Genomic DNA, 72089 nt, shown 5'->3' on the forward strand with positions numbered 1-72089 from the left:
TGTCTTCACAATCTTCTATTGTCTCATACCCAACCCCTTACTTATTCAAACTACCTGCAGAGCCCTCAAGACTTTTGAGGTTTTCAATTCAACTGAAGGCCAAGGTCCAAGCTGAAGACTTTGCTATTGCTCCTTCTAAGCTTTCCCCAAAGCATTCTAACTGGTCTTCATGTCTTCAGCCTATCTCTCCTCCACTCTATTATCTTACATATGATGAATCTGATAAGTCCTTAAGTCCAAATTTCTTAAGATTGACATACAATAGCTTTTAAGAAATGTTCCCCAAATTCCCTTTTTAGATTTCCTTGCCTCCACACTCCTCTCTCTAGGTACTTTAAACCTTCCACTTGGGAGACATGTCATCCTTATTTATATTTTTGAGCCTTGTGTAAGCTGTTTTCTATGATTAGAATGTCTCTTGCACTGACTTTTATACTTCACAGCCACTCTATATCCAATTCTAGGACTTCTATTGCATACAAGTTTATGTATCCATGTCTGTTTTCCCTGCTACATTGTAAGATCTTCAAGGTCAGGGGCTCCATCTAATTAGTTTTTTAATCTACCTCAGTTCTTAAAGTGATGATTATCTCAAGATTATGATTTAAGAAAAAGTTTGGAGAATACATAATTTCAATGGACATCCCCTTAAGGAGGTTAAATAAAGTTACACAGGAAGAGAGCCTTTTGCTTTCCATTTCTCCTTGAAACAATAAATACTGTTATGCGGACCTTTCTGATTGGGTAAGTTACCAATCATAGGGATGAGAACCAGTCTCTCAAACATGTATCTTTGACAAAGCAGAGTAGCCTGGAACACTGTCTAGCTATCGTTCTATTGCTACTTGCCATCTCCTTACATACATACAACTGTGAAAAGCACCGGTTATAACATAGGCTGATGAAGAATTGCCTGACACACTCTAGGATAGAGCAAATCTTGAACCCAAGTGACAAAATTGGTGGACCAAAACCCCAGGGCTGCGATATTATCCGTGTCAACAAACAGAAGGAACACTCCATTTTTCACATTGTTTTAGAGGAGACCTAAGAGCAACAGATTTGATATATTTATGTATATATGATAAATACATGTGTAAATACATAGTATACATAAATATATGTAAATAAATAAATACATAAAATCAGTATCGAGAATGAAGTGCCATAAGAGGGATTTCATGATTTCTAGACTATACTCACTTAGAAAAACATGCATAATTCTGTGAGATATACTTATGTAACAGTGATCCAGCAGAATACTAGTTCTTCATGATCATTAGATTAGTAGAGTAGGGTTAAATAAAAAGAGTTATACAAAAACATTTCTGACCTTTGAAACTTATGTGTAATTGCATGGTGAAATAAGAGTTACATCTGGCATATCTCTCTATAATCTCAAAATAAGGAATTCACTCTTCATAGAATGTATTAATTCATTAATTCAATATTAAGAATTATATTAATATATTAAGTATTCTAGGTGCTGTATGAAAAAGATGAACATAACATACAGAACCCTGCATTTATAGAACTTGAATTCTGGTGGATGGAGTCGACATGTTGGTGATGAATACAGATTTCTTAATTCTATTTTTTTTTAAAATTTCAAGGTCTTCTGGAAATACTAGAGATAGTCAACATTTTGAAGAAAGGATTTTGACATTATGCAGAATGAAAGTTGGAGAACAGTAATAAATCATCTTAAGAGAACAAGAGACTAAAAACTATTTAAAGCACAACTGAATAAAATTTTAATTGTGTCATTTAACACAAGAGTTAGATTCATTCTGAAATTATGAGAGCCTGAGCTATGGTTAGCACATTGTATAGTAAACTAATTACATCTTGCACTTGCACTCTCCTTCCATACCTAAAACTACAAAAATCATCAGTTACACAGCATAGGTTGAAGAAAAACATATGCATACATATATACATATATATGACATATACATTTATACATGAGGATATACATTTATATCTGGAGACTGAGACATTGACATCCTGTGAGGTGAGAAGGCAGCATCCAAGATTTCCACATGAAGCCAGGACCTTAGAAGAGGATTAAATAGATCTAAATCAGTAGCTTCCCCCAACCACACTGAGGAGGGCCATCTGCTTTACTTAGTTCATGAATTCAAATGGTAATTTCTTCAGGAAACATCCTCACAGATATACTCAGAAATAATGTTTTTACCAGTTATCTGGACATACTTTAACCTGCTAAGTTGACACATGAAATTAATCATTACAGTATGCTACACTTTCATGACAATGCCTCTAAGTATGGATTTATTTATTTATTTATGAATTATGCCTTCTCTTTTTGTGGAATTATGTCTTTCATCAAATCTGGAAGTTTCTCCAACATTATCGTTTCAAATATTGCCTGTATTCTATGGCTTCTATTCTTGCTCTCTCTCTGTGAGATTCTTCAGATTAAGTTCTACCAAATATAAGCTCCCCATCAAAATTCCTCAAACCATAGGAAACAAAGTACAATGAGTAAACATGAGCAAAAACAATGCATAAAAGATGATCAACCATTTAAAACTTCTGTATTAGAATTATTAGATATCAGATATAAAATAATTATTCTTAATATATTTAAGTAATAGAAGTGGAGTAAGACCTGGGGATAAAAATATATGTATATAAAAAATATATGTTTATAAAAAATAAAAAATAAAAAAAAAAAAAAAAAAAAAAAAAAAAAAAAAAGGAGTAAAGAATAAGGGACCATCCCAAAATCCAGGTACACTTAAAGAACTAAATATAATGCATAGAAATGAAAATTATAATTAAAAACACAAATTTGAATGGGAAGAACAATCAATTAGACACAGCTAAAAACACGAGTGAACACAAATATAGATCCGTGCCACTTACTCAGAATGGAGCTCAGAGAAACAAGGAGCTAGAAAATACAAAAGGGAAGTTAAGAGACTTGGAGGATAGAATAGAAAGTCTAAGTTGTATCCAATCAGAATCTCACAGAGATAGAGAAAACAGAGGTCATAGAAAACAGGCAATATCCAAAGAGAGAATGTTGGAGAAACTTCCAGATTTGATGAAAGACATGAATCCACAAAAAGAGATGACGTAATCCATAAATAAATAAATAAATAAATAAATCCATACTTAGAGACATTGTCATGAAGGTGTAGCATATTGTGATGATTAATTTTATGTGTCAACTTAACAGGCTAAAGTATGTCCAGATAACTGGTAAAAACATTATTTCTGAGTATATCTATGAGATGTTTCCTGAAGAAATTACCATTTGAATTCATGAACTAAGTAAAACAGATGGCCCTCCTCAGGGTGGTTGGACAGCATCCAATCCACTGAGGACCTGAACAGATCAAAAAGGTGGAGGAAGGGCTAATCACTTTCTCTGTTTGAACTGGGATATCTATTTTCTTCTGCCTTCAGACATTTGTGCTCCTGTTTGGTAAGCCTTCAAATTTGGACCAGGACTTACACCATCACCACCCTCCACCCCCTGGTTCTCAGGCTTTGGACTCAGACTGAATTACACCACTAGATTTCCTGGTTCTCCAGCTTGCAGATGGCAGATTGTGGGACTTCTCAGCCTCCATTATCATGTGAGCCAATTCCTATTTTGTATATATATGGTTCTGCATTCTCTGGAGAACTCTGACTAACACAAATATCAAGGAAAAATAGACAATCTTAAAAGTAACCTGAGAGAAGAGATAAATCTGATAAATCATTTAAAGAGAATGACAACTAGACAAAGCACCTTGTTTAACAGTAATAATGGTAGCCAGTGACAGTATAATTTACCTTTAAAGCAAATTGTGTACTCAACTAAATTATCTCTCAAAAAAACTGTCTTTCAAAAATGAAAGTAAAATAAATATATTTCCAGAAAAACAAAAACTGAGAAAGTTATCACTACAGACTTTCAGTAAAGGAAATTTTAAACTTCAAAAATCTATTTAACACTTAAATAGCACTCACTACGTGCCAGGTTCCTTGTATTTATTAGCTAATTATCCTCAAAATAATTCTATGTGGTAGGCACTATCATTATCCACATTTTACTGAGAGGTTAAGGTCCAAGGTCACACAGCTAGTAAATAGCAACTCCAGGGTTTGAACTCAGCCTAAGTAAAAGTATAAATGAACTAGCATTTCAGGACAGAAGAAAATATTACCAGAAAGGTCTGAGATTCAAGAACAAATAGTGGAAAAAGAAATCAGTAAATATATTGGTATATATAAACAAATGCTGTCGCTATAAAATGGTAATACTAATAATTATGCTAATCTGTGGAGTTAAAAACCATATAAAATGGATAAAAACTGCATATAAATTCAAAGGGAGTAGTGTTCTAAGTCTATGTTCTAAGTATAAATTGTTCTAACGTCTATGTATTTGTCAAGATGATAGTAAGAAATGAATTAACTTTAGACTTTGTTAATTTAAGAATAGATGTTAGAGTGGTGTGCGTGATTTCTGAAAAAGGCTGCTGCTTATGACTAAAGACGTAGAATGGCTGAGTGGATTTAAAAAAATAAGATCCAACTATATGCTATTTAAAAGAGACTCACTTTAGATTTAAGGACACAAATAGGCTGCAAGTGGAGAGATGGAAAAAATATTCTGTGTAAATGGTAGCCAAAAGAGAGCCACAGTGGCTATACTTATATCAGACAAAATAGACTTTAAGTCAAAAATTGTCACAAGAGATAAAGAAGGATATAATATAATGATTAAAGGGTCAATTGACCAGAAAAATATAACAATTATAATTATAATTGTACCTAGCATCAAACACCTAACATATAAAGCAAACATTGGCAGATCTGAAGGGAGAAATAGAGAGCAATATAATAATGAAGTAGGAGACTTTATTACCCCTCTTTTGATAATACAGAGAATAGCCAGACAGAAAATCAACAAATAAAAAGTGAACTTGAGCAACATTGTATCCCAAATAGACCTAACAGACATAGACAGAACATTCCACCCAACAGTAGCAGAATATACATTCTACTCAGGTGCATAGGTCACAAAACAAGTGGTAACAAATTTAAGAAGACTTAAATCTTAACAAGTAACTTTTCTGACCATTATGAAACTAGAAAGCAATAGCATAAGGAACACTAGAAAGTTGAGAAATAAGTGGAAATTAAACAATATGCTTTTGAGTAGCCAAAGGATCATAGAAGAAATTGAAGGAGAAAATAGGAAATATCTTGAGACAAGTGAAAACAAAAGCATAACATTTCAAAACTTTTGGGATGTAGCATAAACAGTTGTAAAAGAAGTTTAGAGAAATAAATTCTTACATTAAAAAAAGAGGATCTCAAGTACACAACAAAACTATACACTCAATGAACTAGATAAAAAAGAACAAACTAAGCCTAAGTGAGCAGAAGGGAGGAAATAATAAAGATCAGAGCAGAAATAAACCAAATACAGAACAGATATATTTTTTAAATCAACAAAAGTAGGAGTTGGCATTTTAAAAATATAAATAAAATCGGTAAGTCTCTAACTAGACTAGAATAAAAAGGAATATTCAGATTAATAGTCAGAAATGAAAGAGGAGACATTATAACAGATGCCACAGGAAAAAAGAAAGACCATAAAAAACCACAATGAACAATTATATGCCAACTAACTGAATAACCTAGAGGAAATGGATAAATTCCTAGAAACATATGGCTTGCCAAGGCTGAATCAAGAAGAACTGGGGAGTCTAAACAGACTAATAACAAGGAGACTGAAGAAGTAATCCCAAGTCTCTCAACAAAGACAAGCCTCAAACTAGATGGCTTACTTTTGAATTCTGCCAAACATTTAAAAAGAATTAACACCTATCCTTTCAAACTCTTCCAAAAATTGAAGAGGAAGGAATACTCCCAAAATTACTTTATAAGGCCAGAACTACCCTGATACCAAAGCCAGATAAAAATACTACAGGAAAAGAAAACTATAGGCCAATGCTCCCGATGAATATAGATACAAAAATCCTCAACAGAATATTAGCAAACTGAATTCAACAACATAGTGAAAGGATCATAAACCATGACCAAACAGGATGTATCCCTGGAAAGCAAGCCTGGTTTATCACACAAAAAACAATTAATGTAATAAACCACATTAAGAGATGAAGGAAAAAAACCACATGATCATCTCAGAAAAAAATGTTTGATAAAATTCAACACCCTTTCGTGATACAAATTTTCATATAGGAATATAGGAAAATTAGCTCTACACAACAAAGTGCATACATGAAAAGCTCACAGCTAATCTCATACTAAATGGTGAAATACTGAAAGGTTTTCTTCCAATATCAGAAACAAGGCAAGGTTTCCTACTCTCATCACTTCTATTCAACATAGTACAGGAGGTTTTACCCATGGCAATTAGGCAAGAAAAAGAAATAAAATGCATCCAAATTGGAAAGGAAGGAGTAAAATTGTCCCTGTTTGCAGATGATAGGGTTTTATATATATCTTCCCTAAAGATTACACACACATACACACACACACAAACTGTTAGAAGTAATAAACAATCTCAGTAAAATTGTAGGATTCAAAATCACACAAAAATCAGGTGCATTTTTATATAGTAACAATGAATTATCTGAAAAGGAAAATAGTGAAATAATTCAATTTATAATAGCATCAAAAAGAATAAAATAGTTAGGAATAAACTTAACTAAGGAGGTGAAAGACATATATTGAAAGCTACAAAACATGATGAAAGGAATAAAAGAAGATACAAATGGAAAGACATCTCATGTACTCTGATTGGAAGACAATATTGTTAAAATGTCCACACTACCCAAAATGATCTACAGATTCAATGTAATCCTATCAAAATTCCAATAGCATTTTTTACAGAAATAGAAAACCATTTCTCCAATTCACATGGAACCAAAGGAACCCCAAATAGCCAAAACAATTATAAGAAAAAGAAAGCTGAAGTCAACACACCCCCTGAGTACAAAGCTCCAGTAATTAAAACAGTATTTACTGGCACAGAGACAGACATAAAGACTGATGGCAACAGAATGGAGAGCCCAGAAATAAATTCACACATACACAGTCAACTAATTTCAATGAGACTGTGAAGAATACACAATGAGAAATGATAGTTTTTTCAACAAATGGTGTTGGGAACTGGATATTGACATGCAAAAGAATAAAATTGGACCCTTATTTTACACCATATACAGAAATCAATTCAAAATGGAGTATAAGCTTAAATGTAAGATCTAAAACTATAATACTCCTATAAGAAAATGCAGTGAAAAGCTTCATGACATTGATCTTGGCAATGAATTCATGGATATGGCATCAAAAACACACACAACCAAAGCTAAACAAGTCACACAGACAAGTGTCACTACATCAAATAGAAAAGCTTCTTCACAGCAAAGGAAACAACTGACAGAGTGTAAAGGCAACTTACAAAATTAAAAAAAAATATATTTGCATGCCCTATATCTAATCAAGAGCTAATTTGCAAAATAGGTAAGTAACTCCTACAATTCAACAGCAACAAAAAAATGTATTAAAAAATGAGCTGAGGGGGCACCTGAGTGGCTCAATTGTTAAGCATCTGCCTTTGGTTTAGGTCATGATCCCTGGGGCCTGGGACCAAGCCCTGTGTTGGGCTCCCTGCTGGATGGGAAGCCTGCTTCTCCCTCTCCCACTCCCCCTGCTTGTGTTCCTTCTCTCCCTGTCTCTCTCTCTGTCAATGAAACAAATAAATAAAATGTTAAAAAAAAAATGAGCTAAGACATGAGAGGAGACATACAAATGGCCATCAGTTATATGCAAAGATGTTCCATGTCACTAATCATTACAAAAATGCAAAGTGAAACCACAATGAGATATCACCTCATACCTGTTGGTAACTATTACTAAAAAAAAAAAAAAAAAAAAAAAAGAAAGAAAAGAAGAAGACAATAAGAGTTGGAAAGAATGTGAAAAATCAGAATCCTTATAAAAACTGGTGGTGGGAATGAAAAATGGAATAGCTACTACGGAAACCTGTAGGAGAGAGGTCCTCAAGAAATTAAAAATAGAACTATCACTTGATCCATCAATCCACTTCTGGGTATTTATCCAAAATAATTGAAATTAGGATCCCAAAGAGGTAACGGGACTCCTGTCTTCACTGTAGCATCATTGTCGCAAACTCAATGTCCAGTGATAGATGACTAGACAAAGAAAATGTCATATTATTCAGCATTTAAAAAGAAGGAAATCCTGCCATATATGACAACATGAATAAACCTGGAAGATATTATGTGAGTGAAATAAACTAGTCACAGAAGGACAAATACTGAATGATTCCATTTATATAAAGTGTCTAAAATAGTGAAACTAATAGAAGCAGAGTGGAGAAAGGTAGTTGCCAGGAGCCCAGAAAGAAGGAGAAAAAGGGAGTTGCTAACCAAGAGGTATAAAGTTTCAGTTATGTAAGATGAATAAGTACTAGAGATCTTATTATAAGTACTATAAGATCTTATCTTATCTGCTGTATAACATTGTGCCTATAGTTAGCAATAAATACTGTATTGTGTACTGAAAAAAATCTATTAGCAGGGTACATTTCATGTTACATTCTGGCTACAGTAAAACAATTTTTTTTTTTTAATTTAGAGAACTTTAAGGAAATACTGATATATCTATCATCATAGTGGAAAATTCAACACATCCCTCTTGATATATTAATAAGGCAAGCTGACAAAAAATTAGTAAAGCTATGGAAAATTTGGACAACAAAATTAACAAGTGTGGTCTCTTGGACTTATACAATACAATGCACCCATCATTTTCTACATTAACTACATTTACAAATGACAAGTGTGTTCTCAGTCACAGGACAAGTTTTAGCAAGGATTTGCATCACGTAATCATATTCTCTGACCACAGTGCAATTAAGTTAGACATCCATAACAAAAAGATCACTGTAAAAAGTCTTCACATAGGTATTTGGTCAGGAAACACTGTTCTAAAAGTTCATAGTACAAAAAAAGAAACAAAAATATAAATTTATTTTAAAACACACTGGAAAAAAATAAAATGAAGATGTTGAAAAAAGAAAAAGAAAAAATAAATTAAAAAACACATGAAATAATAAAAAATGAAAATTTAATACAGCAATACCTATGGAATACACTGAACATGTATTTCAAAAGACATGTGCAACTTTAAAGGGCATGTATTAGAAATAAAAGACTGAAAATTAAGAAGTTAAGCATCTACTTTAAAGAAATTAGAAAACAAAGTCAAGTAGATAGGAACAGATAATACAGGTAAAAGCAGACGTTAATGAGATTATTTAAATAGACACAAAAATATAATTACAATTGCTGATCAGAAAAAATTTCTATGATATGTTATTAAGTAAAAAGCATGGTGAAGAATCACATTAATAATATGATCAAGATTACATAAAAACTAAGATGTATAATAAGTCTCTTAAGGGAAATGAAAGACAACAAAAGATTGTTTCTAGAGATAGTGGGTCCAGGACAGGAGGAAGATTTTGATTTTTCATTTTATACACCAGAATATTTCTATTTTCTATATTTCTTGCACAATTAAAAAATCCAAAAGTGATTTTATCCAGTAGCAAAGATTTCTTTTCTATCAAAAGGAGAAGAAAAAGGAAGACAAAGAAGAAAGGGGGAAAAAAAAGAGGAAGATCAAACAAAAATATAACAGGTTTTCTGTTTGTAGCACAAGCATATTGTGTAATAATAATTTGGTTGACCAGTTGAAAATTCTTGGATAAAAATAACCCCACCAAAGCAAATGTCAATGATTCGGCACATTGATGCTCTTTGTGGAATATCTAAAAATTCCTGGCCTCTGAATAGCTCTCAAATGAACCTCTTGCAAGAATGATCAAGGAAAACAGAAATTAGGCATAAATAAATAATGATAGGAAATAACAGGCAGACTTTACGCAAATCTGCTAGAAATCTAAAGGATCAAGAGCGTGTAGAAAGTTTATGCCAATATATTTGGTAATTGTTTGATATTGACAAATTCTTGCAAGAATACAACTTAACCAACCCACAGGAAGAAGAAAGAGAAATCTAGGAATGTCTGTAACCATTAAAGAAACTGAAGCAGTAGTTTAAAATCTTCCTACATGGGAAACACCAAGCCCAGACAGTTTTGCCTCAAAATGAGATACAACTTTATACCTAGTAAATGGAAAGAAAGTAGAAAGTCTGACAACATGAAATTTTGATGGTGATGTGAAGCAAGCGGAAGTATTCTTCACTGAAGACAGGAGAATAAAGTGTACAGGCATTTTTGGAAATAATGGCTTTATAAACCTGAGTCACATACGCTCATACAGTGTAACCCAGCATTTCCATTCGTAGGCATGTTTATCCATTAGCAACACATGTCTCTGATCTAGAGACAGCCAAGAGAATGTGTATAGCAACAAGCATCCTGCATATATGCACACAAAGATAGACCATTTAGAAGTGAAAATAAAAATAGCTAATAAAAAAAATCAAATGAATCTTATCTACAAAAAGCTAAGTAAAATAAGCAATCTACAGTACAACATCATTTTTATAAATACTAAAAACAGTATTTTGGTGATCAATAGGTGATAAAATTTATTTGGACAAAAAAAGCAAGGCAATGTCATACAAATTTCAGGAGGTCAGTTATTCTGATGGGGAGATAGTGTATAGGACAGATGAGTATAAATAGGCATTTTTTGAAGTATTAGAAATTTACTGACTCTTAGGTTGGGCAATTATGTTCATGAGCCTTCATTTTATTCATGTTTCATAATTTACTTTTATATATTCTTTTTCTGTTGCCAGCATGCGGGGTGAGTACAGGAGGAATGATTCTGTCACAGTGGTTCAGGGGAGGGGTGCCCCGATCAGCTGTTAGGGCTTCTTCACTCCCTCAGTAGGTCCTTGTGATGGAGATGGCTTAGCTTCCTGACAGCTTCATGACAGCAGCTGGTAAGGTCATCAACCTTCCTTCTCATTCCCATGCCTACCAACTACCTTGTAGTAGTAATTTAACTTACTATGCACAGACAGATTGTGCTGATGAGAAGAATCACAAGTTCACAGCACTTACCCTTCAGCTTATGTACCTCAGTGTCTTGTGAGTTTGGTTACCATAAGACAGCATCTGTTAGAAGATCTAGATCAAAGGATGCAATGACAAGGTGATGTGTCTTATCATTACAGCCATGGGATCCAAGGTGTTGCCACCTTGAATGTCCAGTCTGCTTTCCACATCATGCTTTTTATCCTTTCTGATGGAATCCTAACCAGTTCCATACAATATGAATTTGTTTAGGGCCCTCCAAAAGTTTTTTCTTATATGAAATAAAAGAAAAAACATTTCCTTATGTTTCTAAATAATACATGCAATGTCTTATATTTGGGGGTATAGATGGATACATGTATTAATCCGTTTACTTCTACTGAGCACCAGTCTAGCAAGTTCTAGTCTAGGCTTCAAGGTTACAAGATTCCTACCATCATATGAAAACTTCTATTCTAGTGGAGTATAACAAATCAAAAGGAATTTTCTCTGCAATAAAAATGTGCTATTAGAGAAATTAGTAGAAAATCATGGTTAAATAATGATTAAATGATGAATGTGAGATGGACTTGAAGCAATAATAAAAGAAAAAACTAACTCAGTAGCATTAGAATCATTGACAATTACAATTACATGAATATCCAGGATGTATTTTTAGGTGATATGTTCCCTTTAAAGTGAAATCAGATTGTATATTACCCACACTTGTAAAATACATATATATAGTTATGTAGAGAGGTAGAATAATCAGTTTGGATAAATATACACCAAATAATAATTTCTGGGTAATAAGATTTTAAATACATTTAGTTTTATTATCCATGCTTTCCAACACTCTAAATTTTTATAATAAGCATTTGCTGCCTTTTTTTAAAGTTTTATTTATTTCACAGAGAGAGAGAGAGATCACAAGTAGGCAGAGAGGCAGGCAGAGAGAGAGGAGGAAACAGGCTCCCCACTGAGCAGAGAGCCTGACATGGGGCTCCATCCCAGGACCCTGGGATCATGACCTGAGCCGAAGGCAGAGGCTATAACCCACTGAGCAACCCAGGCACCCCACCCTTTTTTTAAAAAAAGATTTTATTTATTCATTTGACAGACAGAGATCACAAGTAGGCAGAGAGGCAGGCAGAGAGAGAGAAGAGGAAGCAGGCTCCCTACTGAGCAGGGAGCTGGATGTGGGGCTCGATCCCAGGGCCCTGAGATCATGACCCGAGCTGAAGGCAGAGGCTTAACCCACTGAGCCACCCAGGTGTCCCACATTTTCTACTTTTATAATAAGAAGTCTATGGCAGTATTTCCAATAGAAAATAGTAATTGTAGCAACAACAATGTTCTCTGATTATATGTGAAGATCTTAACTATGGACCTACTTGCTGTAGTGGTGAGAATTGTTATCCATCATATAGCTTCTTATCCCCTAGGTGACCAGTGATGCACACTCACTAGATACTTGGCAGGCCTCAGGAAGTGAGTATCTTCACGTTTTTATTTCTCATTAGTGTGCTCCACTGTCACCTGCTTTCTTCTAGGAATAGAGAGAAGAACTTTCATCCACAAATTGCCGGTCCCTTTGGTAAACACCAGACAAAATTGCCCTGACAGAGCTGGTTCTCTAGAACAGCTATGTAAGATTGGAATAACACTCTGCCTGTAGGTTCGGGGCCTGGCGGGTGAAGAAAGTCTCCCAGAGCCTGACAAGCCCAGAGTCATCCGAGAACTGGAAGTCAGGCAAGCCAGCACGACCCATCTTAATCAGGAAGCAGGAATGTTCCCTAGAATGGTGGGTTTAAGACACAAATACCTTTTTTTTTTTTTTTAAGATTTTAATTTATTTATTTGACAGACACATCACAAGTAGGCAGAGAAAGAGAGGAGGAAGCAGGCTCCCCACTGAGCAGAGAGCCCAATGTGGGGCTCGATCCCAGGACCCTGGGATCATGACCGGAGGCTTTAGCCCACTGAGCCACCCAGGTGCCCCACAAATACCCTTTTTTTGATAACAAATATTTTGTACTATCACCTAAACTTAAACAAAATAAAATTTATAAATAATTTACTACACACCTGCTTTTTGAAGAAAACTTAATATCACACCCTAAAAATATAAGAACCCCAAAGAAACAATTTATTAATGTACATATATATCATTCTGTATAAGCTTAGGCATAGTTGTGGCATAGTCAGATAATACATAGAATTACCGTGAATGCACTAGTTATACAGAGAGACCGATAAAGATATGTTGATTTAGGACATAAATGCCATAGTGATGTAATTTTTCAAAATGTTTCACTCTCAGTTTACATAGTGGTTGTATTCCTGGAAAGTTTAATGTGTATTAAAAACATGACAAAGGAAAAAACATCAAAGAACTTTGGATGGACTTATGCACAAAAATGGTAGGCTCTGGGCACAGAGTAATAAAGGCTCTTCACCAACATAAATGCCCACCAAAACATCTGTAAATTGTATGAGACAAAGGACAGGTGTTTAATTGTGTGAGACTGCCCTGTAAATTGCAGCATGTCTAACATCCCAGCCTCTTAGTCCATCCTCCCAACCATGGTGACAGCAGAGTACCCCCTTCTCTAACAATTTCCAAAGTTCCTGGAAGGTAGTAATGATTTACCGTCTTTGAGCTCCCCCAGTGCTATCTTAGAGATAAGCTAGACTGGGTTTTTACTTCATTCCAGCCATGTGTATAAATGACTTGATCATGTCCATTTAAAGGGCTCAGTATGGGGTGCCTGGGTGGTGCAGTTGGCTGACCGTCCACCTCTTGGTTTTGGCTCAGGTTGTGATCTCAGGTTCACAATCTCAGGATCGAGAGACTATGCTCCATGTCAGGCTCCACACTCGATGTGGAGTCCGCTTGATATTCTCTCTCTCTCTACCCACTTCCCTACCTCTCCCTCTGTCCCTCCTGCTTGTGCTTTCTCTCTCTCTCTAAATCTTTAAATCTTTTAAAAAATTAAATAAAATAAAGGGTTGGGTATGCAATTGGCATTTTCTGTCAGTGTTTGAAATATACAAAACTTTCACTCCAAAATCCCATTTCTGGGAATTTGCCCTTTAATTCTCTTAACCGATTATACATACAAACAATGTATAATAGGATATACATCACTCTTCATAGCAAATATCTCTTGGTAAAGAGTTGAGAGATAGGGGTAGGAGGAGGAGATTTTGACTTTTTTTATCACAAAACTTTTCACTATGATGAGCATGTTTTAGTTTCATTAAGACAGTAGCTTTTAAGTGTTATTTATACTCAAAGATAATTTAGACTGAGAATGAAATGATCAACTTGATTTTTGAACCCATGGTTTGCTTCAGTGACTCAAACAGTTGAGCATATTAGCCCCAATGTTTTATTGTGAGGTCTCTTTAAAAACGTCATCCTGACATTGTATTATCTTTGAATCATTTTTTAATCAAACAAAATAAAGTATCCATACTTTGTCTCAATGTGCTCTTTCAGGGTTATTCCTAAACCAGTCCATTTCTCTGAGGTCTTTTAGAGCAGAATGAATTACTAGGGAGTTACCCTTACAGAATATGCCAGAAATTCTCCAAGTCAGACCCTGGAGGCTCTTTATGAAAGATGAGCTTCATAGTAGGCAAAGTTTCAGACCACATATTTCATATATTGTCTCAAGCTTCTCTTTTTTAGTATTTAAGGGACACTAGGAGTTATAGGTATTCTGGAGAAATCTTTTTTATTTTCTACTTTCCTTCTGTTTCTTTTTCTTTTTCCGTATTTCCCATCCACCCACCCAATTATTATTATTATTAAAGAACCAAACATCTATTAAAAGGAAAAAGAACTGGAGAAAGGGGAAAGAAAGGCTTCCTCCAGAAGGTGATGAAGGAGAGAATATTTCAGCCAGTTGCAGTTGTGGTCTTGACGTTAGGATTCTCCTTATAATAGATCATGATAGAAAATTTCAGAACTGAAGATGTTTAAATTTTCTTAAAGATTTCATTTAATTATTTTAGAAAGAGAGAGAGAGAGAGAGAGCGTGCAGGGGAAGGGGCCGAGAAACAGGGAGAGGGAATCTCAAGAAGACTCCATGCTGAGCACAGAGCCCAATATGGGGCTCAATCTCATGACTCTGAGATCATGACCGGAGCTGAAACCAAGAGTTGGACGTCACCCAGGCACCCTGAGGAAAATGATATTTCTAAAGGAATAATAAATAGAATATTTTCCAGATTTTTATGTATAAGGAAACTGTGTCCCCTTGAATTGAAAAAGTAACCACCAGCGGGCAACAATTTGTAGCATGCGGTAGCAAAAATCACAGGTGGGTCAACCCTTTTACCATACCAGGCTAGAGAGACATCTCATCAGGCCACAAGCTGAAATTCCTTTCAATTTCTGTAATCATCTGTTACAAATGTCCAGTGTTCTTGCTTAGGAGTCCAGTTTGGTTGTTAGCACCCTCATGTTGTTCCCTGGGCCTTGTATTCAAAGCTCTAAAATTCATTCTTTTTTTCTTTCTTTCTTTATTTCTCTTGAAATGAGCAGAATATTTAAAATATGCCACGTAATTTGATACAACTGAGAAATCAGTGGACCATTACACCAGATAAATTATTAATGGTAATAAAATCCTTCACCAAATTTTTCTTGAAGCTTTCCAATGCATTTCTACCTTTGTTACATTTTTAGAAAGGCTCAAAGACTATATATATAAAAAAAAAAAAAAGACAGATTAGTATTATTCCCATCTCACAGAATAGAAAAGTGAGGTCTCGAAATGATAAGTTACAGCCTGTGTCATCGGTTCCTTAGCTGGCGTTTTGCTCCCAAATCTCATGGCCTGTCTAAACTGATAATTCTTTAAACAAAAATTCAAAAGCAATGTGATACTCTCAATCCTTCCATGCTGTTGAAACAATAAAGTCTGAGCTGTAGTTGTTTCTTTAACATGTTTTGGATACAACAGATAAGACAACAAACCCACAGACTAATCACGTACCCCATTGGCTTTTGCCAATTCTCATTTTTACTGGCAGCTGCATTTCAAGGAAAAGCTGGTGAACTGCAGGGAGTAGATAATGCGGACTTCTCAAGGTATCAGTACATCCAGACCCCTGTGTAAAGCAGATAATCGACGGCATCTGTTTAGAATGGGAGCCACAGCAAAGAAGTCACAGCTGAGCCCCCAAGAAACCAGCAAAACGTGCGCACTGTGTTTACAAATCAGCCACCCCCCTCCCCTTTAAGAATGAAAGATCCTCTTGCCATACTGCCATCCTCTCCAGATATTTTCTGCAGACACAGCTATAATGTAGCAGTCGTGGCGGGAGAAAGAAAAACAACTCTCAATTACAGAGGGTGGAAGTTCCAGGCACCAGGCTGGAAGTTTTACGTTTATGATGGCTTTGAATCCTTACAACCAGAGACGGGTAGATATTTTCCTTTTTAAGCTCCCACCTGAAGTTGAGAAAACCAGGAAAGATGCCAGGAAGAGAATTCACTCAGAAGGCAGGCCAAGTGACTATTTAAGAAGTACCTGTCTTTTCGTACTATTTTTTTTTTCATTATTTGCCATATTTTGACATTCTCATACTGCTGCTTGCCCGATTTTTCAAAGAAGTGAAATATTTAGACATGGAATGTTTGTAGCCTTTTTAATTATGAACTTTTGATAGTTATTTTGCAAGAGTTTAATCAGGGGAGGAGCAAAAGCTTTATTAACCTGTTTCCTCACTCTCTTTATTTGTACTATGTGTTTGTTTATTATTGGTTAGCACATACTCCTCATATGGTTTGATGTGAAAGGATGATCTGTCTCCTCATTACCGATCCTCTGCTTGGTGATGAAAAACAAAACAAAACATATGAACAAAGGGAAAATGCCTTCCTGTCATTTCTCAGCCTTCTTTGCTGCTGCTCAGCTGGGCTGTTAAAGAGTGGGGTTTAATGAAAGAAGGTGAGAAGGTGAAAAAAACCGCCCTAATGAGCATGTGTTTAGTTATATGGGGAGAAGCAGCAGTGAGTTCTTTGTGCCTGATTTAACGCCCTGTCCCCCAAGGTCGAGGAAGCCCATCCTCCTTCCTCACCTATTCATTCCTTACCCGGGCAACCCCCTTCTCCACAGACCAGATTTCATTTGCTTTCTTTCTTTTCTTTCTTTCTTTTCTTTTTTTTTTTTTTTTTTGATAGTGGAGTTACAAAGAAGGTCATTTTCCATCTCCGGCTTGTAGCTCTTGCGAAACACGCAAAAGTGGTGCAGGACGTTCTTTGGGTTACCTGCATCACTGGCAGAGCATGTTGCGAGCAAACATTTCCCATCTCAAGCCTGGGATGACAGAGCCCCGGCCGCGTCTGTCTGAGGCTTGCTGACACTTACCCTTTAGACTGGGAGTGGGGAAGCAAATTCCCATCCAGCACAGAAAAACAAAACGCTTTAATGCTTCAGAGGAGAGCCAATAATAGCTGTCGAAACTCTACAGCAATGCTCCGAATTAGAATGAAATCGTGCAGTCATAATATCATTCCCCAAAATGTCTTTAATCAGCGAGCATTCCAGTCCTGCGGTGTGAGCGTCACACTGAAAATACCAAAGAGAACACGAGGGTCAAACTTGGATAGAGCTTTCAAAACTCTGAGAGGGAGTGATGTTTTTGCTCATCAGTTCCCAAACCAGGGAATCATTACGCATCAGTCCCAAAAGACGGCTCCTGTGGGGAGTGGGGGAGAGGGGCAAGGCCAACCATAGGTAAGAAAAGAAGAAACCTCGAAGCACAGCTCCCTGAGGATCCACAGCTATCTCAGGGAAGCAGGACATGCTTCTCTAATGTTCTGTGTCCAGTAAAATTATTAACATTTTGGTAGAAATAAATTGAGATCTTTCTTTGAAGTTGAAATACGCAGCCTTAACTGTGCTCTCACCCTCTACATTTCACTGAGTGAATAACCTAAATTACACAGAACGGCAGTAAATTGGCTCATCATAGCCCTGTTCTAATTTTAAAAGGATAAAGAACTAGAAAACGAGACAGCCTCCCATATAGCAGTGCAGGGACTAGCGAAGCCTGATAAAGGACTGCCATACTCGGTCCCCAGACAGTCATGGGTTCAAATTCAACCTAGGTGGAACCATCCAATGTCTTGTGTTGAATGTATGTGTGCCCTCCACATAACATTCCTAATAGGGATGCTGACAGCTTGCATTTGTCACTCTTGCGGACTTTCTCAGGACTATAGTGGCTGGCCAACCACGTAGGGAGACTGTCATTTCCACCCATCTAGAGGTGATCCTTGCACTGGGTGAACTCTGAGGCACTAAAAAGCATCTTGCTTTCACACCATTTGCTGTCTGCTCTTCTTCCAGCTCGGAAGGAAAAGTGTATCAGCCTTTTGACTGGGGAGTGGGGTCGGTGGGGGTGGGAGGGGGGCATCTAACATCCTGATGGGTCCAGGACAGACTTTAAATTTTAAACACGTTCAAGCATGCCCACAAGAACTGCATTTTTCAAACAACAAAATAACTCTCTCAGTTTCAACAAAGCTTTCACATGTGGTGATAAAATGCCAGGTCACAAGTCAAATTTTGACTCCATTACTGAGCATTATCCTTGAGCTCTAAATGGAAAGTCAGTACAATTCACCAGCTGTCAGGCTCCAGCCTTCGCCCAGCCTGAACAACAACAGAATCACAGGCGAAATAGTTATAGCTGCTGGAGTCACTATTTGATTAGACTCTTAATGATTGACTCTGTCCACAGGTCACTTTAGCCCGTCACTCAACAAATAGACTTCAAGCTATTTGGATCCCAGGTTTCTGCTTGGAATTTTGTAGAATTCGGTGAAAAGAAATTTAAAAATCTACCATCAACCCAGAGATTCAGGATGACTCAGAGACCCTTAAGGTAATTAGATTGCTCCTCTTTGTGAAAAAGCAGAAGTTGGTGTGAATGGGTTGAGATACGGTGTTTCCATGGAGTACCTTTTGTAGGTTGCAAACGGTGTTCACCTTTAGATCTGATATTGAACACCAAGATGTAGGTTGATGAGTGGGGGAATGTCCTATCAGGGTTATCCGCGGAGTATGTCAGAATTGTGGACGCGAGGGACCCTAAACCCATGGGCCACCCCAAGAGAACAGATGACCAGCCCACGGTGAAGAATGGTTGTGCCCATGTGAAATCCTGTTGCTGGAAAGCCTTCCATGAGCTCTCCAGTTTTCCTGTCACCTGAAAGAGGTGCTCATCCCAGCAAGAAGACCTGCCTAAATCCTTTCTTTAGACGCAATCACTTGAATCTGGGCTACATGGGAAGTGGCAACACTTTGAAGTTGGTGTCAAGTCACCAACTTAGTTGGGAAATTAGAGTCTGGGGGGTCACAAGGAGGGCAAAACTGTGCCTATGTCCTCCTGCGAAGGGTGTAGGTGAAGGTAGAAATCTAGAATCCATGACCCTTAAAAGAAAACTGAAGCAACAGATGTTGAAGCCTCCCTACCAGCCTTTTACATCATTAGATGACACCGTCTCCCCCGTGGAAGTAGGCCTGAAGATGCCTTCCTCTGCTGTGGGTAGAGCGGGTACCAGGCACTGGGGTTAATGCCCAACACTCATCCCACATCTACCCATCTGTCAGTTATTCCTTCATCTATTGATGGGTCAGTCAGATCTTCGTTTATACCCTATCCCATCTACCTACCTAGTAGAAAACGATCATTTCAGTTGTGGGTTCTTAAATGGCTATTTCTCTGATGGGGTAAATGGGAAACACTTCTTTTAACCTAAAGCAATCTGGGGAGATTTTCGAAGACTGAACTAGCACTTTGCAGGAAACCTGTCTATGACTGGCCTGACGCCTGGGTTCTGGACTCGCCACCCTTCCAGCTTCCTCCCCAACAGTTTCCCCTCTTCCTTCAGAGGCTGGCTTTTTCAGATTCTCTCCTGTAGGCCAAATATGGGTCCAGATATTATAAATGCTGCTGGGCTCTGGCCTGCGGCGAGAGGAATGTGGAGGTCACTACCCGAGGGCGTCCGGAATGAGGACTGGGGCGGAATTTGCTAGATCACTGGAGACGTATCATAAAATGAACGCTGTGGCAACCACGGAGAGGAGGACTGGGAAGCGAACCAAGTGCCTTCGGCGGGGTTCTTGGGGGGCAGAGTGACGTGGCTCCCTCCATCAGGTGGAAACCGTGCAGTTCTCCCTCTACCCAACTCAACGAGAGATAAAGATGTCTAATCAACCACCAGCGCCGCCGCCACAACTCAGCCTGGGCCCCGGAGGGAGGGGGAGCGCCTTTTCTGCTGAACCAGCGACTCGGGCTTGTTTGTAGGTTCGCAATTCACCATGATAAATGTAAAGACCAATTAAGGTTTGATCCGTGCACACGGGAGGCAGACGGCGGCTGATAGTGGAACCAATTAACGAGCATGTACCCTAATTCCTGTCGCGGCCACCGGGCGCACCGCGGTTCCCCAGGCGCCAGCGGCGGCTGTCCCGGAGCCCCCGTGCGCCTCCGGCCCGGCCCTGCAGGGGGGCGTCCTCCTCGTGCGGGAGGGACGGGGAGCCGGGACCCCCAGCGGCTGGGGAGGGGGCGCGCCGGACAGGGAGGCGCAGAACCAGCCGCCTACGGAGCCCAACTGTTCGTAGCCCGGGCGTGCGGGTGGGGCGCGCCCCAGTGGTCCGCGCCGGGCGGGGGCGACGGGGGCGGCGAGGCTGGAGAATGCTCCCAGCGCGAAGCCAGCCGGTGCCCCGAGGGCGGAGGACAGGTGGTCGCGTGGCCACCGCCAGGTAGCAAACTGCTCGGGGGCTGCGCAGCTCGGTCCCAATGCTTCGCCCGCCCCCGGGCCTGGCTCACTATTGCCCACCGCGGGGGCGACTTGGGGCGAGCTGAACGGCCTGTGGCCGCACCCCTGGCCCGGGGCTCCCCAGCCTCTCGCCTCCTGCTCCCCTCGCCCTTCCGGCTGCCCCAGACGTGACCCCCGCGCAAGGTGTTGGCGCTGCGCGCAGCCGGGGCGCGCGAGATTAATGGCCCCGAGGTCGGGGGCGGTGCAGGCACGAGCCCCTTCTTGGCTCCGCCGGGGTGTGAGGGTATCCGGGAGGAGAGCCAGGTCCTGGCAGTGGGAGCCCCCGGGACCGCGGCGGCGGCGGCGCAGAAGAAGGAGGAGGAGGAGGAAGAGAAGTAGGTGACGCGGGCCGGAGAGGCTTGTCCCCTCCGGCCCCAGGGCCGGCGCCACGGCAGGTGCCCCGCGCCGGCAAAGTTTGGAGCCACGGGTGCCGCGCTGCGCGGTGCGCGGGTCCCTCCCCGCGCAGTTCCCTCGGTGGGGTCTGTGCCGCCGCCGCTGCCAGGGCAGGACAAAGGCTCATTAACACGTGATGGGACCGCGCTTCATAAATGGGACTGGAGCGAGAGGGAGCCAGAGACAGAGCGCCAGCGGAGGAAGAGGCAGGGACCGCACGAGCGTGGCGAGGCGACGGGCGTCAGTGCTGGCGGAGACCTGCGGCCCCACGCCGAGCCTGGCTGGGCGAGCGGGAGGACCCACTGAAGAGCCCCGGGAAGGGGCGAGGCTCGCGGGCGGCGGGAGAGGAGGGGTCGCCAGTCGCTGTCGCTGTCGCGGGCGGGCGCTGGAGGCAGGGGACGCCGGCGCGCGGGCAGCGTGGACCGACTGACTTACTGACCGACCGACGGAGGCACACCCCGCTCCACCCCACCCCACCCCGCCTCGCCCGCATCCCCGCGCCGGCGCCGCCTCCCTCTGGCTACTCCCTCGGCCACCCCTTCCTTCTGCACTTCTTTTCCGCCTCCGCCTCTTCTTGGCTCCGGCGGCGCCAGTGCCTTCCCCTGGCCCGGGCGGGGCGCCTCGGCTCCCGCAGAGCTCCGTAGAGTCGGGAGGAACGTTTCGTTCTAGCAGAGCAGCAGCCCCTGCGCTGGGCGAGAGGTGCCGAGGGAGCTTCTCCCCGAGGACCGGGGGATGCGAAGGGTAAGACCTGGCAGGGTTGCGTTTGGAAATACTTTTTCCGCCTCCCGCCCCCTCGGGTACTGACCAGTGTAGTCCCCAAGTGTCCTTCGTGGAGTTCTTATTCCGTGTGAGCGAATCGTGCGTCGATGTTTACTTAGCTGTACAGCCCCGGCTTGTAAACTGTGGTCTGGGCTACTTCTGGAGCTTTCTACCATTTACTACTTATTGAATGTGTGTGCACCTCTGTGTACACTGATGTGTGTTTGTAGGAAACGTTTAATTGTGCATGTTTGAAAAAATAGGCGCTTGACTTGGTGCTGAATGTCTATAAACCGTATCAGCAACTAAGTGTTTCCAAATACATCCATCTCTGCACCAAACCTAGAAACTGCCTAAAATATTAAATGTCATATAAAGAAATGTATGTCAGATAATAAACTTTTGGTGTAGAAAAATAGCTGCAGGAGCCACTCTTTTTAAGGAAAAGTAAACGTGCCTTTAACATCTAAATTTAAATGTTGATGGAATCATTTAACCCCAAACAAGCCATTAGACGAAAAAAGTTGCTGTGTTTTTGAAAGACATTTCTCGGTAAGGCTCACCATCATAAATGGATCGCCTCTCCAGTGGAGATGTTGGCAGTGACAGACAGGAGAAACTGTCATTTGGTCCTTTGGAAGTTTGAAAGCAACATGCATGCTTCTAATTATAGTTTTAAATTGAACAAATGAGGAAAAAAATGGTAATCTGTTCATCATTTTGCCTCCCATCTTCATTTCCCTTCAAATTAAGTGCCATTCTTGTCTTTGTTGTTGCTTCTTGATACATTAAGCATCCTTGGGCATTTAATAAGAGATTACAACAGATTTACTGGTTTTAAAGGTGTTGAAAGATATCTCTGTGGGTCCCATAACTTCTCCTCGTTTTTTATTACCAAGTTAATATCGTTTCAGCCATGGGGGAAATGCAATTTCTTAGTGTAAACTCAGTAAACATTGAGTATCAGTGGGGTGACCACTGCCATCCATCTATTTTGCAGAATATTGAGAAGCTCAGAGCAACTAACCTTTAAGGTTCCCATAGGACTTTGTCTGATTTAAAGTGTTGCTTTTCTAATCCCACCCTACTGACAGTTTGCAAGGGAAGATACACTGATTGATTTTTCTCTGTCCCTTTTCTCCCCTGGTACTCCTTCTCCCTCCCACCATCTCTAACTCAGTTAAAAGCAATTTTATCAAAATAAAAGGACACGCATAGTTTCTTAAGTGAGACAAATAATATTCTGATTATATCCATACATGAACAGAATCCATGAGCCTCCAGATTGTTAAATGTTGCATACTGCAAGCGGTTACTTGTAGGCACGATAGCAGTTGCTGTAGTTGGGCAAGAGGTAAGAGGATGGACGTGGTTTTAAAAAACTAATCCATTTTAGGTTACCAACAGAACTTACTGTGAACAGATTCTTTTTGTTCCAAAGATGTCTCCCACTCCAGGCAAGGAGCAATCCTGGCTGAGGTACGTATCAAGTGTCTGATGGGGAAAGGTCTCATTGTGTTCCTAAGTCTCTGTGGGGGTAACGTGAGGCCCCAGGGGGGAAATGCTCAGTTCTGACCTTTCAAAAATAAAATTACTATGCTTGCACACTCATTGTTAGGAAGGCAAATTAGATATTCACGCCCCCCAGTTTCAATAGATAGCTTCGATATAGATGCCTATGAAAAGAATGTTATTCCTGGTCCCTTAAAAAAACAGATGATGTTATTTAGTGTGGCATGTAAAGTTTTACATTTTGTTGCAAATCTGATTTCACGTTGGAGTAGTGCTTGGCTTTGTTTGTTATCCACTGTTTTCTGTCTTTTTCTGTTACCCTTTTCCCAGTGGACTCTGTGCCTCCCTGTCGCCTGTGAGATCGTGCCTCTCTAATAAGCCTAGCTGCAGGATCAGTGTGTTCTTTTTGGCATTTCAAAATGTTAAAATAGTGAAATTGTTAAATGTTAACAAGATGAAACTGCTGGGAATGAAATTCTCTGGAAGAACCACTCTATCTGTGGCATATTACAGTCTATTCCAAAAGAAAACTCTTTGATTCAGTCCTACCTCTTTTCTCAAGAAGGAAGCAGCCCCATTGATTGTGGTGATAAGTATTTAGTATGCAGTCTCAGCTTATTAATTACTAAGGCAAAGCCTGAAAAACTCTTTCAAAACAATCTTATGACATTCTTCTTTGCTTTGACTCAGGATTAACATGAACTACCAGGAAATTGAGACAGGCTCCTTGGTTGTCTCGCATGTTAGTGTTTGGAAGTAGAATTGAAATACTTGGCTGTTGAAGAATAAAGTATGATGAAACAGAACTTAGAATAGCTGTTGGTAGTTCACCACGCTTACCAAATGTTTCTTCCCAGAAAACAGTTGGCCTAATAAGAAAAGTGATTATTTCCCATAATTAGCTCTCCGGGAATGCTGCAAAAGAAAAAAAAAAGTAATAAATTGAATCTGGAGATACCTAACAACACGTGATGAGTAAAACAAGATTTAGTGATAGCGTCTTGAATTTGGTTAGTCAGATGGAGCCTGTCCTTGAGGTTGCTGACTGTTTTTCTTGGGGGTAATTATGTTAGCTCAGTTGCCTCAAGAACACAGATGAGAGCTTTCATTCCTGCAAAAAAAAAAATAATAATAATAAAAGGATGCTGTGTCTTCAGTATAATCTGTCTCTTCTGTTTTTGTATTCATCATTTTCTAATTGAACTGACAAATGAGTTAGAGGGAAACCAGCCTTTGGGTTTAAATTATTTATAATTCTGCTTTTGCCTCTGAAAAGACCTGGACCTAACATTGTTTGAAAAACTGCTGGGGCCAAGTTTACATATTGCATATCTTTATTTTGAGGGACTACAAGCTCTGCTGGTTTTTCTTTTCTTGATTGAAGATTTGGTAGAGAACCTAAGGAATAAGAGGAAATCAAAACCAATTGATACACTTTGTATTGGCAAAATTTTAACTTCATACACCCCATCTCTAGTGCTTTCTTAATTCTTTTCTGATAGCAATGTTCACTTTCTATTATAACTGCATGAATGCCGTTTCTGAGGTTTTGGGGGATAACTACACTTTGCCACTGAATTGTTACTTAATGTTTTTGATAATTATTTAATTCACTGATCTGTATCTTCTTAGATTAGATTGGGTTTAACAATTACATATTACAGATCAACTCAGATTTCTCCCAGATATGTTTTAGACTAAAAGAAAGAATAAATGTTATCCGGAAAAATATATAACATCAAATTATATCCCGCATAATTTTAGATGATTGGGATGTATGAACACACTCGTATATATATATGAACAAACTTTTTCATAGGTGTGTATCATGCCTGACATAAGAATTTAGACCCATTGTCTTTATATATCTGAATATATAATTCATATTTTAAATAAATACTACAAATTTGGGAAAATGTCCAAATTCAAGGCAGCTATACAGCTGGACATAGAAGACTCAAGGCAAAAGAAGTATCCACCTTGCATCAAAACAAGTCTGTTCTGATTCTCTAGGGTAGCATAGATCTTTTCCCATCTCAGGTGTTCTAAGAATCTTACAAAGATGCCAGGATGGGCATAACTACCTTTGATTATACTTTTCTCATCAACACTGATTGATGTGTTTAATGCAGTTCTCACCGGTCCTACTAGTTGTTTATTATTTTTGGAAAGGAAGTTGGGAGAAAAAAAATACAAGATTATTATTCTATCATAGAATGCATATTAATACCAGTGTATTTGTAATATACAGCACATTATAGTGTCATCACAAATAAGTTTAAACTACAGGAAATAGGTGAGGAGGGAGAGGAAAGTTGTTTTTAGAGGTTTTCCAGTGCCTCTCTTGGTACTACTCAAATAGTTTGATGTTAGAGAAACTCCTATCTTAAACAGGCCTCAATGGATAATAGGTATGTTTATGACCTATCAGTGATAATGGGTCAAAGCCATTACATAAAGTAATCTGTGATTACCTCTACTTCTTAACAGAAAATGTTTACTAAAAGCTTTCCTGGGTCATATTTCTTCACTGCACGGGTGCCTCATGGAAAGTAAAGTACATTTCATTATAATAGTTTTTCTAGCACAGTTGCCATTACAAATACCTTCTTGAGCCAGTTTTTGTTGATATTTTCCATATATTTGAAGTATTTTCCATATGGATTATTAACAAATAACGTCTGGATATCCTCTAATTTAAAGTTTCATTCGGACAGGTTAATTTCATAATTTAGTGAGCACGAGGTTCATTGTTTTGTTTGTATGGGTTTTCGAAGGAAGAATTGTTTACTCACCAAACCTGAGCAAATGGGCCTGGCAGAGCCAGAGCAGTTGTTCTGAAATACTATAAATTCTGGTGCAGCCCCAGCTGGAGAAATTTTCACACCTGCACCTTAGGAAAGCTTTCAAAATTTTGCTTTGTTTGCTTTGTTTTGTTTTTGAATATGTGAGTTGAGACTGGTTAGATGGGAATCAATATTTCTTAGCTAAATCTTTTTTTTTTTAACTTATTGTGCTATTGCATTATATTCTGTAGTTTTGAATGAATTTCCTAAGGTAGATTATGCATTTTTTTAATCTAACAAGGGATTTAAGTTCCCTTTTCTCCTAACACAGACAGCAAATAATTTTTCCTAAGAGCACAATATTTTATTATCTAATTATTTTTTCCCCTTGAGTTTGGATTCTTAATTGTGTAGAGTTTGGATTCATTGAGTAGAAATTTGATATCTTTGGCTTGATTCTTTACCATCATTATCTACTCCGAAAAGCATTTAAAATTTGTTTTTTACTTTAGAGATAAAGGGCAGTATAGTTTCCTAAATTTGACAATGTAATATCTATTTTTTTAATTCCTACTAGCAAATTCCATGCTATTGCTTTTTAAAGAAAAGCAGAGGCATTTTTCAAAGATGTGCCAGGCAATCTGTTGTGGTAGTTGAATATACTGGCAAATGCTTTCACAAACTGTGTATGTCAGTAGTATATTTAAATATAATTAAAATAAAATATAATTAGGAAATAATGTTTTTCAAAGTTTATGTTTAAATGGGAGGGTTCCCTTTTTTCCTCATTATTTCTTCATCTGTTCTTTTAGACCATCTATTTAGAGAAGAAAATTGGACTATGAGTTCTATAAATCGAATTAAGTTGCAAGGAGTTTTACATTTAAATTGGTGATAAATTCCAGCATGCTTTTTAAAAAACAAATTTCTCCTGGATATCGTCTAGGAAATTTTGTAACATTGATTTCTGTTGGCCAAGAGGCGAACCAATGCCATAAGCAGTATGCTTTTGTCCATCTTGTTTGCTTTTAACTCAGCTATATTTAAAAGTAATCAACCTGATTTATTCGTTAGAAAAGAGACTTTATTTAATGCCACTATGGTCTGTGTATTTTGGTTTATTCCCGTGTGGCTTTTGAAATGGACCAGATTTCCAACTCATTTCAATGCACTGCTACCAGAATATGTAAATGTTTTCTCTAGCATTTGTACAATTGTGGTGAGCAAGCAGGATACATGTGGAGAAGAAGGAAAGCTAAACAATTTAATATATAACCAAAGTAAGCAAAAGATCGTCCAGAGAGTTTGGTGTCTTTGCCCATGTGGTAATTTGACTCTGGAAGACAGACAACTAGTTTTGGGAGTTCCAGCAAAGTTCTTACAAACAACAACCAGAAAAGGGAAAAAACCTTTGGATGATTGTAGTCCTCAGCGGAGGAAGTGAAGTATGAGTAATCTAAGATCCATTTTTATTGATGAAATAATTAGAAAGGAAACACTCTGTCCAAAGTCAGACATTTAAGTATTTGAAGATCCATTTCCATGTATTTATAACGCTTAGATATTTTTGCAAGCTATATGCCAACTATAAGCAGTAATAGGTTGCATAATTTAATTCTGTAAGTTAATTTGCTGCAGATCTGCATTTCTTGGGCCTACTGCAAAATTTCCATTTTAGTTTGTTGTTTTCTGGGTGCCTCTCCTGTGACACATTGTTTTAGAGTTTGAGGAAGAGATGAACAGAAACAGAAACATATCTAGTTTAAAAAATAAGCTGAATGTTAACTACCATTCCTGGTTTCCCGTTCTTTTATTCTCATCATCATGGGTTCTTTCACAGTAGAACGGAAAGAAATGGCTAGCAGACCTAGAGAGCTTTGCATAGACCTTGTAAATAGAGTTAGGAGAAAATGGTGTGTGGAGTTCTTAATTTATGTCTGCATGCTGGGTAAGTACATACTGTATCTTGAAGCCACTTTTCTCTGTTGGTCAAAAATATAACAGTAAGTTTCCTGAAAAAGTGCAGAGAAGCCCGGAATTGTAGACCGTTGAGAGGTTCCTTGAGAGGTTCCCACTCGTTAGGTTATGTTTCTTTTCAGGCTAGACCACAGAATTCTATTTCAGTCCCATAGAAATGCCTTGGTTTTAAACATCTTCTCTGGGAAACTACTTTACCATCAGCGGGCTCCCTTAGCCATCCATTTCAACCTACACTCACAGAATATTCTTTCTTCTTATCCTCAGTTCCTAAAGGTTCATTTTTATCTGCCCCCTCAAGCATTAGTCTTTCTCATAGGTCTCCATAAACTTCAGAGTGTGTTAGAATCTCCTGGAGGGACTTCTAACAACACACCTGTTCCCCAAACCCCACTGTTTCTGACTCCATAGGTCCAAGGCGAACCTGAGAATTTGCAGTTTTTTAAGTTCCCAGGTAATGCTGATACTACTGTTCGGGAACCACTGGCCTATAAAATCACTCTGCATGCGCTCACAGACCACTGTGGGATGTCTCAGACTGTTCTTTGAGGTGTGTGTACCCTGGATGTCCAGCCTGTTCTCACCCATCTTATTTCCTAATTCTTCATCTTCACATCACTGTTGCTGAATATTTGCAGTTCCTCAGCTCGGTTCATAAGCACAAAATTGCACCACACAAATCCTGGGGAGGGTTTGAAAGAGTACAACAGAACCACCTCATGGTTTCAGCGACATCAAATCCTATCCTTGCATCCAATTGCACACTTCCGTCTTAATTGAAACTACATTTCCAAAGCACATGTTTCATCTCTAGTGAAACCTACTTCCTCCAGTTCTGTTTGTATATAATTATTTGCATCTTGAAAGCATATTTTTATGTTTGTATCTTGCATGTCAGTACACACTAAATTTTTTTTTTAATTTCAGCTAAAGTGGATGGCACATAAGTACCTAATTTATAAAATCATGTTTGAAGGGAATCTGGATTTAAACAATAAAAACTTTCTTAAAATTATTCCAGTGAGAAGATGATAGGAAGGAAAAGGAATTATTTAGAAAGCTACCATATCCTCGATTTGTATGAGTATCTGGACAAATATTCATTTGTGAAATATTCCATTGTAACCCCTGTAATGATAAATAATTTTCCATTCTTTTTCATCCCGGAACTATGGCCTGTGTTGGTGACTTCATATTTGAAAATCAAAAAGCCACATGTTTCATAAAATAGAAATGAGTTGGGTTTGTTATTAGAATTGATTTTGGGCTCCTGAGATATTCCCATCTCACTTTTAGCATCTCTTGGCGTAAACATACTATTTGTTTCCAGTAGAACTACTTTCCTTTACTCATCCTTAATTACTTTCTTGAGGCAGACTTCCAAATATTCACAATTAATTTTATCAATATATTAAATTTTCTCCATGCCCCTTTGCCCCAGAAAAGCAATTAAAAATGTAGTTTTTGTAGGCAGTAATAATAACCCATTTTAACCCTCCGTAACATATTTTCTTATTTATGTTTTAATTAATTTGGTTGTAAAATACATAAAGTGCTGTAGCAGGAGGAGAAGTTGCTCAACCAAAGCAAGAACTATGTCCACTGAATAGAATAACAAATTGATTCCTGAGGGCTTATAAAAGCCACTCCATCTAGTGGTTGAATTTTCACATAACTTCTCTTGACAAGTGGTTTTGAAAACACACTTGCACGTGGAGAAACCCCTTTGGGAAAGATTAATGCATAATAACGGGCATTCGAGGAAAGGAAAAACTTCATTATAATCACAACCTCATAGATCGTCTTTAAAGGTCTATCAACAGCCTGTAATCCGGATTCATTCAAGACTGTGCGTGTCACAAAAATCTCTTTGTTTACCATTGCTGTGTGCCAAAACAGTGAGGTTTATAACACACACCCAGGTTCCGCAACGATTGGAATACAAAGTATATTTCTAATCTTTGCCTCAGGCTTCCACTTGCCATCGATATAACTACCGGTTAGTGATGAGATAAAAGGTCCTGGGATGAAGAATTGTTGATGCCTTTTTATTGGGGCAGTTGTTTTTGTTTTTTTTCTTCAGGTGGATGTTTGTATGAGACCAAAACTCCGTTTTAATTCCCTTATAACTGACGGACTTTATGCCAAGGAAAACAATCGACAGTTAGACGCCTTTCAGCTAAGATAGATCTGCCACGTCGCTGACGAACACCTACATCTGTTTAGTAACCAGATATTGAGTACCTACGCCAGACCGGACACTGTGCCTGGCAGAGGACATGCGAGGCTTATAAGACAGGTCTCTCCTCTCAAGGTGTTCACGATTTGAAGGGTTTCGACACAAGAAAGATTGACACAGGGTGACTCAGCAGTGCCCATTCTCTCTCCAGGGAGAAAAACTCAAAGCATCTGTAGGAAGGGGGTTACACAACCCAATTACTGGGCTAGGCACCCCATACCATTGGGTGAAACAATATGGTAGGCCTATGACATATTTTCATATCCGATTCTATTCTGTCATCTGTGGGAGGAGAAGGACAGATGGGTGGCCTTTATTGGACAAAGTCGGGGGAGAGGGAAAATCATTTCTCTTGCTTCCCTGTCTCTCCCCTTACACAGGGGTAATACGTGGATGTGTATTTCATGTGTACAGTGCTAGGCACAGAGTATGTGCTCAATGAAAATGTGATACATGAAACCGATGAGGGCATATAACTTTGTATCCATCAGCTACATGGCTGTTAGGGACACAGCTTTGTGCTGTTTGGGGACCAGGAATCTGTCACAAGCACTCCCTTGTTGGAGCCTTACAAAGGTTTACAGAATTTCTTAGCCTTGATTCCAGCGAGCATCTTAGGAGCGGGCCTCAAAGAGTCATCTTCTGACTGGGCCCAGCAAAACCCCACACTGCTCATGGTGGGAAACTGAGTGATTTCAAGTTGAGTTTGAATTTCTCCATATGGGAATGAAAGCTTCGAGCTTTTGTTTACTAACAACCATCATGCCCCATTCAGCCCTAAACAAGGTGTCCTCGCCTTTCCCTGCTGGTATTGTGGAAACTGTCATTACTGTCCACAGTCCTTACAATTGACTAAATGAAGGGGGAAAATCTAATTTTAAAAAATGGTGACAAAGACAAGTTAGATTTTTTTTTTTTTATTATTTGCCAGCAGTCGCTGAAAATAAAGTGCTAATCCAGGGTTAGGAAATATAGTTTATAGTTAATTATCATACTTTGTCCCTGAAGACCACAAGGCAAGGATGTTTTGCAAGCACTATGGGCAGTCTTTTTGCTGTCAACAGATCTTTCCTTCAGATTTTAGTCGTTTGCTATGTAAAACGATCAGCTACTGTTTATTACATCCTTTCCCCCAAATCAATTCTTCCCCCTTAGAAACCAAGAAAAGGGTCTTATGTAGTTTCTGGACCTCAAAGCTAAGAGCAGTTAACTTCGAATTACTCAGCCCTGGGTTGAGTTCTAGTTCTGCTCCTCTAGTTAGAGAGAGACCTAGAGTTATTTTACTACTCCAAGCCTCAGTTTGCTCCTATGTAGAAGGGGGATCATGATAGCACCTAATGCATGTAAATATTTAAAAAATAATTTATATTCTTATCACATAAACAATCTAATGTTTCTTATTACATTATTGGGGAATTGGAATCTTCTCTATTGTGCAGTTATTTAATCACCCAAAACATTCAATCACTCTAAGATTTGAACCTAGAGAAACAAGACTTAATTTTTCACTGAGCTTAATTTGTATGTTCGTTGATTCAAAGAGAATGTACTCCCTCATTGAAAGATTAAGGAAGAAACGGAAAGGGATGCTGCACCACTGGACAACATGTAGCATACTTTAAACTGTTGCTTCCTCGGCAATGAACTGTCAGATAACCTATCTCCTGGGTTCAAGGTGTTTTTTTGGGCTGGCTTTTAATGAACAAACTTCACATACATGATAAAGACGAGCTTATGGAGTATTTTGTATATGGACTGTGGCTTCTATTGAGTTGAAAATTTTGCAGTTTTTAAGGGAAAGCTGCATCTATTATGCCTGGTTACTTTCTTTACAGATATGTAGAAAAGGTAGCCCTCTTTAAAAAAAGAGAGACAAAGGCACTTAGTAAGAGGAAGCATCAGAACAGTAGAACAAAATTAAATGGTAAATGGAGAAATGGAATTGGTTATGAAAGTCAACAAATCATTTCACTTGTATCATTGCCTTTGTGATAGACTTTTCTTACAGCATCATCACCTAATAGTGAATGTTTAATCTGATGTAGTTTTAAAACCATCATTTTTTTAAGCCCTAAAATTCTTTTAAATTTTAACAAGCTTTTAAATTTAAATAATTAGGCATACTTCAAGTTAAATTTGAACAGAAATATAGCCTTATAACTGCCTTAATGTCTATTTAGATCATATTAATTGATATATTTTCATGAAATATATTTTCTTACTAACAAAGACCAGAGAAAATGGTGCATTTAATAACTTCTATTCCACAGTGCAAAATATATGGAAAGCTAAGGCCAACCGAGCATTACCTACATAATGGAATTTTCTTTTATATATGGGAAAAGGAACTGACATTAATACAAGGAAGAAGGATTATGTATTTTTGCCTGAATTATCAGGATAATTAAGTCAATCCTTTACTTCTCTTTGCTATAGAAGATAATGCAAAAAGGCAACCAAACTACTTTAATAATTCCAAAACTCTGATGGTTATATAAGACTTAGAAAAGACTCAGTTGCTCATTCAGCCATAGCAGAAGCATCATTTATCCAGCTATGGTGTTGGCCCATGAGATCTGCCGTGTATACTGAGGACATGTCTTAGACATAATGCAATTATAAGGGTCAACTAAAATTTTCCTACTAACTTTAGAAAAATACATTATCAAGTTACTTTTTCTTGATCAAATTAGTAGAAACCAGACTCGTTCCCAGAAATGAATGGAAAATAACAAATACATCCACTGGCACCTTCATTCTCTTGAACCCTTCACAAGACTCTTTTATGAAGCTAGCTAAGCAGAACAACACAAAGCAAACAAAGAGATAAGGGAGAATAACGGCTCGTTTAAGCAGGGGCCTGGAACCCCTGCTTAAATGGGGTCTTGGACTCCTATTAATTTAGAAACCATGGGCTTGGGCATTGTGTCCTTAAAGCATTTGTACACTTAAGATATTACAGAAGGAGCCGGGGGTGGGGAGCGTGCTGAGTATATCAGGAGCACTGATCCTTCTGATGCTTCTAGAGGGTTTTCAGCCCAACTAGTCTTGACATCCTGCAGGGATACCCAGAGAGGCTTGCACAGTCCAGAACTGCAAGGATTTTTACTCCAGTACAACAGTGATAAATATCTCACTTACTGAAATGTCTCTCTGAAACAAAGAATATCTTCAGTAGGGCAGTGAAAACTAAAATAACCTGCTGTTGATCCTATTGATATAGAAAAGACTTTATTTGAAGTCTTGTTTTGTCACTCTATGTTCACCCTAATCAGGACGTGGATATTTTATACCCTCAATGGTCACAGAAACAAAGCTGTCGACTCTAGGTAGACTTTAGAATGCTTCATGCTGCTGCTCATGTACCCAGAGTGTTTCTTTGATGTGTTACCATAGTTGCGACTTATATAAGTTTAGGGGTAGTAGATGGAGAGACAATTGTGCACTTAGTGAGATGGACAAACAGGTAATATCATTCCAAAAATCTGAAGTTTCTTTTTTTTTAAATAATAGATTCAACACATTAAAATATTTTTATTTTTCTAAAGATATGATTTATAGCTTAAATTAATAGAATAAGTTGTTTATATTTTTAGAAACAGAATTCTGGGAAAATCCCCTTAAATGTCATTCAGTCATTGTTTTACTCTAACAGTAATAAAAACCAACTGCTTCTTTAATAGGTGCATCTACGCATCTTGCTAGAAATTTCCAATTATGATTTTCCCAGTAGCAAACAAAAACAAAATTAATGGCAGCTGCATCCCCCAAAGCCTAAACCGTATTACTAATGAACTCTCAAAGAAAACTCTCAGTGCAAAAAATAATCAGGTGAAAATTACTGTAATAATCCAAAGGTAGAAATAAAGGGAAAAATTACTGAAATGCAGAGGACCGCTTTCCTGCCATGATCCTGTTAACTGGTAAAATTGCCTACGCACCGTGGTACTTTGACATTACTAAAGTCCTTGAACTGCACAAAATCCATGTATACTTTAAAACTGTATTCCTTAATTAAAGTTGGCTGATACTGAACAGAAATTAGTCTATATTTCAAAAAAAAAAAAAAAAAAGAAATTAGTCTATATTTCATAACCACACCATGCTCCAGCTCAGAGTTAACAAGTGACTTTGTTTTAATGAAAGTGCTTGGTTGCATTTAAGTGGGAAATTGTGATCACATAGGTGGTAACCTTAATGTAGAATAAATCTCAGGCACACATAGGTTTGCGTTGCTGAAAAAAGATGTTATGGGTGGTCTATATAGAATTATATAACTTCAGGAGACCAGCTTCTTCACTGAAGAAGCTTTGTAGCTCTTCCAGATACTAAAATTTTAATCTTTGAGGCCATGCCAATAGGCAGATTTACCTAGATGGGTTGGGATAGGAAATAGTGATTTAGTAGGAGCGAGTCTTAATTACTATTGACAAAATGCCTTAATTTGGGTTTGTAAGAAGCTAGAAGGCTTGAATATAATACAGAACGCGAAATGGCTTTATCCTAGTTACTGTTAATTCCTAAAACCGTGCATAAAGTCAAAGAGCAAAAATTCTGGAGTCTGAGAGTCTGGAGTCTGTCAGCTACAAACTCTTCATCTTCTGGACAATTTACATTAACATCTAATGACCTCCATTTCCTTATCTGTGAAATAGGGATTAATAAATAAGCACCTAATAAAGCTGTCATGACAATTTGATGATAGAATATGTGTGAGGTCTCTGGTCTCCTGAAGTTATATAATTCTGTATAGACCACCCATAACATTTCCTCCTCCACACATGCACCCATGGGTGCATCTTCTATTTCCTTCATGCTTTAAGTGCGGAGACAAAAATAAAATTTGAAGAAGCAGCCTATGATCTAATAAGGCACTGTGCTATCTCAAAACAATATATGGCAAGGGTCATAGTACTAGGTAATGAAGAACAACTCATATTTACTGAAGACTTAAATTTTATGCCAGACACTGTTAAGTACATGATCTGCTTTTTTTCTTTTTCATTTAATTTTTAGAACAATTGTATAACTTAGGCAATATCATCCTCCTCCTCATCCCCATTTTGCAGATAAAATACTGAGGCTTATCGACATTAACTCCTTGCCCAAGTACAAGTTGCATAGTAATCTTGGTCTGCTAACTCCTAATTCGGTGTTTTCCCCATTACTAGTGTTTTGACTGGTTGGAATCAGCGGGGAAAGGAAGGGAGATAGTAGTAGCATCCTTGGCTCAGGTTACAGGGATGATGACTCAGTAAGATTAAAAGCAGCTTTGAACCCCAGCAAGTAGCTGTTAAAAACTTCAAATGTGGCTAGTACCAGGTGTCGAAGTAATAATATTTTGGATACACTGAGTTAAATAAAATATATCATTAAAATTAATTTCACCTTTTACCTTTTCCTTTTTACCTAGGTAGCAGAAACTTTAAAATTGCATATGTGGCTTTATATTTTTATTAGACAGCACTGCTCTAGAACCAGAACATCTGGGTTTGTTCTAGCTTGGCCACCTACTAGCTGTGTGAACGGTGAATTCCTTACCCTCTCTGTGCCTTTCATCTGTGAAATGGGGATCATAGCGGCACCCACCTCATAGGGCCACTGTGAAAAATAAATAGTTCCATAGACATAAGAGGCTCAGGAGGCCGCCTGCACATAATAAGCTCTCCCTTCGTGCATAAAAAGGGAAAGTCAGCAAGACTTTGGGGTCTGCTTGATTATAGAGGCCAAGAAAGAAGAGGCGTTCAGGGTGTTCAAAGTATGAGATTGGGCAGCTAATATGATTAGTCATAATTCCATAAGAAATGTGCAAAAAGACAGTACTGAAGGTAATTTGTTGCAGCACTATTTGTAACAGCAAGAGATGATGAACAATGTAAACCTGCATCAGAAGGAGGCTGGTCACACTCATCTAAGGGATACTTAAGGCACCTGCTAAATGAGGAGAGGTTTTGTGGACCAACGGGGAACGGTCTTCATGCATACTTTTAAATGGAAAAGCAAGGTGCAGAACAGTATGTGTGGTATATTAGTATTTGTTAAAAAGAAAATAAAGAAAGAATTCATGTATTTTTTTGAGTATGCATGGAATATCTCTAGAAAGAGTAACAAGGATCTTCTTGCCACGGGAGAGGAAAACTGGATGGTTGAGACATGGGGATGGAGGAGACAGACTTTGCTGTATGTCCTTCTGTTCCTTTTGAATTTGGAATCATTTGGATGTAATATATGCATATAAATGATCAAAATTTCAAGTAAGTTCGTTTTTAATTGGGAAATGTGAAGGACAAGTTAGTTACTTGAAATAAGCTGACTTGGGAGGGAGGTCCTGGATTGGCTCCCAGGTTCGGTTTTCGGGCCAAATACCCATTGAATTAATTACATTTCTCTCCTCTGATTTTTAGAAAAGGCAAATAAGTATTATTAAATCACTGCTTTTATGCACCAGTTAATAACATTCAGCTGCCACCTCTTAGGTTCATGTGAACATTTCTAAGGGAGACTAGCCCTCTCTTTCTTCTCTGCTATCATGTTATCAGGCTGGTGAAACACGGAAGAAAAAAAGATACCATTCCTGTGCTTGGAAACCACTTTTTAGTTATTGAAGTAGATATGTAAGCTCATGATTAAATGATACAGTGAGCCCTGTAATAGAGGGGAAAGCTGGGGGAATTAGTTCTGCCTCGTGGGAAGGGCTGGCCAAGGGGATATCAGAAATGGAGGTAAGTTTAGCACCAGGCCTTGAGAGATCAGTGGAGCAGAGATCTTGGAAATGCGTATTTCAGACAGGGGGAGGCTTAGAGGGAAGGAGGAAGGTGTGCAGGTGTGACTCAAAGAACAGCAGGGCCAGTGAGCTCTATGTTGGAGTATAGGTGGGTATGGGTATGGGTGGAGTATGGGTGGGCGTTGAGAGGCCAAAGTTGGATATGAGGATGTGCCAGGACCATGAACAGCTCTCTCACAAATTGTGGCTATTTTCTGTGTCCTTCAGATGGTGGATGGAAACTTTCATATGTAAACGGAGTTGTTTAGCAAATGTAAGTTTGCAGAGAGTAGAGTTGACTCAGAAGAGAGCCTGGACCCAGGGATAGTAGAATCTAGAAAGGTGGACCACATTCAGCACCTTGTCCCTATTCCAAGTTACTAAATAAAGCAGAAGGAAAAAAAAAAAAAAACCCACATTGTGATACTTAAGGTATTCATTTAAATTTTTCACCTTTGCCTCCATGTTCTGTCTCCACTCACTAATCCTACATACTCTTGGCATAGACATCCTGTCCTTGGGGAAGCCTCCTTCTGCCCCCTGAGACTAACCGCCCCCAACAGTGTCTGGTGTATCTCCAGTCATAGTGGTCACCACATTTCATCATAATTACCGGGGTCAGCTGTCTGTCTTCTGCCACACTGTGTACTCCATGTGATAGGGACTCTTGCTTGGTACTGTACATGCCCAGCCCTTAGTGCTTACCTACCACAGAGCCTGGCACATACTGGGTCCTCCATAATTTTGTCAAATGAATGAATGAGTGACTCATGACTTCAGATAGGTAGGATTTCTGTATTTTAGCAGGAGAACTCAGAACATTTTCATTTGTTCCAAGATAATTACTATCCCACAGCACCCCCGCTATACAGTGTGCTATATTAAAAAAAAAGAAAAATATAACTAGGAAATAAAATGTTAGTTTTTATGGTTATTTTAAAATTATTATAGATACCACTTAGTAATTCTAATGTCATTATAAGCGAAAGAGCCTAATAGCTGCATTTTAAGGAGAATTTATAAATAGTAAAATCAATTCCCTGGCTGTTTATTTTGAAACAAACACCAAATTGTTTATCTTAGAATTGAAGAGCTCTTAAAATTTGGCTCCCTTTTCTCAGTTATCCTTATTTCCGGGGCCATCTACACGGAAGCCTAGATGATACAGCATTGAGGCCTGCTTCCTGTCTCCCAGCATGCTTGTGTCACCGCACCTCTCATGAGGGACACTGTCAGGAAACGCTCTCCTTCATCACTGCTTCCCAGTGTTCAGGATCTTGGTCTGCCCAGGAGCCTCAGTGCAAGTTTGCCGTTCGTGACATTTTTCTTGGTTGGTGTACACATGTTCAACGTTCACCTCAGCCATGAGTTGATCCAAATGTCTCCTCTGGGGGAGGAGACTTGCCTGACAGAGACAGGCCAGCATCTAGATCTTCGCCTATGGTCATCTGTTCCTCTGGTTCTCAGAAGTCTCTTCCTCCCCCTTCACATTCAGCACACAGGCTGCACACAGTCCCTGATTCCATACAGCCTCATTCTTTGGTTGTGCTATACATTCAGTCTTACCTGTGTGACAAGGTGATAAAGTCTTTAAGAGCAGTAGTTGTGTGACATGTTGCTCTACCCTGTCCCCACCAGTCTGTGGTGGTAGAAGCCAGTGGTAGACGTTTCCTAATGCAACTATGAGGTGTGTGCCACGCCCAAGACACACTTCCTTCTGCTTGACTGTCAGACCCTGGAGGTCTGTGCAGGATCACACAGTGACTTAAATCCAGACAGCTTCAGTAATGAAAGAAATGTGTTTCTAGTGGGCGCCTCCACATCGCCAACTCTGGGTGGCTTTTCTGTGACTGACTGACTCATTTTGTTGACTGAAGGTGACAAGGATTTTATCTAGGCTCAGAGACAGGAATAAAATACCATGATGGTACATGTTTGGGATGTTTACAGTCAGTTTTTAAAACATTATTATGATTTTCCCAAGCTTTTCACCATTGAGCTTTTTTGTTTTCCCTCCTGTTAGGACTCCCTGCTGTGGGTCTCTTTCTCAGTCCTTTTGAGTTTGGCCTGATCCAAGACGGAGGTTATGAAGTCTATCCTAGATGGCCTTGCTGATACCACCTTCCGTACCATCACAACAGACCTCCTCTACGTGGGCTCCAATGACATTCAGTACGAAGATATCAAAGGTGACATGGCATCCAAATTAGGGTACTTCCCACAGAAATTTCCTTTAACTTCCTTTCGAGGAAGTCCCTTCCAAGAAAAGATGACTGCCGGAGACAATGCCCAGTTGGTCCCGGCAGACCAGGTGAACATTACTGAATTTTACAACAAGTCCCTTTCATCCTACAAGGAGAATGAGGAGAATATCCAGTGTGGGGAGAACTTCATGGACATGGAGTGCTTCATGATTCTGAACCCCAGCCAGCAACTGGCCATCGCCGTCTTGTCCCTCACGCTGGGCACCTTCACGGTTCTGGAGAACCTGCTGGTGCTGTGTGTCATCCTCCATTCTCGCAGCCTCCGCTGCCGGCCCTCTTACCACTTCATCGGCAGCCTGGCCGTGGCCGACCTCCTGGGGAGCGTCATTTTCGTCTACAGCTTTGTTGACTTCCACGTGTTCCACCGCAAAGACAGCCCCAACGTGTTTCTCTTCAAACTGGGTGGGGTCACTGCCTCTTTCACGGCCTCGGTAGGCAGCCTGTTCCTCACGGCCATTGACAGGTACATATCTATTCACAGGCCCCTGGCCTATAAGAGGATCGTCACCAGGCCCAAGGCTGTGGTGGCGTTCTGCCTGATGTGGACCATCGCGATTGTGATCGCCGTGCTGCCTCTCCTGGGCTGGAACTGCAAGAAGCTGCAGTCCGTTTGCTCAGACATTTTCCCACTCATCGACGAAACCTACCTGATGTTCTGGATTGGGGTCACCAGCGTGCTGCTGCTGTTCATCGTGTATGCGTACATGTATATTCTCTGGAAGGCTCATAGCCATGCAGTCCGCATGATTCAGCGTGGGACCCAGAAGAGCATTATCATCCACACATCCGAGGATGGCAAAGTGCAGGTGACACGGCCCGACCAAGCCCGCATGGACATTCGGCTGGCCAAGACCCTGGTCCTGATCCTTGTGGTCTTGATCATCTGCTGGGGCCCTCTGCTTGCGATTATGGTGTATGACGTCTTTGGGAAGATGAACAAGCTCATTAAGACAGTATTTGCGTTCTGCAGTATGCTCTGCCTGCTGAATTCCACCGTGAACCCCATCATCTACGCTCTGAGGAGCAAGGACCTGAGACATGCTTTCCGGAGTATGTTCCCCTCGTGTGAAGGCACTGCGCAGCCTCTTGACAACAGCATGGGGGACTCAGACTGCCTGCACAAGCATGCCAACAACGCGGCCAGTGTTCACAGGGCTGCAGAGAGCTGCATCAAGAGCACGGTCAAGATTGCCAAGGTGACCATGTCTGTGTCCACAGACACGTCTGCCGAGGCTCTGTGAGCCTGACGCCTTCCTGGCAGCACAGGAAAAGAAATTCATTTTTTTTTTTTTTTTTTAAAGCTTAAAATCTAGAAGAGTCTGTCGTCTCATCGGTTATATTTTTTTAAGTTGACCATGCTCAGTGAAAGGGGACTGTCACCAGGATCGGTTCTCAGCTCTGTAGCATTTCGACAGTGTAGGTACCGAAACTCAGTTCTTCAGGGGTTTACAGTGAAGAAAGCCAGCTGCTGATGTGACCGAAGCTTCTTCAGGGTCTCAGTGAAATGGGAGAGACACGTGCAGCTACATGGTCTGAAGTCTAAGGACCCATAGGAAAACACCATCAAATGAGTAATGCCTTTGTAACCACAACTCTCATTATAATGTGAAATGTATTTGTCCATAAGTATCAGAGATGTCCATTTTTACAAGTTATAGTACTAAAGTAGAGCTCTTTTGTAAAATGTGTCGTGTCATGTGAGATGTGGATCCGTGTTTACTGTGTGTTATTTATATTCGTCTAGTTCAGCAAAACCGGAAGGTAGATTTTCATGAGAACAATGGGACACAAGCGGCGGATATACACCAGTGAGACCACTTTTTTAAAAAAGTATTGCCCGTGACCTGAGAAACCTTAATATTTTTTCCAATCTATTTAAATTTGACACTGAGATACTCATAAAGGTTTATTTTTCTGTTAACAACAAGAAGAATCTGAAGACTATCCAGAGCATTGAGCAGAATTCACTGATACTTAAACATTTGTTAGCCCTACATTTTCATACATGGACATTTATTATCTTCTGGACTATGGCTGTTCTGTTGGGTGATGGATTACAAGCAGAATGGAAAAGAGAAGGCATATTGACTTTTCTGGCTGACATCTCTGACTTTCTTTAGTCTTTAGCTATTACTAGACCTCTTAAGACAGCATGTGTCAACCTTAATGTATATTGTTATCACTGTGCAATTGCTGTTTACTTGAAGAATACTGCATTCTTATATTCCAGGTTTCAGTAGATTTCATGCCTGGGTGGCCAAATGAGTCTTCATTTTTTCTTAATTGAAAATAAGTATTGTCTGGATCAGTAAAATTATACCGTGCGTGAGTGTGAATATAAATGTGTGTGTGTTTCTATCCTGTAACTGTTACAGTTGTGTCCTAAAGTGAGAAAACTGTGATCAAGTGTAAATCGTACCACTTGCTGCATACTTGCACATGAATTCAGTTTCTAAAATTGAGTTCTTTATGAAAGCTGGTTGGTAAAAATACCATAAACATTCATAAAATTCCCCCCTCCCCGCCAAGGGATTGGGTCAAGTACTACTAAACTGACCTTTAGATATTTCTTAAGACTCGTGTCTACCAAGGAATGATCAATGACAAACACGCAAGTGAAGGTCTATATTTGCCATGTCAGTGTTGGGAAAATGAGTGTCTTGGTTTCTGAGCACCTAAGGTCTACCAGGTCTATAGGGAGGTAAATCATCAAAAAGGAAGCGGTTCTAAAGAAATCCATGATGACATTTGTTGTTGGAACGTGGAGCAGTGTGATCCCGTCTAAGCAACACTGGACCCTGCCTGCTGAAGGAGGAGTACCCAGTCGGGTCCTCGTGGCTAAGGAGGCTGGGCAGACAGTGGTGATACAGAAAAAGGCAGTGAGGAGCAGACACCCTTGAGACTGAGGCTTGGATGACATACAGCTCTTCTATGCTTTACCTAGATGCCCGTGGTGACAGCCCAGAACCTGGCTTTGACTAGATAGGTTTGGGCTAAGAAGTAGGCCTCTCCTCTTTTCCTGGTAAGCAGGGTCTGCTAAAATATAAGCTGAGCATGGCTTTCTTTCTTCTTGTGCCCCAGCCTGATACTCCTTAATGGTGCCATGGATGCTCAGAATAAGGCCCTTTTCCCAGTGAGCATTAATATTGCTTCAGAAGTCACTTGACCCTGACCAATTTTACTTACAAATAGTCTTCTTATACAGATAAAGCATGGCTCCTACAGGACCCAGAGACCTGCCTAGCATGAATTAAAGTGGAGAGCTAGCATTTATCTGGTGATTTCTAGCTCTCTAGATAGATGAGCAGTCTACTGGGGCATTGTCCTTTTGTGGCAGTATATGGTCTGCAGCTGAATGTGGCCTGTGGGCCAACCTGGGATGGATTTAGCTGTCTGTACGTACAGCTCAAATCTGCCTGCTGGTTGCCTCACTTTATCTCTCTGGGATATGCAGGGGAGGGCTCAGCATGCTGGAGGATGAATAAGCTCTCTTTAGGAGAAAGAAAAAAGATCGTTTCCAAAAACTCACCAAGGTCTGGTTCCACTGAAGAACTGCCATTTTTTTGTCCTGCATTATCCCGAATTTTAATCCACACATCTCAGAGCTCACCAGGCAGCACCAACTCTCTGCTCGCAGCTATGAAGACCTGGTGAAGACGAAATTCTCATTATTTGTAGAAAAATTCCAGGATTCATTTTTGAAACTGTATCTGTGTGTATGCAATGTAGATTTTATAGTGTGTTGTGCTTTCAAAGATCTGAATCATATATAACAAATTAAGGGACAATAGGGCTGATGGCACTAAACTTGGTGCTTATTGATATTCCAAGAAATATCTATGAAATACCATCACATTTGTGTTACACTACCTTCATTTTAAAACTCTTCAATTAGTTTGATTCACTTTGATGCTTTTAATATCATTTCCCAACCCAAGAGACTCAAATGTTCTCCCTAATGAGTATACTTATTAGAATTACCATTCATCAGTATCATTCATTACTGAGTCCCTTAATTAGGCCCATTAACTTAAATATAATTTAAATTTCAAATAAGTCTTGTAAGGTCTGACTTCAGACTTACCTATGTTCCTCTGAGGGTAACATATTTGTCCTGACCATGCATTTCACTATCACATACGTCTTCAGAAAGGGCCAAATTCCTAACCTATTCAACTTCCTCAGAGTAATGATGAATCTTTCAGTCCTACACCAATAGTTTCATTTAGACAAAGAGGGCTGTTTATAAGAAACTCTGATTTTCCATTATGTAGGAGATTTATGGAAAAGAAACATGGATCTGGGAGAAGCTGCAGACATATGCCTACACTTGAGATGATACCCAAGCCTCCCCACCACACCAAGTCAAGTCTTATCTGGCATTAAGTGTCAAGGGATTTTGGCTGCCTAAACCCACGTTGCAGGAACCAGGCCCAACCACCAGATGAGAATTAGGCCCTGGATGAGTAGCACTCTAGTTACTGTCCTGTTGATTCATTTCTGCCATCCCACATATGTAAAAGAGGCCACCGATACCATGCGCAAAATTAGATTTCTCACAATCTAACTGTATATTTGTATGATATTTTAAAATCTCCTAAATGCTGGGCAATGGCTATTAAGAATTGTCTTGCATTGGCCTTCTGATGAAATGTTAACAATGCCTATTGTAATATAGACAAAACATTTTATCTACTGATTGGGGCTGAATGTATGTAAATAGGTTTAAAAAAAAAGTCAGACATTTAAGAAGTGGCCTACAAATCAGTACTTTTCAGATAGAAGGGTTTCTTTACATTGCTGTGGCATCCTACAACCTATCTTCACGTAAACTTAGTGTACTAGGCTTGCTGGGGATCCGAGTCCCCAAGAGAGGAAATCTTTTCTTGTGACAATATGAATCAAGATGCCAGATTATCTGGATTCTTATTTCCGATGTTTCAACTGGGAAACAGAACTCTTTACTGTCTGTAAATCTAACATTATTCCTTTTCCTCTTAGAAGAATATGGTATCGTTAGATGTCCATTGAGCTGGTAACATCCTTGCAACCGCCGTAATATCTTCGTTAGTAATATGTATAATACTTTGTACACAGGTACTAGTAAGATTGTTATTCAATGTAGCTTCAGTCATTAAATTACTAGAGCAAAGTAGTACTTTCGTAATATTTACAATGTATTAAGCCCACACTATATTTTATTTCGATGATATAATTAAATTGTTACTTATTCCAAGAGAAAACATCCCATCATGTCTATTGTCCAAAGTTACCTGGAATCCAATAAAAATTCTAGATTCTCATGAAGAACATAAAATGCCTTTGAATTCTGCCTTATTTCACAGTCTAACATTAAGACACTCAGGATTTAAGTTCTGAAAGATTGTTGAACAACTGATTTGTTCCCAAAAAGCATTTAGGACTTTGATAAATGAGGACAGGTTGGGTTAATGTTATTTTTAACATAGGAAAAACATGCATAAAGTAATCATTTATATAATAAAGAACAAAAGCCTGCCATGCTTTTTTTAAAACATTATTTCATTAAGGGGTTTAGTGATTTTGCAGTAAATTAAAACAAATGTGCTGTTCACAATGTGAAATGAAATCACAACTTAGCAGATTTAGCAAAACATATGAATCTGAGAAATTTGTAAACATATTCTGATCTATGTGAGAGAGATAATTACTTTTCAATATAACTTAAAAAAACAATTTTTACTTGAACAAGAAGAAAAAGTAGTTTGGAAATTTTATGATGAAGTAAAAAAAATATTATAATGAAGTTTACACATTATTATTCTGAAAGTACATTTGCAGTTAATTTTGAATGAACATTTTAAATTTTTCAAATGATAAATTGACAACTATTTGAAAATAGATTATCTTTATTATCTTAATGACAAAATAAAAATGTATCATTCTGTCTGTTTTAGTAAACACTGTGGTTAACTGCATAAGCTGAATGCTTCTACCAAAAAAAGCAAATGCTGTGTGTTCTTAAGTTTTACATTGGGACTTGATGGGCATAAGGTACTTATTTCAGTATCTTCATGTAGCAAAACTCAAAACTGATCCCCCATCAATAATATGTGTTGCCATCGATAGTGAAATATTCATTTAGAATGATACAGGAACGAAAAAGTAAGCGAGGTATGCAAGAGGCTCCACAGTGCCCCCTTGGATGGTTCCAGCTGGAAAAATTCCAGCCTTACATCTAGAATGTTCTGTAAGAGTTTCTCCTGGATTGAAGGTGATGCATGGGAAGTTTTTGGCCCCATACTGGAATATAGAAAGTGGACAATACATATTATCATTGTTCTTCAATTCCCTGTCCCTGAATGCTAGTGAGGGAAATTTGGAGTGTACATATCTGATTAGTTTAGGAGGTGATGAAATGTGTAGAAGGATAAGTCTCTGAACATCTAGAAGTACAGGTCATTGAGCTACTGTTTTTCAGAAGTTTCTGATAATATTAAGGAATGGATATATAGGATTATAGGAGACATGGTTCCCTGTGACATATTCAAAAGAAAAGAGAATGACAGAAAGGAATGAAAATGGGGTGAGGAATTAATTAAAATAATACAGCTGTAGACTTGGATTAACAGAAAAAATGAGATTCTGAGACTCCCCAGTGTTGACCGCAGCAGCTTATTCATTGCCTTGAACATGGGTGTTCCAATATTTGTAGAGCAAATAAATAACTTTTACTGCTAAGAAACAGATGACTTATGTAGCACTTCAGTTGTTTAAGAATAATAATATTAGTGTGGTGTCTGGGTGGCAGACACCACTCTTGGTTTCTGCTCAGGTCATGATCTCAGGGTTGTGGAATGAAGGCCCATGATGGGCTCTGCACTGGGCATAGAGTCTGCTTGGGGTTCTCTCTCTCTCTCCCCCACTGCCCCTCTCCCCCTCTCTGTGTCTCTCTCAAAAACAAACAAACAAACAAAAAACCCCACTCCATAATAACAATATTAGAATTCTTAACATCCTTAAGTAAACCTGATCCATTTGGATATGTTCAAATATTCCTTATCTGGTATGCAACATTTTGACTGATATGAGAATCTGGCAAATCTTAAAGATACCTGGTTTTGACCGACAAGGCAGCTCTTATGCTACAAAGAACACTGGGGAAGAAATTATGAGACCCAGCATGTACCTCTGGATCAGTCACTATCTAGTTGTTTAGCCTTGGACAAGCTACCATTTCTGATCTGCTTTTCTCAGCAGTAAAAGTGCAGCTCTGAAAATATCAGTAGCATCCGATGATATCAGATGTCTTGAAGAGCTTTGAAAACTGTGAAGGGCTATACATGTATATGTATAGTATATAGTATAACGTAAAGTATTAGCAATAGTCCATGTTCAGAGCATTCATTTTATCTTAATGACTCAGTTAATGTCTACACTAGTCCTTGAGCTAAAAATCAGGAATAAAAGAGCTCCATTGTGTTAGCACTTTACATTGGCACTACATATATGTGTGCACATATATAACACATACACATATATTATTTATATATATATACATATATTATATATACAATATACATATTATTTAATCCTCAAGAAACTTTATGATGTATATATTATTAGCCTTATAATATAGGCGAGATAAAAACTGAGTGAGGGAAATACCACATTGCCAAGGTTAGAACTCAGGTGTTCTTGATTCCAAAGCCCATAGTGTCTTTATCAAACCCCAGTGACTCCAGTCATTCATTTATTATTTATTTAAAGCCATACAGTCCACAAGTATTTATTGCAGACTTCCCATGTTCTAGAAAATGCAGAGTTGAGGAGAATCACCATTACTTACCAGAATGCTTAGTAAAAATAATACCCAAAGTTCTATTGTTTTGCAGGGCATTTTCACACACATAGGACCCAGAAGTCAAGTATCTTGCTCAAACTCACATCAGTAGTTAGTAGTATGTTGACTCTCTGGAGCTCCAACCCAGGTCCTTTGGTTCTAAATTCTGGATCTTTCCATCTCACCACATTGCAAAGGAGCATGGGATAAAATGAAGTGTGTGGCTCTTGCCTTGTCCTTCTTTCATTCTCCAGATGGCAGCAATTCGAGAACTTTTTCAATTAGCAATAATCGCGCCTCGGATAAACCTCATTGGCTACGATACTGCCACTGCGCAAAGCTCGAGAATTTTTTCAAATTGGGATGGCAAAATACATTAAATTTGTGTTTCTTTATTACTTGCCTAGTAAGATTCATCACTCACTTTGGGAACCTGAAACAGTGGCTAAGGAGAAGTTTGATTTACTTTATCCCCAGATCTGAATGCTATGAATATATTCCTTATCCCACTGACAATAGTGATTTTCCCAGCTCTTTGGTTACTTCCTTGAGCAAAGTTTTCATTTTAATTCTTTCAATTAAAAAAAACACCCTTGTTTTATTTTTAACTTGTATATAGAACAAGGAATCTAGGAAATAATGCTCTATCAGTCAATGAAATGTGACTTGTTAAAATTGTAAAATATAAGTTAGCAAGTGTTTACTGAGAATCTACCTTGTACCTGGCACAGATAATAACAGGTAGCATGTACCCCACTTATTATGAGGTGCATCATCTCATTTAAACCTCTTAACCAGACTGTGAAGTATTATGATTCCCATTTGACAGACAGCAATCTGCACAAGGTCATCCAACTATTAAGTGGTAGAGTTCGGATTTGCTTAGTTACTACATTACTGAATTGATAGCTCCAGGGCAATTTTCATCTAGCAAACTGTACTGTAAATGTATTCTGTTCACTTCAAGCAACAATGCTATGGTTAAAATGCTATGCCTTCATGATAAGTCATCAAATTACTTAACATCTAATGAAAGAAGGTGAACACTTAAAACGGGTAATCTCAATGCAATGCAGTCAGTGCTAAAATAGAGGAGGTTATGGGAAACCAGAAAGGGCACAAGTAACTGACTTAGGAATACTGAATACTGAAGCCGAATATTGAAGACCATGTGGGAGCTATCCAGGGAAAGAGGAAAGGCAAGATAAAGAATGTTATAGAGAAGATGGAGATAAGGAATATTATATGGAGAGAAATAGTGGTGGGGTGGGGGGGAGGCAGGTGAGAGATTTCAGAGAGCATGATATGTCCAGAGAATGACACGCACTCTCATGTGGTCAGTTCATTACACCCATAGGAGAATAATAAGAATGAGGGCCAGGGGCCAGATCACCAAGGGCCATAAATATTTAAGAGATTTATTTCTCTTGATGCACTTCACTGTGACTTTCAGGGGCCTGAACAGATTTATAATATTAGGCAAAAAAGGTCAATGTTTAGGAAACCTCCTCCCTAATTCTGCATATTCAAAGAGATTTTTACAAAGCACTGTATATGTATGTAGGAGTATCACTTCATGCTTGGCCCAGTAGAGCACCCAGTGGTGGGGGTGGTGGGGGTCAATATCCTGTTTCCCCATTAGCTGGCTGCATATTTTCCTTCCTGATGGCATTACTGTCACTGCTCAAAAGAGCATTATTCACTAGGAACTGAGGGACATCAATTAGCTGGTGAAACAGAGCAGTCATCAGTCACAAAGTGTTGCTGGTCATTATTCACCTGGGCTGGGGCAAACCCTCTGATCTCAGGATGACAGAGATAGTATTGAACACTAGCCCTTGAGGCCTCCAATCTTCTGCCCTTCTGCCCCCTTTGTAAATAAGATTATTGCTGCTGCTTCTGCCTGGTTTGCCCAAAGAGATACAGAAATCCTTCAGGGAACAAATAGATAAGAACTAAGACGGAGAATCTTTTCAACCATTCAAAGCAACCCAACCCTACATCTGACCCAAGTGTAATTATCTCATTCATACTGAATAACACTGATGGCTTTTCAATTAAGAATTTGAGTTTATAAAGGGAAGGAAAAGAACTAAAAACAGTTTTTGAATTATGCTGCGGGGAGGGGATAAAGCTAAAATATTCTGGCATTAACCCTTTCCCAAATTAATTGCTTATTTCATAGTTTTAATAAAGATTTTACCATACATATATTCACAAAATCCATACAAAGATATTTTGTGTCTTTTAAAGGGGCACGTGGCTTGCCATACCTTTTTCTTTTCTTTCTTTCTTTTTTTTTTTTTTTACAATAATTTTTCTGTTTGTGCCTCATTCAAATCTCTGATTATTCTAGAAAGGAATGGAGACCCTTTAGCCATCCAATTCAGCCTCTGATTGCTTGTCTTATTAAATTCCAATCTTTCTAACCTGGGTGGCTATAAGCAATTTGTCTTACTTGATCATCTAATGCAAATATTTTCAAGTATTAATCTCTTCCTACTGATTGAGGAATCAGAGAAAAACCTTACAGAATGTCCTTTGTTTCCTAACAGACGGAAAACCCTGATGAATTTTAGCACTCTTCACTGAAATTAGATAAATACAAATATTTCTTTGAATGACCCAGAATATGTCACACCTACTGCGTAAGGCCACCATCTCCCAAAGAATGTCTCCAGGCAGAGATGAGAAAGATGGGGCATGTGCCTGTTACAGAAGATATGGAGCAACATAAATCCTGGTACAAGTTGCCCCTTCTAGTGGCCCCTCAAGAACATGTATGGTTTCCAAGAGCCCCAATTCCAAGACTGCTTGGCTGAGGTCCCTAGCCCTCACAGCCATTGTGATGCCCACGTGGAAAGGGGAATAGCAGAATTCACATGTGGGAGGACGACTGCTGGACAGTGTTTTCTTTAGCAACAATTCTGCTAAGTCCTAAAGCATGAGAGCTCTTTGTTCTAATCACATTATGTCCAAGCAAAGGGAAATAGGAAAAGAAATATTGATTCTGGGAAACTGATTATGAAATTAAATTCTTTAACAAGGTGGCCTCAGGAGATGCTTTCAGTAGAACAGAAAATTCTTGAGGCTTGGTGAGCATGCTAACAGACTGCCCTTGGTAGTCTGAAGCTAGAAGCAGACGGTGCTGTGGGTAAAAGGCAGTGCTTACCAATGGCATAAGCTTCTACAGGTCTCCTCTTCTAAAAGGCACACAGCTAGCATTCTTAAGGGTGGAGAAGCACCAGGCCTGCTCTGGGGATTAGGCAGGTAGTCAAGATATGATTTCTCATCTTAGGTAGAGGGGTGAGAATGAATACCAAAGCCAGGGAACAGTCATGAGCAGTTGCTATCATCTCTGACAGTAAATACTACAACCAGTCTAAAAAGGAAATCCCTGCCTTTGTGTCCAGGGCCAGAATATTCCGAGTATACCTAATGGATGTCAGACAGTGGGCCAAGAGAAACTAAAACTGTAGGCAAAATCAGCTTTATGATACTTAAACACTTGCAATTATTTTTTTGGCTTATTTTTCATGGTACTGTACGTTGGTGCTGGAAATCTGAAGCCATCTGCACAAATGATAGCAAAGACAGAGACAGAGCAATCATCTGGAAAATGGGAACTAAAATCACTGCTTCTGTCTAGGGATAGAAGAGCAAAGAGGAGGTATAAACCGCAGAAAAGAGAAGGAAATTTATAAATGAGAATGAGCTTACTCCAACTTGTTGGGTCTAAATGAAAACTCGGTAGGCAACTGATTAAAGTGTTTGCAAAGATATTAGATTTAGAGACTTAAAAACAAATACAACCCAAGTATACAGAAACACAATAACCAATAGATTAAACATTACATAAAGCAGAAGCTTCTAAACCTGGCTGTACGAACAGGCCCATTTGCTTTTCTCCTATATACAGAGAATGAGTGTACAAGAAGTGTAGGAACCTAATCAGGTGTGGCCAATTAAAAACCCATGTCCAATTTACAATAAGCCCTCCTCTGCTTAAGAATGAGTCTGTTCATCTACCAGGTAGTCAATGAAAAGCGTCTTGGCAGACTGAGCTACACAGCTGTTTGAAGACAACTCTCAATATATTCAAATTCATATTCATAAAAACAATGAATAGGGAGGGAATTATTTCCTTCCAAAAATACGTTGCACCTGGGAAAGAGCCCATAACAGGGTGTACCTTGAGTTGTCAACTCCTCTGATGGGTTTAGAACATAACTTCATGTTTAGAAATGTATCTGAAAGAACTTTTCAGATAGAACTCTATTGTTCAGAGGGAGATGTTCCTACAGTTTAACACTTTTCCACCCATCCTACCTTCTAATTCTACACAAGCACTTCTTGGCTTCCTTCTGTACTTGGTCACCCGCCATTGTTTGCCACGGACAGATTGATGAGCTGAACGTGTGCAGTTCTTCAGGGCAGAAGACCCCTCCACAAATTTGAAGTTGTGTTCAGGATATAGGCAAGCCCCGGCTCTGTTTATAAAAAATTAAAAATTAAAAAAAAAAGTGAATGGAATAAAGTGACTAATGAAATCCGTAAATAATCCCCAAATGCCCAAATCCTCGATAGCGAAATATGAAACATTCTGAAAAGATGTTTTCACTGATGCTAACAAGTGGGAGAGGAGGCCTATTAAAGCCTGATGCCTTCTCTCGCTGACCTCTGTGTGCTGACAGAAATAGCAGGCAGGCAAATGGTCAGAGAGCAGGCAGAACCCGGCTTGGGAGCAGAGACACTGGGCAGACTGCCTAATTAGCTCCTAAATAACAAGGGAAAGACCATAAACAAGCCAAAAGCAAGCCAGAGGGGATTTTGCTTCCATTTAGCAACGAATTCGTCCATGTCCACTGGATGCCAAGAAGACTAAGCACCTCAGCCTAGGGTGTTACCCCGGACTCTCTCCCGCAGCTCTCCAGAATGGCCACAGGCATCGCGCTGCCTCCTCCCACAGAGGCCCCCTAAAGCTGCAGAGACACAAGAGGGGCTCCTTTCTGCAGTGGAAGGGATGCGAGGCTGGTTGCAAGGCCGGACGTAACAGCTGAGTTTGCCCTTGGCTGTACTTCTTCCCTGCCCCGTGTATGAGGCCATAGCAGTCCTCTCACAGCTCCTTGTAGGGCCGATGCTTTAGAATTCTGATTAAATGGCATCACCGCTGTAGCTACACCTTGAGTCTGCGACGTGGTATACTCACAGAAGGTTTTGTCTGGGGAAGGGTTTAAGAAATGAGCTAGCAGTGCAAGTAATGTCAGATGGGCCTGTGTCTTACACGAGCATCTGGTAGGGTCCAATCCCTTTATTCTGTTTCACCTTCCTTACTTTGCTCCAAGAGCGCTGACAGCCTGAAGAGGAGTGTGCTGTTTGCAGCCAACACTGAAAAGAAAAGTGGCAAACCTCTGCTACGTGGCTGCATTGCTGGGAGAATTCTTTTTAAAATATGATTCTGTCGTCTATGATCAAATTCAGTGCCACCTAGCTCTCCCCAGAGCCTCCTGGGTGACTCAGGAGCAGCTAATCTGTGCACAGAATTCATATATAAAGTCAAACTCTTTGCAATAGATATTTTTTCCCAGAGATGATATATATGCAAAAAACTGTAGGCACTGAAAATTTAAAAAAAATATAGATGATTCTCTTGAATCAAGGCACACTTGAAACTTCTCTATGTAACTGATACTAGTATTTATTTCGGTACCAATTTTAGATCTAATTTTGGGAATTCATTTTGGGACCATAAACTGAAAAATTTGTACATTTGACTTTCCAAAACAGGACTGTACCATGATTCCCAGCTCTCAAATATCACATTATGATGTTTTGGTATAATTGCTGATTGCTACATTGTTTTTAACTTTTTAGTTAGACTAAAGCACTATGCAAAGACCAAATTGTTTTACTCTGTTCCTTAACGATAGTTGTGAACCAACCAGAATTTGATTATTTGTTGATTTATATGTTATCCATTCAACAAACACTTGTGCAAATCTGTTGCCTATGGTGGGAAAATAACTTGAAGTCCTTAAGAGGTTATGTGCTTCTGTGATAATTGATGGTACGTAAGCAATCCCCTGCAGTCATGGATCTATGATTCCTTGATTTAGAATATCTGTTAAGTTTTTGTCAACATTCACTTCTCCCTCCAAAAATGCTATTTTTACCAAGCCCCATGAGATATGAAGTCACTTGGAAAGGTGTTAGGATAGAGAGGTATAAGTGACACAAGACTTCCTGCTAAGAAACAATATTGATTCTGTGCATTTCACATTGTATGAGACTAGTTTGCAAGGCAGGGAATGGTGGAGAATGCTGACCCCATGGCTGGGGACAATGAGCTGTTGCTGGGGGAGGAGAAGCTGTGGTTTCTCAATTAGAAATGAGTTCAGATAGGGTGCCTGGGTGGCTCAGTGGGTTAAGTAACTGCCTTTGGCTCAGGTCATGATCTCAGGGTCCTAGGATCGAGTCCCGCATTGGGCTCTCTGCTCAGCAGGGAGCCTGCTTCCTCCTCTCTCTCTGCCTGCCTCTCTGCCTACTTGTGATCTCTCTCTGTCAAATAAATAAATAAAATCTTTAAAAAAAAAAAAAGAAATGAGTTAAGATTACTAAGATCCTTTATTAGATTGCAAATGTCTTCATGTTGTATTGAACTTATCAGTCATTCATACCTTAGTGTAAATGTTTTTAAATAATAGCTTCAATTGTATGTATTTTTTAAAAATAAGCATTTTTACTTCACTTACTAGGTACACGGCACTATTTCAGAAGGTTCCGAAAACAGTTTTAGATAATCTCATAATAAGAGCATCTTTCTGCAATACTCAGGACAGTTTTTCAACAACTTAAAGAAAATGTCACCTCATGCATAGAAAATATTTGTATATTAATTATGCTAGAGTTGATTGCTAAAGCAACTCATGGCTGGAAACTACTGCCCTGAGACCCTCCCTAGCCACCCTAAGGACTGAAGAAGGAAACAATCATTTAACATACTTGTAATCTATTTCTGGCACATTGGCTGGAAATGTCTGACTTCAGGAAGCTAAGATTTAACTTGGTAATTATATAGGATCAGGACTTTTGGAGCATGAAGTATTTGGAGGAAGGTGAAAAGCTTTGAACAACCAAAGGGTAGCAAGAAGTCTTCGATTCTTTTAATCTGTCTGAATATGAAATGAGAGGGCCTTTCTTTATCAATTGTTAGGATGTCACTAGTCAGATTTAAAAGCCATATGGTTCTGGTTCTTAGGGAGGAGAGCTTAAAATCTATGATACTATATAAAGCCCAAGCTTTAAATAATATATGTCTACTATGTAGATTCTGATCTATTGTCAACTTCCCCTTCAGATCAGACATCCGTTCTTCTTGTAATTCTCCTGGGAACGTCTTGATCTCATTTGTGAGAAGGCCAAGAGCTGCTTGCACCATCTCAATCTAATGCCTTTAAGGCTTCCAGAGTTCCATCAATGAAATAAATGCTTATTCTGCCCTGGGAATTTCAGTTTCTATATAAACATTGTAGTAAGTCATTGTTTCTGAATAAAAATGGTTGAAAGATGATTTTGATAGGCTACAATGTGAGAAGTTCTGTATTCTTTTAAAGTTAGTAATAAAGCTGTTGTTTATGTATATGACATTTTCTTCTACTTGGAAAGTGTTTTCCAATAATTTATTAGTTTCACTCAATTGAATGCATTTGCCCTTTGATCTCCCTGGTTCTTATTGAAGGCGTGTTCTTTTTTTCCCCAGTAATAACTGGTGTTATGGAAGAATCTTTTGCTTCTGTTTTAATTTATATAATTCTTTGACCCAAGGAGTCAGAAGTCACTTACAAACAAATTGCTTTTTAAAAACCCATCAGGCAATAGTCATTACCTATCATTCGCAGATGTAGATACTGCCATTTACAAACATAGATACTAGAATCACCTGAGAATTCTTTCATTTTAAAGACATGTACAAATACACAGTAGGTTTGGGAATTAATATTCTCTTTAAAAGATGCAGTGATGGTAAGGTAGAAAAAATAAGCAGAGAGCAGTGAGGAGAAATAGAGTCCAACGGAATTATTCCAAATTAAACCAAAGCATCAAAAATTCCCTCTAACTCACTGCAAGCATATCTGACTTTGCCAGATAACCAAGGTTAAATGCAACGTTTAGAAAACAGAGGATCTGTGAGAGGCTTGACTGCACAAAGCTGCTATGTACTCTTGTCCATCAATCCAGAGACTCAGAGACAGTTAAGTTTATGGAAGTTTAGCTGATTAAGGATGGAGATTCTGGAATCAGAATGCATGGGTTCACAACCCAGCTCTACCCCTTTGTGGTCCGTTGGCCTACTCATTTAACCTCTTTCTACCTCCAGTTTTCTCCATTTACCCCATTTTGAGAGCTCATAAGAAGCATACATAAAGGGCAATTAGTCAACCATTTGAAGCTTGAAAATTAATCATTCTCATCTTTCCTTATTATCTTCAATATCTGTTCCCCCAAATAACGGGTTTCCCATACTGAAAAATCTGTTGAGATAGATGCCTTCTACCTCAATGAGTGCCACTGTGTCATGAGGTATTTCTTGGCTCTGCAGCAAACAACCCTTACCTTTGTTTCCCCCTACATGATCTAACCTTGGTCAGATACCAAGGGGGACCTTGGACCTGTGAAATCCTCCATTCCTCATGGCAAAGTGTCATCGGGAGCATTTTTATCATGGATTGGTTCTAAAACAAACTCCAGGCATGCTACTGAATTTACATTAGAATATTAGGGATCCCATATTGATTTCCAACATTCCAACTATACGTATAAAAGATTTTCCAGCTGCCAATCACTTTTTTGTCCTTCATCTAAAGAAAAGGTCAATATCTCCACTTGGGAATTTACTTTAGGACCACTTTCAAATGCTGCCAAACAAGCAGCACCCCCCACCCCTTGATTTTAAAATGACCTGGAGCTTGATCTACTCCTCCATCTCTGCTCACCCATCAAAATGCCTGCAGTTTCCAGAGTAGAACACTCAGACAGACTTCTTATGTTTGGTATCAAGCATTTTCATCCACTATAGAGAGGTAGAAGTGTAAAAAATACCACACCCTTACTGAAGGAATACATCTTCCTTTCTCCTCTACCCTTCCCCTGGTCCAATGCTAAGTAGCCAAACGCTGCTTTCAGTGACCCTATTATTAGGAAGAGAGATGTATTCTTGGCATCCAAATGCATTCTTCTTTGTCCTATACAGATAGTGATTATGTCTGTTAAAAGCAGCACTATTAATGCTCTTCTGCAGGCACAGCATGGTTTGATCTGGTTACCTAATGACTATAGATAACAAGGTGTTTATAGGAAAACATCCTCCAAGTGCCAAAAAAACCCCTTATGAACAAACTATAGGGATGAAGGTTACCTCTAGATTAGATTCAGCCTCAAAGATGCTGTGTTCATGGGAAACTCTTGCTTAAACTTTCAGTGAGGTCAGCAGCTTAACTTTCCTTCGAGGTGGGCAGTCCCAGAGATGGACCAAGAACACATCACCAGTCTGTCTGTCAGCAAGTTGTGACCTAGAATTGTCCATTTAATCTGGCCTGAGTTGGACTTGTGGTAGCTCTGGGCAAGTTAACCATTTGGTATCCCTTAAATTTTTTTTTAAAGATTGACTGATTGATATATTGATTTAGAGAGTGGGGGAGGGGCAGATGCAGGGCTTGATCCCAGGACCCTGAGTTGAAACCAAGAGTCAGATGCCTAACAGACTGAGCCACCCAGTTGCCCCTTGACATTCCTTCTAATGAATCTTCATTAAATAGTTCTTCAACATATATTCGAGATAAAAGTTAAGTATTATTCAGAAGGGACGGAAAAACGACTACAGGTAGTATTGTATCAATTTGTATGCCCATCTAATCACAAAATTAAAGGCTCTGCAATTAACCGAATCTACTTTCCTTAGTAGATATAGGTACTTTAAGTCCAGGTAAGTAGATGGATGGTAGGCATGATCCTCAGAATGTATTCTTGGCAGAGTCAGCCTGTGTGTACTGCTGGCGCTCACTCCGGGTCTTTGGGTAGGGACCTCTCTTTGCCCCTTTGGATGAACATGGAACCCCCTGCTGGAGGCAAAAGGCCCATAGTCTATCCCCCTGAGGGTAGTGAAGAGGAGAAATCAAACAGACTGTAATTAGCTATTGATTTCTTCCTTAAAATTTTACCAAGATTCAATTTAAAAAACAAGGTCTTTTAACCTAAATTAGTCAGCAGAAAAAAACATGAAAAGCTGAAGGCACCGTAAGAGTACGTATTGTTCAAGGGCTTCATTCCAGGTGGTGTTGGGGTGTTTTAAACTGCATTAAAGAACTCCCCCCCCCAAAAAAAAAGAACTCCCTCCATTAAACTTGTAATGAAAGCCTTGTGCAATGATTCTCAAACTTTAGCTTGCATCAGAGTCAGCTGGAGTATTTGTTCAAATGCAGATTGCTGGGATTTACTCATAGATTTTCAATTCAGTAGGTCTGTAATAGATTCTGAAAAATGGTATTTATAACAAGTTCCCAGGTGATGCCAGTTTTTTTCTGCCTCCTTTTAATATTTTAATATCTCTCTTCATCTTTATAATATTTGTACTCCCATCTAGAATGTAATTATCTTGAGGGAAGGAGCAGTTTGTCTTGTTCATTACAGTAATTCTAGTTTCTTCCACAGTCTCAAATATTTGTAGACTGAATAAATGACATGATATTTATTACTTTATTTTTTGCTGCCATCTATCTTTCAAAACCCTATCTTAATAAGAATGGAAGTTATAATAACTAAGACTAAAGTCCATTAAAACAGCCTACAAACTGTGCCAGGTATTGACATACATAATCTCATTTAATTATGACAATGATTATTTAAAGATTTTACATTATTTTCCCTATTTTACAATTGAAGAAACTGAAATATAGAGATAGTAAGTAATTTGAGATAGGTTACATTACGAGTAAATTCTATGCCCAAGATTTAAATCAGGAAGTCTGACTCCAGGTTCCTAACTACTTAGTATTGTGCTGTCCCCATAACTTTCTGTAAAAATCACCATATGCTATTAATGCTCTTCCCCTGCTTACCTGTCTACCCTTTCCTTTATCTTTACACCCAATAACCAGACATGCCATGTTGTTTTAGCATGCACCATTTACTTTTAGTGGTTTTCCCTCTTTATGGGTCTGGGAAACATCCACCTGTCTTTTGCTACTCAACTCAGGTATCTCCAATGCTACAAAACTTTCCTGACTGCCCAAACCTAACAGATAGACTTGAACACTGCCTCCTTTATACCCTCTTTGTAACTTATTCATCTCTAACATTTTATTGCTTTTTCTGCCCTGCTGTGGTCTTCCCTAGAATAGGACCTCTGCAAGGTCAAAGACTGAATCTTAACTGTTTTTGGTATCTTCAGAACTTAATATAGGTCTTCATAGTGGATATTAATAAACATTACATAAAGTTCCCTTATTCTCATAATATTTATCATTACAGTATAAAATAAAAACATCTATTTTTGATATCTAACCTCTCATCATATTAGTACTTATTCTTTTTTAGCATTAAAAATTTTTAATTCCCATTGAGGATGATATTTGCTGTGGGTTTTTCATAGATAGATTTTATGAAGTTCAGGAATGTTCCCTCTATCCCTATACTTTGAAGCGTTTTAATCAGGAACGGATGCTGGACTTTGTCAAATGCTTTTTCTGCATCAATTGAGAGGACCATGTGATTCTTCTCTCTTCTCTTATTGATTTGTTCTATCACATTGATTGATATGAGAATGTTGAACCATCTTTGTAATCCAGGGATGAATCCCACCTGGTCATGGTGGATAATCTTTTTAATGTGCTGTTGGATCCTGTTTGCTAGGATCTTGTTGAGAATCTTAGCATCCATATTCATCAGTGATATTGGTCTGAAATTCTCCTTTTTGGTGGGGTCTTTGCCTGGTTTGGGGATCAGGGTAATGCTTGCTTCATAAAAAGAGTCTGGAAGTTTTCCTTCTGCTTCAATTTTTTGAAACAGCTTCAGGAGAATAGGTGTTATTTCTTCTTTGAAAGTTTGGTAGAATTCCCCAGGGAATCTGTTCGGTCCTGGGCTCTTGTTTTTTGGGAGGTTTTTGATCACTGCTTCAATCTCGTTACTAGGTATCGGTCTATTCAGGTTGTCAATTTCTTCCTGGTTCAATTTTGGGAGTTAATAGTTTCCCAGGAATGCATCCATTTCATCTAGGTTGCTTAGCTTATTGGCATATAATGGTTGATAATAACTTCTGATGGTTGTTTCTATTTCCTTGGTGTTAGTTGTGATCTCTCCCTTTTCATTTATAATTTTATTAATTTGAGCTTTCTCTCTTTTCTTTTGGATTAGTGTGGCCAATGGTTTATTGATCTTATTGAGTCTTTCAAAAAACCAGCTTCTAGTTTCATTTATACGTTCTACTGTATCTCTAGTTTCTATCTCATTGATCTCTGCTCTAATCTTGATTATTTCCCTTCTTGTGTGTGGAGTTGGCTTAATTTGTTGTTGATTCTCCAGTTCTTTAAGGTGTAGAGACAGCTGGTATATTCTGGATTTTTCAGTTTTTTTGAGGTATGTTTGGATGGCTATGTATTTACCCCTTAGGACCACCTTTGCAGTATCCCATAGGTTATGGACCAAAGTGTCTTCATTCTCATTGGTTTCCATGAATTGTTTAAGTTCTTTTTTGATCTCCTGCTTGATCCAAACATTCTTAAGCAAGGTGGTCTTTAGCTTCCAGGTGTTTGAGTTCCTTCTGAACTTTTCCTTGTGATTGAGCTCCAGTTTCAAAGCATTGTGATCAGAGAATATGCAGGGAATAATCTCTGAATTATTTGAGCCCTGATTTGTGACCCAGTATGTGGTCTATTCTGGAGAAAGTTCCATGTGCACTTGAGAAGAATGAGTATTCTGTTGTTTTAGGGTGTAAAGTTTTGTATATATCTATGAGGTCCATCTGGTCCAATGTGTCATTCAATGCTCTTGTTTCTTTATTGATTTTCTGCTTTGATGACCTATTACTGAGAGAGGCATATTAAGATCTCCTACTATTAATGTATTCATATCAATATGACTCTTTATCTTGATTAATAGTTTTCTTATGTAATTGGCTGCTCCCACATTGGGGGCATAAATATTTACAATTGTTAGGTCTTCTTGGTGTATAGTCCCTTTAAGAACTATGTAGTGTCCTTCTGTATCTCTGACTACAGTCTTTAGTTTAAAATCTAATTTATCTGATATGAGAATCGCTACCCTGGCCTTCTTTTGAGGCCCATTGATATAAAGATGCTTCTCCATCCCTTCACTTTCAGTCTGGGTGTATCCTTAGGTTCAGAATGGGTCTCTTGTAGACAATATATGGATGGGTCCTATCGTTTTATCCAATCTGCAATCCTGTGTCATTTTATGGGCACATTTAAGCCATTCACATTAAGAGTGATTATTGATAGATATGTTTTTATTGACATTGTGTTACCTTTGAAGTCTTTCTTTCTGTAGATTGTCTCCATATATTTCTGTTCAATGATATTCTTGGGATTTTTCCTCTTTTATATAACCCCGCTTAATGTTTCCTGCAGTGTCGGCTTGGTGGTCGCATACTCTTTTAAGCCTTGCCAGTCTTGGAAACATCTCCACCTCCATCTCTCCATCCATTTTAAATGTCAGTCTTGCTGGATGAAGTATTCTTGCCTGCATGTTCTTCTCATTTAGTGCACTGAATACATCTTGCCAGCCACTTCTGGCTTGCCAGGTTTCTGTGGACAAGTCTGACATTATTCTGATGGGCTTTCCTCTGTATGTAAGGAGCTTCTTTGTCCTAGCTGCTTTCAAGAGATCCTATCTATAATTATGATTCCTCATTCTTACTATCAGTTGTCTTGAGGTCTTTCTAGATTCTGTAATCTTGGGGGAGACCCTTCTGCCTCTAGTACATGAACACTGGTTCCATTGGCGATATTGGGAAAATTTTCATGGAGAATTTGTTTCACTATATCTTCTAGTCTTCTTTCTTTCTCCTCCCACTCAGGGATTCCAATAATTCTGACGTTGGAACATTTCATGGCATCATTTATTTCCCTAATTCTGTTTTCATGGCTTCTAAGCTGTTTGTTCCAGGGTTCCTCCTGATTTTTTCTCTCTATCTGTTTGTCCTCCAGATCACTAATTCTATCTTCTGTCTCAGCTCACAGCTTTCCTGTTGAGATAAGGAACATGACAAGGATACCCACTCTCACCACTCTTGTTCGACATAGTATTAGAAGTCCTAGCAACATCAATCAGACAACAAAGAGAAATAAAAGGTATCCAAATGGACAATGAAGAAGTCAAACTCTCTCTCTTCACAGATAACATGATACTTTATATGGAAAACCCAAAAGACTCCACCCCCAAAATACTAGAACTCATACAGCAATTCAGTAATGTGGCAGGATAAAAAATCAATGTACAGAAATCAGTTTCTTTCTTATACACTAACAGTGAAAATACAGAAAGGGAAATTAGAGAATCGATCCCATTTACTATAGTACCAAGAACCATAAGATACCTGGGAATAAACCTAACCAAAGAGGTAAAGGATTTGTACTCGAGGAAGTACAGAACACTCATGAAAGAAATTGAAGAAGACACAAAAAGATGGAAGACCATTCCATGCTCTTGGATCAGAAGAATAAACATTGTTAAAATGTCTATACTGTCTAGGGCAATATATACTTTTAATGCCATTCCGATCAAAATTCCACCAGTATTTTTCAAAGAGCTGGAGCAAATAACCCTGAAATTTGTATGGAATCAGAAGAGACCCTGAATTGCTAAGGAAATGTTGAAAAAGAAAAACAAAACAGGGGGCATCACGCTACCTGATTTCAAGCTTTACTACAAAGCTGTGGTACTGGCATAAAAACAGACACATAGACCAGTGGAACAGAGTAGAGAGCCCAGATATGGACCCTCAACTCTATGGTCAAATAATATTCAACAAAGCAGGAAAAAATATACAGTGGAGAAAAGACAGTCTCTTCAATAAATGGTGCTGGGAAAATTGGACAGCTATATGTAGAAGAATGAAACTCGACCATTCTCTTATACCATACACAAAGATAAACTCGAAATGGATAAAAGACCTCAATGTGAGACAGGAATCCATCAGAATCCTAGAGGAGAACATGGGCATTAATCTCTTCAATATCAGCCACAGCAACTTCTTTCAAGATATGTTTCCAAAGGCAAAGGAAACAAAAGCAAAAATGAATTTTTGGGACTTCATCAAGATCAAAAGCTTCTGCACAGTGAAAAAAACAGTAAACAAAACAAAGAGGCAACCCACAGAATGGGGGAAGATATCTGCAAATAACAGTACAGACAAAAGGCTGATATCCATGATCTATAAAAAACTTCTCAAACTCAACACACACAAAACAGATAATCATGTCAAAAAATGGGCAGAAGACATGAACAGACACTTCTCCAATGAAGACATACAAATGGCTAACAGACACATGAAAAAATGTTCATCACTAGCCATAAGGGAAATTCAAATTAAAATCACATTGAGATACCACCTTACACCAGTTAGAATGGCCAAAATTAGCAAGACAGGAAACAACATGTGTTGGAGAGGATGTGGAGAAAGGGGAACCCTCTTACACTGTTGGTGGGAATGCAAGTTGGTGCAGGCACTTTGGAGAACAGTGTGGAGATTCCTTAAGAAATTAAAAATAAAGCTTCCCTATGGCCCTGCAATTGCACTCCTGGGTATTTACCCCAAAGATACAGATGTAGTGAAAAGAAGGGCCATCTGTACCCCAATGTTTATAGCAGCAATGGCCATGGTCACCAAAATGTGGAAAGAACCAAGATGCCCTTCAATGGACGAATGGATAAGGAAGATGTGGTCCATATACACTATGGAGTATTATGCCTCCATCAGAAAGGATGAATACCCAACTTTTGTAGCAACATGGACGGGACTGGAAGAGATTATGCTGAGTGAAATAAGTCAAGAAGAGAGAGTCAATTATCATATGGTTTCACTTATTTGTGGAGCATAACAAATAACATGGAGGACGTAGGGAGGTGGAGAGAAGGGAGTTGAGGGAAATTGGAGGGGGAGATGAATCGTGAGAGACTATGGACTCTGAAAAACAATCTGAGGGTTTTGAAGGGGTAGGGGATGGGAGGTTGTGGGTGCCAGGTGATGGGTATTATGGAGGGCACGCATTTCATGGAGCACTGGGTGTGGTGCGTAAACAATGAATTCTGTTACACTGAAAAGAAATAAAAAAAATTTTTTTAATCTCTACTTTCATTTCCAGAAGTTTTATTTAATTCTTTCAAAATCTATGTCATCTAAAATTTATTATGTTCAAGACTTGGGTAGCTAGTTTTCATTTGTTTTTATGTCTTGATTCTCCTTCATGGTGACTCATTTCCTCATGTGGTTTGTAATTTTTTAATTTGTGAACTCATCTTCTGCAGAGCCTATTTTTCCCTGGAGATCCTGATTGCTCTGAATGTGGGAGAAAAAAATAAAACACTTTTGAGTCCTTTCAGTTGTGTTTTCACTGGGGATTTCAAGTCATTTGATAGTCCAAAATCAGTTTCTAATGCTAATTTCATGGTTTAAGTTCTCTGTACCACCCTAGTAGAATAAATTCAGACTACACCTACATTTGGCACAACCCACATGTGGCTTTAAATTTCTCATAAGCAACTCTTTCCCCTTCCCCTGAGGCCTTGGATAAATAGTAAGCTTTATTTCTGTCTTTCTGAGCTGGTAGGAAAATTTTTTCTAGATCTCTTGACAAATAGGGCTGCTTTTTAATACTTCAAGCTCTTTTCACAGAGTTGTTTTTCAGCCTCTAACCTTACACAGATACAAAGCTATGTGTCTGGGCCCCAATCTCTAGTCTCTAACTACATACCTGATTTGAAACATCCTTGGGCAAGTGACATCAGCTCCTACCTACTGCTCTGGTTTTGGTTTCTATCTTCATTTCTGCCATTTTGGATTTGCTTTTCATTCTTTGAGTATGTACTAAATAATTGGTTGAGAAATACTTTTTTTTTTTTTTTTTAGTACTTGAATTTGCATCCTTGTCTTCTCAGTCTTCCATGTGGTTAAAAGTCCCACTTCAGATTTTCAGAATGCTTTCATATCGTTTTCCATGTGATCCATCTAAAAACTCCCAGGAAAGATGAGCTAGGCTGTAGACCCTCTCACACTAGAGGACTCTGTAGATTGAGATGGTCAGGGATGCCCACTCTCACCACTATTGTTCAACATAGTACTATAAGTCCCAGCCTCAGCAATCAGACAACAAAAAGAAATAAAAGACATTCAAATGACAAAGAAGAAGTCAAACTCTCACTCTTTGTAGATGACATGATACTTTATGTGGAAACCCCAGAAAACTCCCCTCCGCCTGTCCCCCCATTGCTAGAACTCATATCAGAATTCAGCAATATGGCAGGATACAAAATAAATGCACAGAAATTGGTTGCATTTCTATACATTAACAATGTGACTGAAGAAAGAGAAATTAAGGATCTATCCCATTTATAATTTCACCAAAAACCATAAACTACCTAGGAAAAACTTAACCAAAGTGACAAAGGATCTGTATTCTAAAAACTACAGAATACTTATGAAAGAAATTCAAGAAGGCACAAAGAGATGGAAAAACATTCCATGCTCATTGATTGGAAGAACAAATATTGTTAAAATGTCTATGCTACCTAGAGCAATCTATACATTCAATGCAATCCTTATAAAAATATCATCAACTTTTTTCACAGAAGGACAAACAATCCTAAAGTTTGTATGGAACCAAAAAAAAAAAAAAAACAAAAAAAAAAAAACAAAACCCTGAATCTCCAGGGGAATGTTGAAAAAGAAAATGAAAGCTGTGGGCATCACAATGCCTGAATTCAAGCTCTATTACAAAGCTGTGATCATCAAGACAGCATGGTACTGCGGCAAAAACAAAAACACATAGACCCGTGGAACAGAATAGAGACCCCCAGAAATGGACTCTCAACTCTATGGTCAACTAATCTTTGACAAAGCTGGAAAGAATAGCCAAGGAAAAAAGACAGTCTCTTCAATAAAGGATGCTGGGAAAACTGGAACAACCACATACAGAAGAATGAAACTAGACCATTTTCTTACACCATATACAAAAATGGGCTCAAAATAGATGAAAGACCTCAATGTGAAATAGGAATCCATCAAAACCCTAAAGAAGAAGAGAACAGAGACAGTAACCTCTTCGACCTTGGCCACAACAACTTCTTGCAAGACATGTCTCTAAAGACAAGGGAAATAAAAGCAAAAATGAGTTAAAAAGCAAAAATGAATTATTGGGACTTCGTCAAGATAAAAATCTTCTGCAGAGCAAAGGAAACAGTCAACAAAACTAAAAGGTAACCTATGAAATGGAAGATGTTTGCAAAGGAAATATCAGACAAAGGACTGGTATCTAAGATCTATAAAGAACTTCTCAAACTCAATGCAAAAAACCCTAAATAATCCAGTCAAGAAATGGACAGAAGACATGAACAGACATTTCTCCAAACAAACCATACAAAAGGCCAACAGACACATGAAAAAATGCTCCACATCACTTGTCCTCAGGGAAACTACAATAAGATATCACCTTACACCAGTTAGAATGGCAAAAATTAACAAGGCAGGAAACAACAAATGTGGGCAATGATGTGGAGAAAGGGAAATGTTCTTACTCTGCTGGTGGGAATGCAAGCTGGTACAGCCACTCTAGAAAATAGTAGGGAGGTCCCTCAAGAAGTTAAGAAAACAGCTATCCTATAACCCAGCAATTGCACTACTGGGTATTTACTCCAAAGATGCAGATGTAGTGAAAAGAAAGGGCACATGCACCCCAGTGTTCATAGCAGTGGTGTCCACAACAGCCAAACTGTGGAAGGAGACAAGATGTTCTTCAACAGATGAATGGATAAAGAAGATCTGGTTCATATATACAAAGAATATTACTCAGCCATCAGAAAGGATGAATACCTATGATTTACATCGACATGGATGGAACTCGAGGGTATTATGCTAAATGAAATAAGTCAAGCAAAGAAAGACAATAATCATATGATTTCACTCATATGTGGAACATAAAAAATACTGCAGAAGATCATAGGGGAAGGGAGAGAAAACAAAATGGGAAGAAATCAGAGATGGAGACAAACCATGAGAGACTCTTGATTCTGGGAAACAAACTGAGAGTTGCAGAAGGGAAGGTGGGTGGGGGGATGTGGTAACTGGATGATGAGCATTAAGGAGGGCACATATAGTAATGAGTACTGGGTGTTACACGCAACGGATAAATCGTTGAACACTACACCAGCAACTAATGATGTACTATATGTTAACTAATTGAACTTAAATATTAAATAAATAAATAAATAAATAAGAGGTTTGCCTAAGTGCTCATAGATAATAAGTTGTCTCACCAGTTTGAAAAACTCAGGTCTTCTAGTTTTAACCTAATAGTAAGATCCAAGAATTAAATCAATACCTAGCAAAGACAAAGGTAGCCTTTTAGAAGGCAGTCCTAAGAATACCACCAACTTGCTCTCCTTGTGGTCTCTAGACCTGGGTTCATTTGCTTGAATCTTACCTTGCTCCACTCCTCTCCCACACCCATCATTTCTCTTGAATATTTTTATGCATATCTACCATTCTCAAATACACTAAACAATCTTTCCAACCCAGGTATCTTTTAAGCTGTCTCTCAAACCTGTAAATTTATCCAAAGCATTCTTTGTCCATAGAAATCATTCTCCCTTCCCTAATCACAGTGAAGATGTTCATCTCCACCATACATCTTTCTTTTTCAACTCCGTCCTTATATGCTCACACATCATTCTTCCACCAGTGAATGGAGGAAAGTAGGAAGATAGGTCAAATTTAAACTGCAAGAGAATGATTTGAAGAACTGTGGATCTACACAAGAATGATACGCCTATTATAAAAATTATGTACTTTGTCTGTCTTTGTTGACCTGTATTATTATACTGTAGGTTCTCCATGGAATGAAAACTATCTCCAAATGCAGTGTGTTCTGAGATGTTTGGGTCCCACGTTAAAATAACAAAACCTGCACATGGAAGACAATCATGGTCACTTGGAATTGGCCTCTTCCAACACACCCAGCCCAGGAGCCATATGTACCCCCAAAAAGCAAGAATAATGATCAGAATCCTAAATAAGAGAAATCACTTGGGTCACCTACCATATTCACTTCTTTTCTGTCACTGAATCTTCTTGGTTCCTGAAATGTTTGGCTTTGCAGCTTAGCTTTTTTGTTTGTTTGTTTTGTTTAGACTTGTTTGCATTAAGTGAGTTGCCTCTGACTGTTTATGTTTGTCCTGTTGACAATCCCTTTGGAAGCATGTTCTGGAAATTTTTTGTCTCAGATCTCAAGTGACAATAAGAAATACTCTATTAGCTGGATTTCAAAGGGCCCCAGTCCCATCTTCCATACAGGAAGAGAGATCAAATTCCTTTAGTCTTTGAACACCAATGAAATACTGATAGAATAGATAGTGCAAATATATACATAAGTCCTACACCAAACCTTTTATTTCACTTTCTGAATAAATTAAGAACAAATGTCAGATCCTCATACTAGATTGAGGGAAATTCTGTTCCCCTCCATTCCCCCCAAAAACCTACTAAAGCTAATCAAAAGTCTCACTAGCTCCAAATTTCATTACAAGCAAAAATAAAATATTTACAAATGGAAATCAGAAGGGTAGGCACTCTTGAGCATTAGCTTCAAAACATCTCGTTAATTAGTCAGCCTTTGTCGTTTCCTTACCCTAGGTCAGTGTATGCAATGGAAATTTGTGTAGAAGCACTTGTTTTTCTGGGATTACTTATTGCTAGTAAAAGATGTTTGTGCCAAAATGGAATGTTTAAGGTTATCTTCTTGTTGAAGATGACACTTGTCACAGTGTGATTGCCAGCAACAAGGGAGAGTTAATGCAAATAGCTTAATATTACCATGTCTGAGATGTATTCCATTAGTGTCACAGCACGTTGAATTAAAGACATTCTTCTAACATGTTATATCGCTATTGTCCTTTCATGCTTATGGGCTGCTGCACCAAAGAGAATGAAAGGGTCACCCAGCTGTGATCTGAAGACATGTTAGGATAGGAAGCTATTCTTTTAACCCATTATCATTATTATTATTTTTACCAGTGAAAAGCACTCAAAAAGCTTAGATTAAGCAATTGGCAATTCAACCGTAGACAATGCACTATGTTCAGGGAACAAAGGTGACTTAAATGATTCTATCTTGCCATCATAATCTCCTCAATGTTGTCACATAGATCCTTCACATGGAAGATGTTAAAGAAACCAGCTTGGTACATAAAGGCTGTTTTTCTATTCATTTGGCTCCTGTACAGAGAGCTATTGCCTTCTGATAATTTGACTTATTTGTGGCGTCTCTGTCTCTGGTCAGTAGATACAGTCTGAGAACTTGGTACTTGTGTAGACAGAAGTATAAGGTTGCAGAACTTGACAATCTTGTCCACCAGGAGTTCACTTATGTGCATCTACTGGGGGCAGTGAAGGATGTTGTTGATGAATGTTAGCACGGCTGCTCCAGAAATCAAATGCTTTCTCTGGGATATAATGTACCTTTATTCAGGGGCTCTGCAGGGTTTCTGTGGCATTGGGCTTTGTTTGAAAATTCAAAGAATTCTCCAATGGCAAGCTTGGCTGTTCTAAAAAATAATCAATTAAAAACCCAAGTGCTTTAGACACTATGAAAGCAAGTCACAAATGCCCCTCGTTTGCATCTGGAAAAAAGAAAAAAGAAGAAGAAAGATTGAATGTTTTTTTTTTTAGTATCAAGGACAGCTGTTACCTAATGGGGTGAATTCTTTCCACAAAGAAACTATAAGCAATGGAAATGCCAAGGTCTATCATTGTGTTTGCAGGTTGAACTAAATAATATGTTCTAAATATTTTATTGCATAATTGTTTTGATGTTATTGCTTTGTAGGGGCTGTAAAGATGTGGAGAGAAAGGTGACTGCCTTTCTTCAGGTGCTATAGTCCTATCCATTATGTTAGTATTTCTACTACTTGGTCCCACTGGTTTCCCTGAGAGGTTTTCCCCAAGTGTAATACGTTTTGTTCTTACTTATGCATTCGATATATTATCCTCATCTAGCCGTCTCATTCACCATTGCATGAGCTTTATCAGTATCTAGTAAGAACATTATCCATATAGCACAACTATATTTCTGTGGCCTGCTCTAGATGTGTGATCTAAACATTCTTTCTGGCAAATTTCTTCAGGAAATAAACATGGGATATATCAACTTTGCCTGGAAGGTGAAAGAGAAGGAAGAAGACCCTGAGCTGTACATTCAGATCAAGCCTTGTTTCTTCCATGAGAGATGGCAATGCTGTGGAACCCTGGAAGGATTCTAGGCCTTGGCTGGAGCATGGAATGTGGCTCCAGAGCTCCAGAGAGTGGAGCTCACTAAAGACTTTGCACAGTCCAGCTCTGCTTTCTCACAAGGCAGAGAGGAAAGTCAACCACAATAGTAATAGCTGACATTTACTGAGTACTTAGTATGAGACATGCTAAGAGCTTTACATATATTAACTCATCTAATCTTCTCAAAAACCCATCTACATAAAGCAAATGAAGCACAGAGAAGTTTATCTCTATGTCCAAGGCTACAGAGCTGGCAACAGTTAGACGGGAATTTGAATCCAAGCAGTGTGTTCTACGCTTGTTACTCTTCAAATCTTATTGAATCTACATTGAATGTCATTGTCAATTCACAATGTACTGAAAAGGAGGGCCATAAATGAGCTAGAATTTTGAAAATAACCACCAAATACTAGATACTCACAAATGGCAATGCCTAAGCAAAAGCAAAAAAGATAAAGCCCCTGATCTTTAAGAGCAGCTGCCTAAAGGAACAAGTCAGGTAAAATAGAATAATACTGTCATGATTGCCATTGTCGTGGTGGAGGTGTGTGTGTCTAAAAGAGAAAGACATGTTCTAGTTCTTGTCAGATTTGTTTTCCAGCAGAGTCTCAGCTTTTCCTTCACAATAGGCCCTTATGTACAGATGACAGTTGACATTTCAATCAGTTTTATACTCACGGGGAGACCTTCCCTGTCCCCTTTCACTTCGTTTTGCATCTTGTTTGCATATATCTTCATAAGTGATGAACCTGTGCCTCTTTCTTAGACCAGTTTTTTTTCTTTTTTAATTCCTATTGATCCTTTTATGGTCCTCCCATCCCTTTCTTTCTAAGTGCTCATTTCTCTCTTTTCCGTTCAGCTCACCTCTTGTACGTTGCTTCCAGATAGCGTTTTACTCACTATCATGAAAGCCTTTTATCAGGCTGGGCTGAATATCTGAGCTCAGACTTCAGGTCCAGAGGATCTTAAATACCAGATTCAGTGTCTCTGCCATTGAATGATGGAGTTGGGTCACCCCCCCCCCCCAGTCACCTGATTAGGACGAATCACTTCATGATGAAGGTTCAAGAGGATGAGAAAAAGTTCAGACAAGGGATCCTAGGAGGAGAAAAACTGAGTTCTAAAACAGGGGAGAAGAATGCATTGTGGTAAAAGTCACCACATGACCTAGGAGACTCAGAGGAGATTCTCTCAGTGGAGATAAACGTGAGGGGGAAATGTCCTGCTCATGAGAGAAGCTTGTTGTGACCTCTTCCTTGATGCTAACAAACACCAAAGGGCCAGCCCAACCCCACTGGCTTTACATGGGGTTCCAGGATCTATAAATTGAAGGAAGAAACAAATACTGTAGAAATAGGACTGACTACGTAACTATGATGCCTGGCACAAAATGAAAACGCATGTCCCCTTACTAAAATGTTATTAAGAACTGGTGTAACAAAGCATTAAATCAGGCACAGGACCCTTCTAAGCATGAGACCCTGTACAACTCCACAGGTCACACACCCATAATGATAACACTGCTGGGAAGCTCCTGTAAAAAAAGAGACGGTCTCTCTCTCTGCTGGAGAGCTACTTATTTTATAATTAATAATTGGGTTTTGCCTGTGGGCCCAATAAAGGAGAAGACACAGGACAATGATAGGCATGCTGTTTGAGAATTTGGGGAAAAATAGAAATTTTATAAGCAACTGTCAGACACAAAAAAATCCTGTGATAAAGTTGTAGGAGCAGCTAATAATCTCCCCAGCAGCAGAAAGCTATCATCTCTGTCTGTGTGGGTATTTGGAAATAACTCCAAATTGAAAGATATAGCCCTCGAGGCCACAGAGTTAGATTCAAAGGTAGTAAAAAAAAAGGCGGGGAAAGGGGAAAAGAAGAAGAAAGGCATAGCTTGGAGAGATTGGGTGGTAAAGAAGAGGGAGTTGCTAGAGAAATGAGAAAGGGTGTGTACGTGTTTGTGTCGTGTGCTTGTGGGTTGTGAGGGGGAGAAAGACACCTGTGAGAAATGCTGATGGATAAAATAGGAAATTGCATGGGTTAAGGGCTCACAACAAATACTGAGATACAAATACAAATGAGATTCTTAGGAAGAAAAA

General features: G+C 38.9%; 1 protein-coding gene and 1 pseudogene across 3 annotated transcripts; one reads left to right on the top strand and one right to left on the bottom strand.

The window, feature by feature from the left end:
- The first annotated feature begins 20782 nt into the window (after positions 1 to 20782).
- CNR1 (cannabinoid receptor 1) lies at positions 20783 to 45101 on the top strand. Of its 3 annotated transcripts, XM_059177115.1 has the most exons (3): positions 21100 to 22057; positions 23472 to 23554; positions 39376 to 45101. In XM_059177115.1, exon 3 carries the CDS (start codon positions 39439 to 39441, stop codon positions 40855 to 40857), a length of 1419 nt encoding a protein of 472 aa, XP_059033098.1. In that variant the 5' UTR covers positions 21100 to 22057; positions 23472 to 23554; positions 39376 to 39438; the 3' UTR covers positions 40858 to 45101. The 3 variants fall into 3 exon arrangements, with proteins under 3 accessions (XP_059033099.1, XP_059033098.1, XP_059033097.1); XM_059177116.1 differs by lacking the exons at positions 21100 to 22057; positions 23472 to 23554 and adding an exon at positions 20783 to 20867; XM_059177114.1 differs by lacking the exon at positions 23472 to 23554 and having other exon boundaries at positions 21102 to 22057; positions 39376 to 45100.
- A 2504-nt stretch (positions 45102 to 47605) lies between these two features.
- Positions 47606 to 47780, bottom strand: LOC131834869 (U4 spliceosomal RNA; annotated as a pseudogene).
- Between the last annotated feature and the right edge of the window lie 24309 nt (positions 47781 to 72089).

Source organism: Mustela lutreola, chromosome 6 (assembly GCF_030435805.1).
Source record: "Mustela lutreola isolate mMusLut2 chromosome 6, mMusLut2.pri, whole genome shotgun sequence".
Lineage (NCBI taxonomy): Eukaryota > Metazoa > Chordata > Mammalia > Carnivora > Mustelidae > Mustela > Mustela lutreola.

Excerpts from the sequence above, each read along its gene's own strand:
- CNR1 (XM_059177116.1), top strand. The coding sequence starts at position 39,439 with ATGAAGTCTATCCTAGATGGCCTTGCTGATACCACCTTCCGTACCATC.